Here is a 72,089-nt window from a genome sequence, read left to right on the forward strand (position 1 = left end):
TAACAGCACTAATTACATATTTTGGTTGAAGGTTATAGAAGAGTGTTCCTCTAATTTTATCTATTGTTTAGTCTTCTAAACTACAGTAACATTGTAAACAATTTTAAAATATCTCAAAAACTAGAGATGACATACGTTTAGTTCAAATCGAAAGCTTATGAATAAATTTATAATTGAATTTGTATTTGTTACAAGATACAGACATCAAAGGCTGAGATGTTTTAGTGACAATCATTTGAAATATGTTTCAGAATAATGATAAAATTAGAAGAGCTCTTATTAAGATCACATAATCATGTTTACACCTGCAATCATGCATCCCTGAATCTGAACAAAGATAATGCTTTTGGTTACATTTTTTTTTTCTTGTGAGTTTTGATGTACCGGTACGTATAAGTTACCAATCAATGATTTAATTTAAGATCGTGAATGTTAACCAATGATTTGATATAGGATCGTGAATGTTAACCAAGTATAAGTTTACAGTTACAGTTCATTAATTCAATCTGAATGTTTTTCAATAATTTAAGATTGAAACTGTAGCTGCCTTAGTGCCTTGTATAAGACAACTCTATAGAATTAATAGTTTTTAGTAAGATTATTGATAGAATAAGATTTAGTTTCTAGTTCAGTTAATAATTGATTTGTTAGGGATTGTCGCTAAACACCATAATACCATTACATGATAACTCTACATTTACATTCAAACTATCGTCTATCACCTTCCACCATCTCTTATGTCCATAGCAACAAAGACAATAGAAAAGTTGATCAATTGATGAAAGCTTCAATTTATTCACTATATAATTGATCAGTTTACTGTTAGTTGATGGAGTGCTGAACAAATTAATAAATACAGAATAAGACTGTCTGTATTCCTACAGATAAGCAGTCATTAATTGCTGGAATATAAAAGACCATGATATGATATTATGAGACGAATACAAACAAATGATGATTAATTGCACACAAAACTCAAATCATAATATCGATTTTTAAACGGCCATGCAATAATATGATCAAGTATTATTAGAGATTACCTACATGTATTATTAGATAGTCCATTTGAGGGAAGAAAAAATGAGGTCTTGTGCATACCCTAGTCAGCACGATAAAGATCGCACTGACTAAAGTTGGAAGTAAGACTGGACTGCCATGCCTCTGTCAGAGCAAAGTTTCTTTCATAGCACACTGCATGGCAATGCCTATCTTCATTTGTAGAGGACATTTGGTGCAAAACAGTAATAATATGTTAAACCCAATTTCATTTACATACATGTTTCCATTGTACATTATATAGGCACATGCTGTGCTGTCTAGTTTTAAAGGTTATTGAACTGACAATGGTCTGAATACTGTATTATAAAGTTGTTATAGAAGACTATACATGGAGGATTGTGCTTGAAAGCCTCTCATGACCTCGTTTGTCAAGAAATTATTTTTGATTTCATTACCTATCATTTTACACTGTATTATTTCTAAATTATAAATAAATTCTTGAGTGGTGGTTTATTCCCTTATTTAATTTAAAATAAATTGTTTAATGTCAATGAGTAAAATTTCCCAATCTAAATTACTTTTTCATTGATGATTTGCTGTATGAATAATAACAATGAATTTATACTATAGTTATTTGATATTTGTTAGAAACAATACATGTGTGGTTAAAAACAATAAACATTTACTACACACATAAAGTCAAACTTTATAAATTTTTTGTAAAATTCTAGGTAATCATTTATTATTTTTTTGATGTTTTGTGTGATGATACATTGATTAATCAAAATCAACTAATTAAATACAAATTCTTGTTACAGCAAAATATTTTAAATTTATATCTACATTATTTTAATATTTAAAAATAACAAAAATTTTCATGTAAAGTAATGAATTAATTTGCAATCATAGAACTACAAATATTTTCATGTGTTACAATAAAAATAACTAAGGTTTGGGGCAGTTCACGGCCCATCATATAATCATAATCTTATAATAACTAATTTGTGTTCATATTTTTAAGAATTTATAAAATAGGTTCATTCACCATTGATGCAAGGAGTTAATGATTTTAGTATTTTAATCTTGTAATTGACATTCAATAATATAAGTCAGTTTTACTCATAGACAGTAAAATATTGTACATTTAAATTTTATATAGGCAACCATTATAAAACAGATTATTGAAAAAATGTGAGAAGTCTGTTATTACTATTTGGAAATCAAAAACTCCTGAAGACAAGGGTGTGTTGTTCAAAGAGTTAATGTGAAAACAAATGTTTTCAAGGCTTGGTAGTAAAGTTGATGATAACACTTGAATTTCATTGTTTACTGAAACAATTAAAAATCAATTTAATTGAATGACCTTTGATATTGCGGCTAAACATGAGACATGATATTGGCATTAATTAACCTGATTTTATTATTTCATTGTTCTGTATCCATGCTTACTGAATTAATTAATTTGTTTTGTTTTATTATTATAGAGAAGTAGCTAATTACAAATTGATCTAAATGTGAATCTTTTTATATTCTGTACAGTACACTACATCATCATGATGTAATGTATAAATATTTTGATGGTCCCCAGAGAAACAGTCTACTAACTTGATTATTGAACTATATCAACCTTTTTCTAAAAACTAAGTAATGCATATTATTTTAATTGCTAAGTGTATGTCATAATTGTACTAGAGTAAGGCAATTTAGTGTGTTTTTTGGCGTAAAACATTCGGGTAACCACTCAAGTGAAAATGAAATAATTGATCAAAGAAAGAGGTGACTGAAGTTTTAGAATAAAGTCTGTCATATGAAACATTGACATTTATACTAGGCCATAATATTTGTTTGGAGATGATTTGATCAATGATTGCCGATTGCCTGTAATTATTATGGAAAGATATTGTCTGAAATTTTAATTGCATAGCATCTGACATGATGGAGGCTTTTGAAAGATACTGAATAGTAGTTGGAGCAATCCCTACATTACTATTTGAATCGGATATAAGTTTATTATAGATGCATTATGGAAGAAGAGCTAACTCTGTCCATTGCAGGTCTTTATTTTGAACTCAAATGTTATATAAACTATCATTTACTAAATGATTTAGACATTTATTAACAAGACAGGCCCATAATCTACTCTCTAGACCATAGATGGCATAGATTTAATTGGATTAGAACTAATGGGACAAAATGAATAATTGTGTGTCCAGTACCATAGCTATGATAATAAACAATCTAAGCTACGTCTTCCAACACTTGTATGTAACTTCAATCAGATTAAAGCAATCTGAATTAAATTTTCAATAGATTCATTTTTCATAACCTATTTTTGAACTATTATAGCAAGAACAGCCAGCTCTTTATCTAATTCTTACATTATCCATCTGTAACGTTTGTATCTGATTATTAATTGGACCAGAAAATATTTTATTGTATATATCTGCAGACACAAATGTACATGTATATGTGGTTTCTAATGACAGTTTTACCCATTTTGATTAATTAATGAGTACAGGCATGTTTTTAAGGTGATATTTTTGGCAATTTCCTTAGTCGAAGAACAAAAAATTTGAATCTTTTTAAAAATGATAAATTCTGCAGATAAATAATGTTTTAACTAATCAAGGTTGTTACAGTTATATAGTATCATGCTATGTGATTAGTTATTCCCGGTAGTGCCATAAATGTAAATATTATGTTTAGCCGGTAATATCACAGTATTATTTCCTTCTCCAGTAAAAATATTTGTCTATTCATTAGATGAGCGTGACTGAAATTAAATGGTTAGAATCTATATTGGATAAAAGAGATTTAAGACAATCAATGAATGATTCATGTTTTAATTTTTTGAAACCACACCTTTGACTGATGTTTACCTACATAAGCTCGGCCATCAGGAATCAATAAACCTAAATGCACTTCATGATTCAAATTTTTGAACAATATGTATATTATGTGTCGTATTTTAAGTTCCGTAAAAGTGGTCAATGTGTGCATGTGCTGTAAGATCATAAATCAGTATTTATATCCTAGTTTGTACCTGCCTAACCTCATGTATTTTCTATGGGTACTCCATCAGTTCCCTCACACTTTTAAAGTGAATTATTGAAATACAATTTACCGTGCCATATTAATCATAGAATTATTAATCATAGAATTATTTGGTTATCGTCAAGTTGATGTTTCTCTCTTTTAGGCTGTTTTTGAATTACAAAAACTGTCATAATCGCATTCACAAGTGAAATTATTTTACCAAATGGGTTCGATCCCTCCTTAAATTAGCATACCAGGTTCAGAATTGGATGAACTATAATGGAATTATGGTTGTGTACAAAACAGCACTATCAATTTGATGATATTCTGCACTTTATTATAATTAACACCTTTTATAAATTCTTTGCTCCATGTTCTTTAGTCTGCATTTAAAGATGCATTTTTGGCCATGACATTTTTTGCCAGTCACTAAATTAATCATTTCTAATTGAAATCAAGTGATTTAACATTTATATTATTTCCGATGAATATGTAAAAAAATGTCAAGTTTTCTTTTGTGGAGCTAAGATTTATTTGCATTATCCTCACCCTTTTGCACTGGTTTATGTTGAACTTACATGGACTTTCTGCTAAAATATTTTCTTTTCTTTGTTTTCAAATTTACAGTTGATAACATCAACAATGAGGATAAACAAGGTATGATGAGGTTTTTTCTTCATGAAAAATTGGAAGAAATGTTAACTTATAAAATTAACTTTTAGTAGACACATTAACATTTTGAATTGATCAGGTGCTTGATACTGTCTCGGGTTTTATTATTTATCATTATTTACGTTATTGTTCTTATACTCGATATTGCACTTTAAAAGTAACTTAAATCAGAATAAATGATTGTTAATATAAATTATTAATAAATGAAAAGTTTAAAATTTGATTTTGCTATTCCATTTTGATCTGCAAACTTTACTGAAATATTTTTCAGATGTAGATGAGTCTCCTGTTCACATTCGTCCTACTTTAGCTCGTGGTTCAGCTAATAGTTCACGTCGTATATCACCTAAAGTGCCTCCTACCTATCAACCAGAGAGATATACGTCTAATACATATCTAGAAGATGATAGTGATAGTGCTTATGCACCATCATTAGAAGGAACTCTAGAATATGACCAGGATCAAGAGGTAAGTGGAAAACCAAACACCAAACCAATATAAAAAATAAAGGCATTAGCACTTCAGATATCTTTGACATCAATAGAAATATTATAATTTGCTATTTGGCACCAGGGGTGGATTGGGCCGAAGGGCCGGTTGGACAAAAAATGAAATTTCACTTTCTTCACTCTATACCAATGTGTCTCGTGGCCTTCCATCACAGGAGGAATCAAATAGCACTCCCGGCTACAAAAATGGGACATTTTTCAATGAAAATATTCCTACTTATTCAGTATTCCTAACTGGTTAATCAAATGGTCAAAATTTTCTCAACTAGTCCCATTTTTTAACCAGTTAAATTCTCTTGACTCTTGACGATACAATGATAATATGTCATATGATAATTTCACAGGTTAATGGTTGTAAATTACTTTCAGGTCGGGGTTTTGGCCTAAATTAATCGATTTATGAAATATATAATTTGACAGAGATTATAATCAGATATGCCACCAAATCGCATATTTGGAGTTCATTTTTCAAAATTTTCCAGGGTGACAATGGTGGTTACTTTGTCAAGTTTTTAGTTATGGTAAAAATGCAGTAACTTTTCGATGCAGGAGGCCAAAATAAATATAAATCTTCAGTATTTTTAAATCAAATCTTTTTGTCTTTTTAAGATGGTGAGCTCATTAAGAGGAATAAGAAATAGTGCTTCTAAGAAGAAGAATCAGAAGAAAGAAGAATTACAGAAACAGAGTAGTCAACAAAGTTTTAACTCATCACCATCATTATCTGATACCTTAGAGTTTGAGAGTGGTGTTTATAGTTCTCGTACAGATCTCAACTCTAGGTAGAAAAATATATTATCTTACTATATTAACCTATTATCTGTTGTCATGACTATTGGACAATTCTCTAATGAATAATGAAAATAAATGTTCATTTTGTTTTTGGTAATTGTTATTTTTATTCTGTGCATAACTTAATATTGTAGAGAAAGAGTCGGTTTGAAACAGAGAAAGCTTAAAACACAGTAACAACAGTAAACATTTTCATTAACGGCTTAGGGTGCGTGAAATATAAAACGACTGTAGTTTCTATTCAAGCTTTATTTTTGTTTATTACAGGAAAAAGACTGAATCACCGTTTGAATCAAAACCAAAACTTGTTCGATCTGGAGTGAACTTCAGTAAAAGAAGTAGTTCTGATAGTTTAGGTGATGATGGGGAATATAAAAATGGCAGTTACCCTAATCATGTGGAATTTAACCCAGCTAGTGGTGTTACATTCCCAACTAACAGAAGCTCTGATGTTCAGATTGTGGGAAAGGGTTATTCTGATGATTCTAGCAACGAAATCAAAATTTCTCCGACTCACAAATCGAAAGAGCGCAAAAGAATCAAGGGTAAGTTTCATGTTCTTTACAGTGTACAGTAAAATCACTTTTTGTACTGTATGTAATAATATTTTGCAAACGCACCTTTCATACTTTACAGCACATTGTATAAAACTTTTCTAGACATTTTATCTTTATGTTGTTTGAATGTTATTCTTCCACTTATTCACATGTCACAATAACAATGAAGTGTACACAAATTTACAATTCAAATAAAAAGCTTGAAATTTTCAATATTAGGATCCAGAAAAGGTTATTAATATTCCTAGCAATCAATAATAATGACTGATACATCATTAAGTTTTTTTTATACACCCACATTTTCATGTGGACGTATTATGCTATCTACCCTGTCTGCCTGTCCATCCACTATTTTTATCTGATTTTAACGAAACTTGATATATAGGTCTATCTCCCAAAGATCTTGGTTCCTTTTGATATTGGCATGTATCGGACCATAACATGATGGCTTATGACCCCTGATTGTACGAAAAATCACTTTTTTAGCTTATGGGCACTACAGATCACAATTTTCATCTTGGTTCCGTACGGTGTTTGCGCATATCAGATCGTAACTTCCTGGATTATGGCCCCCGATTGTATGAAAAATCATGTTTTTTAGTTTCTGGATTCTCTACAGGACACAATTTTCATCCGATTTTAAATAAATCACCATTCCACCACCATTATGAAGGTTGGATTTGGAATCCGGGAAAACCGAACGAAACTGCCTGACAAAATGGCCGCTCTTTGTATGCAAATTCCATGTTTACGCGAGTAAGCTTAGCCTACTCTTTGAGTTTAATTAGGAATGATCAAGCATACTACTCAAAGTCACTATCTAACTCAATATTTTCCATAACATTTGAAATTAAAAACATGAATAAGAATTCAATATTGATCAATTTCAATCAATAGGCCTAGTGACACAATTAACATTTTATAATTAGTACCCGGTACTCGAGTCGTGTACCCTATGGTTTCGGGTGCCATTTTGTAACGAACAGATAAAAACATATCCTACAACACAATGTGGAAGTAGTTAATAAAGGCTGATTCACAAACCACAAAATAATAATTTAAAAAACTTTACATACATTCATTCATATAATATGTGCTTTTAGAACCATTTTTGTCTATTTCAAGGTTCCAAAAAATAAAACCATACACCCTTTAAAGCAATAATTTCAAGTAAATATTGTTGCATTTCAAATTGTGGTGATGGTTTTGATCAAGGCAGCCCCATTAAGACTGAAAATTTCTGAATTACCCTAAACTTAACACTTTCTTAACAAATCTTTTTATTTCTATTTTGATTTTGAAATTGATGTACTTTTTAAATAAAGAGACATTTTTCTATTTAACATATTTAGTTATTATTAGCAATTTTGTGAGCACATCTTTATTTTAAATGCACTGGATTTGTGTGTGTTATTTCCAGGCACTCATTTTTCACCTCTTGGTATGGCTTCCATGCACAGTACAGGGGCGGCAGATATGCATGATGATAGAATTCCTCGACAACAGAAAATAACTATGATAGGAAAGGGTATGTTACAGGAATATCAGAGAAAAGGAGAATTTAGTACATGTATATGAACAATTTTCAGGGCTAGATTTTACATGGGGAGCAAAGTTTGCACAATGCAAGATTTCATTTTGCACTTTGTATTTATGGTTATGTAATTTGTGCAATATTTGTAGGTATTGGTTTGTTTTTATTAAGTAGATCCATGTCAAACATTTTTTCACTGAATTTACAGAGCTGTTTTTCTCCTGTGAACGTTATTATGCCTATATTGAGAACCATGAGCTATTACAATTTAAAAACAGAAATTTAATCATTCTTGAGACCCCCAGATTTTAAATACATTCGCTCAAATATTTGTATGATATTTTTAGGTGTTTTCGATTCATCTGTTAATGGTAATGAGATTACCAACACTTCCTATCAACTTTCACCAGAAAACCGTCCAAATCGTAATGAAGTGAAGATTGTTCCTAAAGGAGTGTATGGAATAGGGGTTAAAAACAGTCCCAGTGAATCAAACTCTTATAGTTCATTAAATAGTTTATCAGATGAAGAAAATCTCCTAGATGTAAGTATATAATGTGGTTATTATACTTCTAGCCCTTTTACATGTAGTGAAACATTCATAATTTTAATGACATTAATTATAGACTTTAGTCTATGGCCAGTTATTTTTTGTAGGTGTATTTTAGTTGATTTTATATGGTTGCTCTTGCTAATTACTGCTTGTTGCTAAAGCCAGAGGCTTGGGTCCTGTTTCACAAAGAACAAGAAATACTTCTTATGTTAATGAAATATTTTAATATAAAACTCTATTGAACTTCCTTCTATGTAACTTTATATACATATTGTGAAACATGGCCATTGTATTCATCTTGACATGCTTATGCAAAGCTCATTCCATAAAATTTTAGGTATTTGACATAATAAAACAAAAACTGGATGATGTAACTAAAATATTATTCTCTGATCCATGTTTTCCTCTGTAAGTAAAAGTTATTTACTTGCTCCAGCCAAACAATAAGAGCGCTATCTATTGAAAAGAGACTGAATTTTGTCAATTTTGTTGAAATGGATTACTTATTGTACATGGAATTTAATGTTAGCTTACTTAAAAGATTTGAAGTCCATTAGATACTTAAAATAAAGATGTAACAATAGCTGGAGCTGTAGGTTCAATGAAGTCTGTTTACTGATGTGAAAATGCTGTCAGTAACATCAAGTAGGTTTTAAATCTAAGATGTGAAAGACAATTGACTTGAGTCTATAGCCCACAAAATAGCCAGCAGCATTTAGTATGCTTTAGAAATGTTAGCTTTATTTCAATGTTTTTTTCTTGCATCAAGAATCGAGATTTCTATTTTCTCATATTAGTTTTATTGATAAAAGAGTTAAACAATACACCTACCATGTATCAATATTTCTCAGTTTTTAACCTACATGTCATATCGATAATTTGACACAATCTATGTGAAAATTCTCAAAAGTATCCAGACTGTCCAGACCAGCAAATGCTCATAAAATGACAAATCAACGCCTAATTTGTCCAACTCTCCTTAACCACCGCTCATCAAATAGATATTGTACCATATGAACACAATCTGATTAAAACACAGATCCAATTCGTTTCGTTTTTATACCGGTAGTTCAAACTTTCGATTTTACTTGTCTTTACTACACTTGGATCTGGAAGCGTTGTTATTTAACTCGTGTTCTTCTTGAAATGAGGGGTCAGCCAATCAAATGGTCTGTCAAATCGAGGGTTTGACATTTTTTGCGCGGAACTGTGGGTAGACATTAGCGGCAATAGAAATCAAAACAAAGCAAAAGTAGATAAAAAATACATGGCGGTCGCTAATTGGTTAATCGAATGACTGACGTAATCGGGTCAAATGTCGCTTGCTTGGTACCTGACGTCATAGAACGTGAACTCCCACTATAACTTGTTAGATCTACATGTAGTGTAGGCCATCGAAAGTATAAAAAACGAAACGAAATATAGATCTATATTTTAATTAGATTGATATGAACACTTTTCCATGAGTAAGACACCGGCTCGCTAGCCTGGAGGTCTTTAGTAGGTGTTGCCGTGTTGGCCTAGAAAGTTCCTCCTGATATTCCGACGTGGTTTCCCCTTGTCAGTGGTGCAGGAGGCTCTGACAAGGTCAGCTGTCCAGTTGTTTGGATGGTACAAGAAAACAAGGTTCCGTGTACACATTGACTTGCACATAGAAGAACCCTTGACAATTGGAATAACAAATAAGAGTAGGCCATAGTGATGCTGTCTGGCCAAAATTTACCTCATACTAGCACACTGTATGGTGTATGCCCGTCCAATTAGAAATCTATATATTGATGGGTAGCTGTCCCACATTTTCTCTTAAAACTGCTAGTTGCATTCTTATTCAAATTTAACAGGCTTAAGTGAGATTTATGTTCCCTTTATATAGTTGTTGGGTACCACAGTACGTTTGTCACTTAGAAGGGGGGGTTGGATGGCTGAATGGTTAGCATGCGCGCGCTGTATCATAAAGTCTGTCATTGAGTCAACTGGCGTGGTTTCGAATCCACGGTTGTACGTGACAAGGAGTAGGGTCGCCTGTCCAACCTCGTGGGTTTTCTCTGGGTCCTCCGGTTTCCTCCCACAGCTAAAGATCCCTACGCGCAAGCGAATTATGGAAATAAAATTGAACCATATGTTAGTCCCGAAATGACCTAGTTTGTGTCGAGTGGACGTTAAACCCCATTTCTCTCTCTCTCTCTCTCTCTTGTCACTTAGAAAATTATTTGAATCCAAATGGATTCACACTTCAAGCGGGTGGGATAAGGAGAAGATTTAGTCTTAACGGATCCCCACCCTCATTGTATGCTTTTACCTTTCCTTCAATCTACATGTACATCTATTCTTGATTTATCGAGAAAAAGGAACCTGTATAGGATTAGGAGAAACAGTTTGTACTGTCATGTGGTACAGGTTTATTACGGGGGGGATTTTAAAATAAACAGTGATCTATTCGGGAGCTTAGACGGTCATCGCGGCAATTGCTTTCGTAAGCCATAGAAATGGCACTCAATAGCTTTAACATCGAGGGCTAGAAATTGCTGTAGTAAATGAATAAACATACGACAGCCGTAGAAATACCGTAACTTGCCATTGATAGCACTCATATTGGAAGCCAAAAAAAATGAAAAAGTTCATATTGTGTGAGATGCATTTTTTCCGCAAAACTTTCCTAGTCTAATACCTCTTTTGCATTCTGTTTCTATTCGCATGTGGTTATAATATAATTAACGTTACTAAGAAACCTAACAAAATAACAAAGCAGAAATTGTATGAAGGGTTAATTTAACTGAAAACCAAAGTAGAAATCTCTTGAGACGCGAGATATTACGAGAGATGGAAACGTGAAAATTTAACAAGAAAGCTTCTATTTTGATGGCATTTTGTAGGATTTATCATTTATGATTATATTTTGAATAGGGGTTATTATTTTAATAAAAGAGATAAGCTAAAAAAAATATTTAAAAATGTAGACAAATATTTCGATATAGACAATAGCACACAAGCCAAGTGCTATTACTTAGCAGATGATGTCACTCGGCATAGTGGAGCGACGGTTAGTGACAAATTTTTTTTTTTTTAAATGTTATTTTTTGATTTACCTTCATCCATATATTAGTCAAGCGGAGTATAAGACAAAGACACGACTTACGCAGAAAAATAGTATGGACTTATACTTATAAGTTATACCCTGAAAATTACGGTTGATGGATGGGACATTGACATCATGGAGGAAGAGAATGGAGTTTTCAAGAAGGTCATGTGTAAATTTTGTGCAGAATTCCCTGAAGAGCCAAGCACAATCAACGGATGTATTAGTTCATATAATTGGAGCGAGTGTCATTAAAAAATTGAATGTTGTATGTCATGGAAAATTTCAAGGTCATTTGAGGGCACATACAGTCAAAAATGCCACCAACACGCTTTTATTTAAAGCCATAAAAAAGGCGAAAAGGAGTCAGTTGATTATATGATTGTCTCTGCTGAGTATTGACTTTTTGAGAGCGTAAAAATTGTCAAATCATCAAAGACCCCCATCTTTTCCTATATTCAGAAAGTCAATTCTGCAACCCTTAACAGTGAATATCAAATTATTATGTTGTGTCATAATAATAATAAAAAATCTACTCAAGCTTCTTTCTTTATAACAAATGCAGAATAAAATGAATAGATGAGCCCTTCTTCTTTTCCATGGGTATACAACAATTCTCATAATATTTACTGATCTAAACCAAGAGCCGATTCAATTGTATGGCTCCATTACGTTATTCCGTCTTCGTTAGAACAGTCGGAGCAGGACAGTAGGACGTTAAACCCCATTTTATTTCCATTACGTTATTCAAGTTAATTTAAATTTTCAACAGGTTTTAAAAAATGGCCTTCGATAATTTCAAAATTGAAAAAATGGCTTTGGTGTTGAAAAAAATGGCCTTAGAGAGGCTTTGTTTGCTGTGTAAGGTCTTTTTTCAAAAAATGGCCTGAGAACTAGATGCAGATCATTGAATTTTGAGTCCTGTTAGTCCATCTCTCACTTAAATTGTGATCTGAGCATGTAGACTAGAACACTCTTCACCCCTTTCTCTATCAGTAATAATTTACTATTTATAATGACGGTATATGATTGATTATATTGAGTTCAACGTTTTATTAAATCATATAGTTATAATGCATTATATTGACTTATGGTATTTAAAGCATATTGAAAACTGTGTCATAGCAACCAGACAGTTTATCAACAATAGACTTATTACTTGTAGACAGTACTGGATGATATATCTTTATACGCTACTTTACCCATATCTCCAATGCTCTGTTAAATCTTAAACCTAAGGAAAAAAAACTTGAAATGGTTTTATCGTTATGACGTACATGGACTAATATTTTTCCGATAAAAGCTTTGTTTGTTACTGATTGAATTTGTTATTGTTCATGTAAGTAAAATGATTATTTATATTTTATTGATTTATTGGAGAGATTTTGGTACAAAGGAATATCGAAAAATATTAAAATCTTTTGAATTGTACTTAACTTCCTTGATTGAGAATTTTTGAAATATTTATAAGCTTATATTGTTGATTTTAAGGATTTTATGGAGTTTTGATCTTTTTTTGAAGACAGGGGTAGGATGAAATAAAAAGATGAGCATTAATTAAATAAATGTTTTGGATCATGTAGCTTATTGATTTTATGCATGATCTGGAAATATTGTACTTTGCAAGGTATTAAAAAAAAATCTCTCAAATGACAGTCATACTTCAAATCATGTTATAATCAAAAATTGTTTTAACGCTAACGTGATAAGATCTATTTAATTTATTTAAAACTTTCTAATAAGCCTACTTGAGTATTTGACCGTTTACTGAAAACTTAAAAATTTCAATGGAAAACAATCACTGCATATAGCACAACATGTCTATAAATTGTTTTCCATATAAATTGTGTTGTGTTTTTTTTTAATGTGCTCAATCACTAAATGCCACTCAGATATTATATTCTGAAAACTTGTTTATGCCTATGATGATATCATTTATTAATTAAGTGGATGTTAGAAGGGTTAGGAGTTGATAGGTTTTGATTTCATCTGGTTGGTAGGAGTTCAATTTGAGCACACTTAAACATCCCTTTAACCATTTTTGTAATAGAAAAGCCACTTTTATTATAAGATTTGTGAATTAAAAGCTCTATACGTCATTCTTTCTTTCCACAACCTGTCAGTTAGTGGTCTATTAAGTAAACCTGTTTCAATTACCTATCATTGGTATTAATAAATTATATACGTTTCTCTTTCAGTGTTTGTTCCACTTGAAGCACATCGCTTGGTCCAACTTCCAAGTCAATGTGCATTATTTTATTTGCTACTTATATGTGAAAACTAGTGGAAGTATATGGATCATTATCTTTTACGTCGGCTAAACCACTGTCCCGGCTACTTCCATTACTTGCCACATATTTCCCTCAAAATGTCGTCTTTTGACCGGTAAATACTGTCTTCACAAGGACAAAATTTTGGTACCGAATGTACACAATACGATTGATATTGATACTGAATTTAGAAAATTTGAAACTTTTGTGACATGTGCAGGGGTAATGTATCCACCATGTTAATTTCCCTACATCTGTTTGTTGGGATCGCGAAATGAACCCATATATTTCCATACTTAGTCTGATAAAAACATGTCAAATGGAGATCTTTCTATATAGCAGTGTTCATTTCTTATGCATCGTAAAATGTATTTTCCAGGAATCATCGGTACCAGGATTAAATATGACCAAGGCAAGCATAGATCATATAAAACAAAAGCAAATCCAGTTAAGGCAAGAGGAATTAGAACAGAAACGTCTTGAGAAAGAAGAAAAAATCCGAAAAGAAAAGGAGAGACAACAAGAAAAGTTACGGCGTTTAAGTAGTAGTGAAAACTTTGGCATAGAAAGTAAGTTATCTTTATAATAGATAAATTATTGTCTACATAACCCATGCATTGCACATGTTGGTTGCATCATTTTATACATACATCCTTATATTTGCTTTGATTTTCTAATTCTTACACGACATTGAACCAGCCTAATTTTTGTAATACCACTGTATTCTAGCAATGAAAGTTCCAAATACACCGCCAAGTCAGTCAGAATCATTTGTATTATATCTCTCCCTACTCAAAAATCCAAGACAAAATGCAGACCTGAATACAAATAGAGGCAATTTGATTAGTGTATAAGTTTACGTGATCTGAACATCAGCTTCAAAAAGTAATTGACATCTAATTTTAATCTTTTTGATCATACACAGTACATTACATGTCTTTAGGTGGTTGGATCAAATTAAGTGATTTCATCATACTGACAAAACATGTATTCTTGAAATAAAACAGTGAGATCAATATAGGTATGAACTAGGAAGATATTGCTAGCATTGGTAGTTGGGCTTCTCAATGTCTGTATGGTAGAATTTGAGTAGTGATAAGTTTATTATTATTTTTACAGCTTTGTCAATCAATGGATCAAGTTCATCACCAAGTCCTGCTAAAACCAGTCCACCTAAACCACTTCCTCCAGCAATAACACCCAAAAAGATTAAAACGTAAGTTCAGAAAGGTTTTTTTGAAAACCTTTTATAAAGTAGAGTTGGAGCAACTGAGTTGTGTGTAACATTCTGAACTCTTAGTAAATTTTTAAAAAATTATTGTTTTACAGAGAAAATAAACCAGTATCTAGTTCTCCTATGTCAGCACAATATCCACCACCTACTGATTCTGATAATCCAGAAGATTGGAAACCTGTCCGCGATCCAGATGCTGTTCTTAAAGACGCTCTTAAAAAACTTTCACAAGATGATTGGTAAGTTTATAAATTTGGAAAAAGATTGCAGTATCCAAAACAGAGTGTCAAAGTAGTGTCACTTTACCTACTTCCCCTGGAGTAAAAATTGTCAGGAGCTTTAAGTATGCACAAGCTGACAATACTATTGACATTTCTGTGGATTAGTGAGCCTCAATATCTACTTTAAAATCGGGTGTCTGACCACCTGAAAGCCTGACTTTAGTAAAATTGTGTAATGTATGAATAATTTTTTTCTTCAGGGATGTTAAATGTGATGGTATAAATAAAATAAGACAACTTAGTTTACATCATTCTGATGTCATACAAGCACAATTACATACAGTTACAGTAGCTATTAATGCTGAGGTTAGTATATATTCTATAACTTCTTATAATAATCTTATTACTAGTATGCTGCTAATCACACACAATCGTCCCAAAAATTAATTACAATCTGGCAGCCAAAAGTGTGCATCTTCAAATATGACATCATTAAAGAGACATTATCGCTTATTCCAAGAAAATTTAATTAGTTTTGAATAAGATCATATTCAAAATAATCTTAGACTCAATTTTTTTTTGTACTGATGATGATTAACATACAGATTGTATTTGAATTATAATTAAATGCTTATTATTTATTGTAGGTGAAGAATTTGCGTTCTCAAGTTTCGCGATTAGCTATATGTTGTTTAGGTGAACTATTTGCCAATTTAAAACGTGGAATGGATCCAGTAAGTATAGAAATTAGTTATAATAACAACTTAAGACTAGTGGTTTTGTTTTGTGAAATTGGGCTTGCAAAACGTTAATCAAAGACATTTTACCATACAACCAACTTTTAAAATTGTATAACTTCAGTTTAAAAGCTTCATGAAACAAGCTCCAGAGGTTATCCTTGTCAGTTTGATATGACAAGTAATTGGGAAGGCCTCTCACAGAGACTTAAAGATAGAAAAGACAAATCAAATTTGTTAAAATTATCAGTTTTCAATGGTTGTGGTCAAAGGGGCGACAACTCAAATTTTATCACTTTTACAATAATTATTAGTGATAGTGAATAAATAAGCATGCATTTTGTCATTTGTGTCTGTGGTCAAAGGGGAAACAACTCAAATTTTTGAAAATTAAAAACTGCATTATTTTTGATATGTTAACTTATTTACTAGTGTGTGATTACATTTTTTTTTTTTTTTTTTTTTCTTCTAGGATCTCGATTCTACAACACGCACATTATTAGCTAAAAATGCTGAAAGTAATGGTTTTATCAAGCAAGATGTAGAGAAAGCTTTAGAGAATATGATAGATAATGTTAGTCCACCAAGAGCACTGACAGCCTTAATATTAGGTGGTGCTGGGTAAGTACATCCTATCTTTATTTCAATATAACAATTGTAAGTGGAAAGGAATAGTAGTGTGTGTAAGGAAGAACAAGAGTATAACAAAAATTTGGGTGAACCCTATGTCCCTGTACTTAAATCTAACTGGAGCAATGCGATAACCCCAAGGATCAAAGAACTCCAGAAGAGTCACCAGCCCAGTAGTGCTAATATTCTGTCATTGGATTTAAATTATAGGCACAAGAGTAATCCAGTGAGAAAGATGACAGCTCAGTTTTTAGTAGAACTAACAGAAAAGATGGGTCCCGGTCGTATTCTCAGTGGTATTAAAGATATAACGGATAAAATACTGCCTACAGCTGCTAAATTTATACAAGATGGTTCACCAGAAACAAGGTATAATACTTCTTCATTTGAACATTTCATCTTACTATTATTATTATATTTAAAAGAACATAATATTGACTGTTTATCAAAGGGTGGAATTTAAACTAAAGTGTCGACCGTTCTTTTGTGAAAAACTGAGATGTGGAAAAAATATTTAAGATAATTACACAAAACTTTATACACACTGAACTTCATCCTTTTGGTGGTAGGGCCAGCCAAGAGAACCAAAAAAACAAACAAATTAGATATGTTGTTAAGCTTAAGTAACCTTTGAAGTAATTGTGTTTTTATGTTTAATTTGAATGAATTTAGAGATATAGAAGGGTTGTTTTGTACATTGTTTATTTATGTGTATTGAAGGTATTATGGTAGAAAGATTTTATATACATTGATGTCACATCAAGATTTTGAGAAGATGTTAAATAAACATGTAAATTCTACTACAATTAGAAATATACAAGAAACACTGGATTCTTTAAAACAAAAGGTAAACAATAAATTTATGTTATTTAGACACTAGCTAGAATTGGCACTGACTCAGTGTTTTTGCTGTTAATAATTCCCCACTACACATTGAACACTGTGATACTGTTGTAAATATCGAATCTACAGTGTATTTCTTTAGTTTTACAATGAAATCATATTTTTTTAGAGTGATTTATTGCATTGGATTAATGATCTGATAATTTGTTTATTTCTAGGGATTAGGAGATATGCCAAATGAAACCCCATCTGCTAAATCTAGACGATCAGGACATGGAAGTCGATCAAATTCGACAGTTCGTGGAAATTCAGCTAACAGGTTAGATTTGTAACTTTTGCCATTACAATTTATCAATCTGGGCATTACTGTTTAATAGTGGTAGTGAATAATTTTAAAATCAATATTTATAGGTGAATTATTCATTCATTTCTTTAGGTGATCAACAACCATTTTTACTATTACTCTCTTTCCAAGAAGGAAATACATGAAATAATTACTAATTTTGATATTGAAAATCTCAAGCTATCAAAAAAATCTATTTATGTTAAAGTTATACTATATTTATTTTAGTGCCAATGGGAACAATAATACACCTTTACCTAGACGTAGAACAGTTAAAACTGATGCTGCTACATTAGATGAAATAAATCAGATGATAGATATGATGTCAGCTAGTAATTGGAATGATAGATATAATGCCCTAAAAGATTTCTTAGTATTATGTGAAGCTAACCCAGATCAAGTTGCACCTCATATAGTAAAGGTATTATAATATACTTATTTCTTATTTCACTTGTTATTAATTGTTACATGGTGGCTTACCTGATGTTTTATCACCCCCTGGCCAAATATCGGTTTAAGAATGATTAAAGCCATCTAAATTTCACTACAAAACGTTCTATTGATTTCACACTACCAACTTTATTTCTCTTAGAATTGTCACAAACATCAACACCAAGCTACATTTCATCTTTTTATTGGTAATTTTAGATTTTAACGACATTTGTAGACTATCAGCGACAGTGTGCATTAACTTTAAAGTAATAAAGTGATAAATAAAAATCTTTTCTCTTGCAGATATTTGATAAATTTTCGCCACGGTTAGTCGATTCTAATAGTAAAGTGAATTTATTTGCTCTTCAAGTTATGTTTCAAGTTATTCCACTATTAAAGGATAGTTTACCACAAGGTCCTGTATTAAACATAGCTATTGGTAATGTTGTCCCCAATCTGTCATCGAAAAACAGAGACATCCATGAAGCGGCCGCAAATATTCTTGAAGCCTTAATAGAACATATAGGTAAGATAGTTTCAATAGAAATTTATGTAACGTGTGTGCCTCTCTAGAACACCTGATAATACTTATATATTTTTTCAAATTTCTGAATACAAATGGTTATAATTAGCAGAAAAAATATGTAGTTTTTAATTTAAAGATGCATTATGCAAGGGGTAAATCTGCCTATTTGCAGGTCTTTCTTTAGACCTAAAATGTTATATAAACTATTAATTAGACATTTATTAACATAAAAAGACCATAATCAACTCTTTATGCCATCTTATATGTCCAATTTTAATTGGATTTGAATCCGATCTGCTGTTCAATGTCTGTTGATGATTAAATGCAAAAATGGATAATTATCGTGACAGCAGTAACAGAGATTTTAAAATATGGATTTCTTAGCATAGAAATTTATTATTTATTTTTTAAAATCTAATTGATAACAATTTTGAAAAAGGACTTGATTTTATTTTTATTCAACAGATGCGTGTCAATTAATTGAACCGTTTGCCAATCAGGCTATTGCGGCTGGTCCTAGAAGTAAACCAGAAATAGTAGAGAAAGTTGCCTGTAAGTTCTTTTTAATTTATATTAATATATCTCACTGAAAAATGACACTTTATTTTTGTAGTCAAAAGAAATTCCCTGCGCTTAAAATATTTGCAAAGACGAGGGAAGCTTCTAAGTTTTTAACTCTTCTTGATTATAGTCTTGTCTATTAAAGTATGTGTGTTTTAATTTCTGTTAATTTCCATCCCTGTCAATAGATGACCTGTTTTGTTCTCATGTTAAATACAATACTATATAGTTCCTATATATACCCACTGGTATATATAAACATAATGATTAACCACTACATTCATCTTTTAATCTTAATTTAAACTGTTGAATGTTGCTCTAAGAAAATATATATCTGTTAGTTAGAAATCTATACTGATGGTAATTATATTCTGTCAAAATGAATTTCTAAAGTTTATGATTGGGTACATTTTGACAGGTATTTTATAAAACATATTTATTATTTCAGATTTGGTACAGAAAGTTTATGTGAAGAAACAAAAGTTAGTGATATTGCGTGTTCTGCCATTATTATGGCATCTTCTTGTTGCATCGAATTCTAGTGGAGCAGTGCACGGTGGTAGTTGTGATTTACGGACAGCGTCTGCTCAGTTGGCTAATGTCTTATACAGTAATATGGGCACTAGTTTAATAGACAAGGCACAAGCAGATCCCAACATTACGCCAAGACATGTAGAGTTTTTAAATCAATTGTTGGATCGATAACAACTTTTTGATGTGTCGATTGTCTTGTGATATTAGCTCGGATTATTTTGAAAAGCCGAAATTCAGGTATGAATTATTTTCAAGGAAGTTACAAATCAAAATTTCTAATCAATCAGTTATGAATATCTATTGCTTTATTTATATAATGGACATTACAGTTCTACTAATTCATAGTAGACATTAGATGATGATGAACATCATTGTTCAATTAATTAACACCAAACCTTCAAGTTGTTTTGTTTTTTTAAGCTTGAAATCTTCTCTCAGGATTCGAAGATGAAAACTTGTTTGGTTTGTTGCTATTTAATTGTAACATTGTATTTTACATATTTTTAGTATTTATATTGGTATTGGAAGATTCTAGATGTGCATATTGCTCTGGTTGTTGAATTACTATATCGTCGATGGGGATCCAAAAGGTCGTATCTGGATTTTGGGAAATTGTCCAGGAGAGCCAAAACTAGCCCAGAGGTTAAGAATCAAAATGTCTTATAAAACCGTCACGTCAAAATGTTGTATGTAAAATGTCGTATTTCTGAAGCTTTTCTCAAAAATTTATTTATAAAATGTATGTGTATCCATTTAAACAGTATGTAACGATCCGCACATATCAAGCTCAACATCTAGTGCAGAAATAAGGAGTGAAAGCTAGTTATTTGCAATTTTATACAACAAAGACGTATCTCAGGAAAATATTCAGCTTTAGCTGCTTCAATTTCATAGATTTCACACAATAGAGGCTCAACAATAATTTCAGTAATACGTATTTAACCATAAAACAATACTGGCTATATTTCGTTTGATTGCAATGCTTTGGTTAGATACAAAGTTGATTTTTTTCAACAAAATACGATGTTTTCACTCTTAATTTTTTTTTTTTTGGAACACCCCATATACAACATTTTGAAACAATGTCCATAAAATCTCTTTTTATTGGCTTAGAAATATGACTACCAGATGAAAAGATGTGCACGAAAATTCCCATTCTGAAGAAGCAGAAAAGTGAATTTCGCAAAATATGCCAGATAAGAAAGACCTTTTGACTCCCCACCGACGATATGCCAAATAATATACTTGTATATTAAGTGAAAGAAATTGTTGGGAAATGGACAGTTCACACTATAAACCTCAGAATATCCTCTTTAGCCCTTTTTTATAAGTTCATATTTTATGTAGCAGTATATTGTCACCACCTGTGTCAGTCCGTTCTGTCAGTTGGTCATCCGGCCATCAGCCCGTCTGTCCTTCCCCATTAGATTAATCAAATTGTTTTTATTTGCGATACATTAAGAGATTACAATTTATTATCTTGTGTTTTCTTTAAGGATATTTAAAGTTTGCTTTCATAGTTGTAACAAATTACAAGTTTTATGAATGAATAAGCTCAATAGATTTTTTTTGATAATCTTGTGGAAGATGTATAGGCTAAATTTATGATTTGATCAACTTGAAATTTCTATACAGGTAGAACTAGAAACCAACCAAATTCTAATTATTTCTGATAATTACTTCATGGAATGTTACTCATAATCATTTTTATACGCCCACATTGAAATGTGGTCGTATATTGTCGTCGCCCCGTGGACACTCTAGAGGCTAAAGTTAATATCCGATTGACTTTAAATTTATACACAGTGTTTAAGGTCATGAGACGAAGAAGCCTATTGATTTTCAGTGATTTTCGATAATTACTGTCAGAGTTATGGCCCTTGATCACTTCAAAAAATCTTGTGGGCGCTCTAGAGGTCAAAGTTAATATTCGATTAACTTTAAATTTATACACAGTGTTTTAGGTCATGGGACGAAGAAGCCTGTTGATTTTCAGCAATTTCCGATAATTACTACCAGAGTTATGGCCCTTGATCGCTTCAAAAAATCTTGTGGACACTCTAGAGGCTAAAGTTAATATCCGATTGACTTTAAATTTATACACAGTGTTTAAGGTCATGAGACGAAGAAGCCTTTTCATTTTCAGCAATTTTCGATAATTACTGCCAGAGTTATGGCCCTTGATCACTTCAAAAAATCTTGTGGGCGCTCTAGAGGCCAAAGTTAATATCCGATTGACTTTAAATTTATACACAGTGTTTAACGTCATGAAGACAAAGAAGTTTATTCATTATCAGCGATTGTCAATAATTACTGCCAGAGTTATGGCCCTTGATCACTTCAAAAAATCTTGTAAATGCTCTAGAGGCTAAAGTTAATATCCGATTGACTTTAAATTGATACAGAGTGTTTGAGGTCATGAGACGAAGAATCATATTGATTTTCAACGATTTCCGATAATTACTGCCAAAGTTATGGCCCTTGATCACTTTGAAAAATCTTGTGACCCTCTAGAAGCTAAAGTTATCATCCGATTGACTTCAGATTCATACACAGAGTTTAAGGTCTTGAGACGAACAAGTATAATGATTTTCAATGAATTTTTATGACTTGAATAGCTAAATCCATGATGTTAAAAGTTTCCTATACTAAACGTTAGCATGGGGCAAAACTTTATAAAAACCAAACAAATTCTAATGGTTTTCTGATAATTACTTGATGAGTTGTTACTCTTAATCAGATTTTAATGTATTATTAATGTTTCATTACCGAAAAAAGTAAAAATATGTGACAACTCTTGTTGACTGCCCCGATTTAGCTGCTGTGGGCGCATGTTTCGTTGCCTGTCAACCTATCTTTTAGTGTCTTGTGAATGCTACCGTTAACCACATAAGAATAAATATCAGACATTCTTTGTGGACTGCTTGGATGACTTTGGTGCTGTGGGCATATATATACTTGCCTGGCATCCTATCTTTAATATTGGTATTTCCATTGTAACAAAATTACTTTAATTTTTAGTATACAGTTATTATTCAGGTGCAGGTCCTATAATATATAATAGTTGAATAATTACATGATTTTAATTTGACTATAAAATTACCAGGTAGTTAATTGCGATGTCCGATACTATTTGCTATATTGGTTCTCCCTTGCCAGTGATGCAGGACGGAGGGGCTGACAAGAACAACTGTCTAGTCATTCGTGTACACTTTTTTGTGCACGTAAAAGATCCCTTGACAGTTGGAATTTGATATAAGAGTAGGCCATAGTGCCGCTGTCCGGTCAAAATTTCCATCATAGCACACTGTGTGGTGTATGCCCGTCTTCATTAGCCTATATGCTATATAATATATACGCTACTGGTATTTGATTGTTGATTGCTTTTCACTGTACCCTTCAAACCATTTCCAGGGTGTAGCGTGTTGAAGACAGTCTTGTTTGATTTTTTTTTTTTTTTTTTTTTTTCAAACTTGTTGGATTCCCTCTGTTAGAAATTCAAGAGATGCTCATCTATCTTATGTAGTGTTATTGTCCTTGTAAAATGAAGTCTTGTAAATACTCCATAGGTCAAACTGTTTTAATTTATAGACATTGTTTTCAAACTTGCTGGGAGTGATTGCCCCTGTCACTGAGACTTTGTATAACATAGTAGAGGTCAGTTTTTGATACTATTTTTTCGATCTTGCTGGAATTGCTGTGCTCTTCATATAAGGAGGATTTCACACATTTATTATTCCTGTCACCAAAGCCTTGTACACATTTGAGTTGGAGTTATTGCTACTTTGAGAAACAGAATGCATGTAGGTGCATTTTCGTTGCCGGGCAACTGGAAATGAAACATTTAGAATATTGTAAATTTACTGGTAGCAGCTTAGGATTTTAAAAATTACCTTGAATTTGGTCTGAAAATGAAAAGACGTAAATGTAAAATGACTTGTTTTTGAAAGACTATATTTTGATGAATATGTGGTGAGTTAGAAAATTAAGTTTTATTCGACTTTGATTTTTAATCGAGTACATGGAGAGAGTCTTCTTTATTACAACTAATTATTTAAAACTAGTTTCGGCTTACATTCACTAAAGGAAAACCCCCTGTGGGATGTGATGTCTCCAAAACTGGGTAAGTGTGCTCTCTTCCCTTGTGTGAGTGTAAGATAAAGCAAGTTGGTAATTATTAGTTGTATTCAGATAGACTTCTCTCCTTTCTTGATAAAAAGTCCTACGTTAAATTGAACTTTATATTTTCTGATTAGCTACAGACTTGTCAAAATGTTTTATTTCAAATACAAATCTGTGTTACATATATTGCCTTTTTAAGTCTATTTTAAAGGGCGTATAGCTCTATTGATTGGTACCTTCAAATATATGAAAAGTAGGTCTAAACTCACATATTACTGTGATATGAGTATTTAAAGTGATTTTCATTCAATTGTTGAATTTTTTATTGTAATTTCTAATCAGTCATGTTCGGTGAACATCCCAAATTGAACGGCAGTCGTTTGCACCTGCATATTACATTCTACATGTTTTTTTTTAAAAATATAAATCTGTCGTATGTGAATCAGCAATTATTAATTGCTTCCACGTTGTTTTGTGGGGTTTGTTTATCTCTGCCCATTACAAATGGAGCCCGAAACCATGCAGTACATGAAGTTGTGTACTGATTTTAATATGTTCCTTGTATCTTATTAAATTATTGGATATTAGGATCCCCCCATGTTTTCATGGTAAGATAACAACATCAATATTGATTAAAATTGACTAATATTGAATTCTAATTCAGGTTTTAAATTTCGAATATATTATGGATAATATTGAGTTAGAGGTTAAGTTCCTTTAAGCCTTATTTTTCACATGACTTGATTGAGGGAGAATCCATTTCCAGCTTGTAGTATTTGTCATTAATCGCTGTCCATTTGCCATAAATATCAAAGCTTAAATAAAACCTTGGATTATCCTCTGGTAACTTCTTATCCCTTTGTTTAATCGTAGAGTCACAGGACGTTTGGTTCTGTCAGTGTTCTAACAACCGTTAGCCATTAGATCAACACAGAAGAAATCCTTACATCACTTTAGGAGACAGCCTGTGGGGGTTCTTTGATGTGTTTTTCAGGGAATCCAGTATTTTTCTAGAGTGAGTGTCTCGACTTTCCATATATAGTAAATATGCCATACTTTTATTGAATACAATTAATCTATAAATACTTTCATGGGAATGTACCTTAAAGAAAACACCCAGCTAAACAGGCTACTAGAGGTTTATAGTGTTAAGAAAACATCCAATCTGTTTTTATTGTCAGTATGCAAGTTATAATGGATATAGTAGACAACACTGGAGTCTGTTTTACAACACGATCAAGAATATGATGTACATAAGTAATTGTTTAATTTATAAATGATGTGCAGTGTTTTTTAATAATGATTGAAGCACTCACAATACCAACTATAAACCATGGATAATTGTTGATACCGTCCTAGCCAGTTTTAAATTGATAACTACTATGGTATATAACATTCATAGTTTTAATCTCTTAATGAAATGACGTCCATCTTTGTATAGTATATATGTTTTATTTAAGATTATATTTATATTATGATGCGAGAACTAGAGTTATTCTATTATTCCCAGCTTATCTTGTTAAAATAAATTGCTTTCCTGTGATAAATTCCTATATATAATCCTGTTAAAAGGTGGTGAATTGTAAATAGAAATCATATCTTGTATTTGTTGTCTGTGTCACATTTTAATTGTAATAAATTATAACCCACTGTTTGCACTTTCACAATGGCTTTTTGTCAGATATAATCTTTTTGTACTCAAATACTGTATTAAGTGTAATAATCAAATAGACTTTGTAGTATCATATTTTTATTTTAAATAAATTAAAATAATTTAAGATGAAATTTAGCGATGTACTGATGTTCAGTTGAAATGTGGAAAAAACAAACTATCTTATTCAAGAAAAGGTTTTTAACGAATATTATAAAAGAATAGAAGTTTGGAAAGAAATATGCTATTTCATATTCCAGATCAGATCAGTATTAATTATTTTGAAAAGAAATTATTAGTATAGCTTATTATTGTTAATATATTGAAGTGGCATTTTGTAGGTGATAAACACATTAAAGACACAATTACAGGAAAAAAACTACTGAAATTATTCCTAGTGATGTTTCAACAGTGATTTGATTGTCAATCAGTTTAAGATGATCAATTTGCTTGATCCAATTAACATCTCATTAACAAATTCAGTATTTGTTGTGATGATCTATGTAATATTATCGTTATATAAAATGATCAAAACAAAGGTAATGGTTTATAGATAACATGTAATTGTATGAAGTATCTGAAAAGCAACTTTTGGTTATATATGTTGTACAATGTATTTAATGTCCTAAGAATATTATATATGTATGTTTTATTATCTGAATTCAACATAAAACAGATTTTTATAGCTGTGACTTATATGTCTGTGCATAAAATTTATTTTATTCATTCATTCATAACATAAATTTATTTTTCATGCAGATTTTTTGTGAAACAATGTCTTTCACCCCGAAAGTCAAAAAATGAAGTTCTTATATCAGATTCTAAATTTCTTTTTAAAAATTAATACAATGAGATGTATTACAAAAAGGGTTGTATTTATTTTTACATCACATATAAAGTCTCTTGAGTTTCTTTATCCACTGTAGAAATTATCATCTAGAAATACAAACAATTTTGTATTCATTCCACATTTTACAGAGAAAGATTAAATTTTGTTTAGTGTCCACAGTAGAAGTCATTTTAAAACATTCTCTCTTGGATACATTCCAAAAAACGTATTGAAGTTGAAAGTTTAAAAAAAAAATCCTAAATTGATTTAGGTGTAAGTGCTTTAACTTTATTTATTCTACAGATATTCTTTGTTTGTTGTGTGTGAAATATTTATCTTTATGTATGTTTAAACTGTGTATATAATAAATTTTTATTTATGTGTATGTGTCGGCTTCATAATATAATATAGTCTACTATAAAAAATGTATCTTCATTGTTTTTTACTGTGATTATTGACATAGAAAATATAACTACCATATGTATATTTGATTATATATTTATTATTATTGTAAGTATCAATTGTTAAAATTTTAAGTCCATTATTACCAAAGTTGTTATACATCCGTCCATATATAATTATAAGAAACATAACTTGTACATTATGTAACAAACATTTTCTCTTGATTTAGTACTTGATGGGAATTCTAACATTTTTCCATATATATAAATGCTTGTTTGTAAATTCAAATATGATGATAATATATCAATGTCTGTCAATGACAATGATAAAATCTTTTATAACATCCACAAAGCAATAGCACATTTTATTCCGTCCAGTTAGCAGTCTTGCCCTCTGTTTTATTTTACACATATATATGAACTGTAGTCAAAGCTTGGGGATTTGGCCATAACTAATAATCTGTAGGTTAAAGAGATCAGAAGTGAACGGTTTGGGTAGACTATATTCCACCAGACATTTATGTGATACATGATTCTTAAGATAACAGATCTCACTATTATTTATAAATAAGATTGTGAATTTTAAATTATTATTGTGATTTTATTATATTATCACCAGAGATTTATTGTTTACTAAATTATCACATTTAAGTTCTTCGAAACATTCGTCGCCACATATGCGTGCATGTAGTGAGTATTATAGTAAAGTGACGGTCATTTAAAATCTTAACCACTGATTTTAAATATATGGTGATCCTCATAAAGAAACACAGTGATATTAATATCATATACTTTATTTCTCTGCCTTTGAACTGCTCTCAAAAATGATGCTTTATATTTATAAATGATAAAGAACAACTGAAAAACCTGTCACTTTACTCTACACTGTGTTAAATATAGTAGACCATTATCTTCATGGTTACAGTTTGAATTAATAACATGTTTTACATTATGAATTAGATGTGCAAATCCATTTTTATCATTGTGTATGCACCTGATATATATATATATATATTACAAGTGGAAATCGGCTGTATATCTGATCTAAATCTACACAGTTTCTTGTATGTATAGATTTTACTCAATTGTTGCTATCGGTGAAACAATGGAAATAAAAAAATATACTCATTAAATTGGTTTATTAAAGTGACACCCCCACCCCCTTTAATATCATTATGAGAGTATAACTGAACCATGTATGATGTCAAGTAATATTATTACTTGAATTGGTGGAGCCTTAGGCATTTTTCGAAGAACAAGAGGAGTATTGGGGACCAGTTCCTGATCACAAAAATTTTGGCTCAGATCTTTGGAGTAATCTTGCAATGACTAGCATACACCATTGAATCTAAACTACAAGTAATGGTTGGTGTCGTTATGTTGCGGATTAGCATTAAACTACCAAAAACAATGTGGGATAATTATATTCATGCAATTATCTATGAATTTAAGGGCTTTATATCATGGTTCTTGTAACAAGCAAAATGCTGGTACTAGATTGTGAGCAACAATAATATAACATATGAATTTTAGAGATGTACTTTTTTGGCAGTTTCATCTTCATTAGTCCAGTCAGTGCAGAGAAGTAGAACAAGATTTTAAACCTGATTTCTGGCAGTTGCAACAAGTGTATTGTTGGTATAGCCATATATCAGTACTAAGCATGTAGTATGGTGGTCTGTATCCTATTACTAAGGATACATGATTTATCTCCCTTACATATTGCCTGTTGTAAGACTTGATAATTTTTATGATTAGGAGTGAGCTCCCCTCAAAGGAGGTGAATAAACATGTGCCTATGATAAAGTCTTGTTTCTATGAATGTCTTCTCCAATGAAAATATAATTAGTGTGGACTTGACAGCACACAACAGTATGAACTTTTAAGAATAATCTACATAATCAGCACACTTTAAGAATAATCTCCATACTTATTAACACAGTTAAGAATATTCTCCATACTTATTAACACAGTTAAGAATATTCTTCATATTTAATTTATCAACAACACAGTTAAGAATAATCTCCATATTTATACATACACTTTCCACTATTACCTTATGTTTATGATGTAACATAAACAGCTATTGTTTCATAAAGCTAACAAACCAGGTATTTGCCTTATACGAAAATTTCAATAATAATACTAAAACAACTTTTGCATTCTAAATTTATTTATTCAGCACATTCCTTTAGAAAATGATGATGAAATAATACAACCATTCACCTATGACATATTAACATGTAACAAGAAAAAAAAGGATCTATATAAAAATAGTAGTTGTCCGGCAGTGAACCATATATCCCACCAAAAGTTTATTTCTCTGGGCCAATTCAGACATGAGTATGGTTGGCCAAGTGGTATAACACATGTTTTAGATCATAAGAATGTTACAGAGTCAAGTTGTGTTTTTGAGCCCAGGCTTGGAACACCACAGGGACTATGGTCACGACTACCAGCCTACCCTGGGGTTTTTATTCAGTTTCCTTCTACAGCTAAAGACTCCTACAATCACTTGAATTATTGACATAATGATATGCCACATGTTAGTCCTGAAATTATGGAATTTGCATTGTGTGGATGTTTAATCTCTCTTCCTCTCCTAATTAACCAATGTTATTGAATGCATCCCATAAATAAGAATCTAAAGACCAAGATGAAGTGGAGTAAACAACATAAAAAAAAAATTAAATGTTGGTATAATTTTTTTATAGGTCCCTGAAGTAACCTTAACAAATTTCAAAGAGACTGAATGATAAAATAATATTTTGTAACAAACACATATATCTTGAAATAATCATCAGAAATCACTGAAAATCAAAATGGTTTCATAAATACATAAATATTTAAAACAAATTGAAGAATAATTGTGGATAACAAAAACTGGTACTATATATACCCTTTAAAATATGGGCATATAAAAATACAAATGGCAAGCTATGTACATTGTATTTCCATATTTTTAAAATATAAATTAATTAAATCAACAAGAAATCACCGGTTAGATGGGTATATATTATTAATCATGGCACTAAAAATAAATTAAATTAGAACATAACAATCCACATTATTCAATCATCAACAAATTAAATATCATATTTTCACCATTTGCAAATTACTGTATTTGTGCATACATGTACAATTTTTTTTTTTTTTAACTATATTCCATAACTAATAATTTTAACCTGTTAAGTGCATTGGTCGCTATATACGTCTTGGACAACTGCCACTCACTGTGTGTAGAGCGTAATATAACGCCTTGGAGGTATTTTCCCCAACCTATTCTTAGAACATAGTTCGTCACTTGGAGGAATCCCTTGGGAATTCCCCCACGATCGATCGCATGTGTAGGACGTTATATTACGTCATGGACAACTGCCACTCACTGTGTGTAGGGCGTAATATAACACCTTGGAGGTATTTTCCCCAACCTATTCTTAGAACATGGTACATTGTTCTTCGTCACTTCGTCAAATTAATTACACAATAGGGGGTAGTTAATGTTTTAAAAATGCACGCTTATTAACATGTTAAATAAATGTCATGAAATTTGCTATAATAAGTTAAATCTATTTTCAATAAAATATAAATCAAATATCACGTAACTGACTATATAATAACACATATAACAGAATATTATTTTTAAGAAATTTCCCTAAGCTTAAACCAATTTAACATTGTGGGTAAAACTCTTTACAATAGGCATTTTAAAAATACAATATTGCAAGAAATCAGCTGTCATTCCATGATTTCAGTCTATATAACCCACTTTAAGTTTTACACAATATTTTAATAATTAGCTTTCTATATTCATAATTCAGAGTTGTTGTTTGTAGTCACAGAGTTTATTTGTTTCTAGTCAAACTGTTTTTTTGTTTCTAGTTAAACTGTTTTTTTGTTTCTAGTCAAACTGTTTTTTTTGTTTCTAGTCAAACTATTTTTTTGTTTATAGTCATAGAGGTGTTTTTTGTGTAGTCACAAAGGTTTTTTTGTTTGTAGTTACAGAGTTTTTATCTATATCCAAGGAATTCATTTAATCTTTGGTTCCACATCTCCCATCTTGTTTGAAAATTATTACTGAGGGAATCTGTAGTATTATCTGTTGTTTCTGCCTGGATATTGGTTTCATGAAGTGTAAAATAGCTATCTAAATAACCTCTACACATCGGACATTTTTCTATTCGTTGAAAACAGTTTGAACACACACATGCATGTCGACATGGTAACACAACATGCGACACTGGTAAATTTTGACAAACAACACAAATATCTGTATCTTGACAATTATTGCTGGTATCTGTTGTTGGTATATTATTTGCTGTTCCTGGTTCTCCTACTTCATCTGAACTGGTCACAAATATTGGCTGTAAAAACAAAAGCACTACAGGTATTCAGTTTTCAAAATTTAAAAATAAAACCAGAACAATATTATTTTAATAGAATGTGGATAATAAACCAACTGTATCTCTAATTTGCTTAATTTCAGCCGTATGTGTAAATTTTATAAATCATATAGCAAATGGTTAATAAGCTGGTCAGTGATAATGCTGTAAGAGGAATAAGGGAAGTTTATTTTACCTGTAAACTAAAGACTTGTCTTCCATCCAGCTTAACATACTGCCCTATTATATATGATCGTAAAGCTGTTTGTGAATCTTGTAAATGGATTATAGTCATCATGGCATTCTAAAAAAGTAAAATTACATAATATAAAATTTAACACTTCAAAATCTCTTTCACAAGATACATCTAGAGTCCATGAAAATATACTTGTTTAATATGACGCTTTTTATTAGTGTTTTATAACTGCTATTGTCAAGAGTGCTATAATTAATAATGAGTGTTGGTCACGAACACATTATACATTCACTAGTTAACTGTGTGTCCAGTCAACAGATATTATCATCAGTAAAAGAACCTACAGTCAGATGGACAAACACTGAAACAGGATGATGTCATGACAATGTACAGAATTTTAGAGGGGGTGTATAGCATATAAAATTAACTTGCACTCTCTTGCCAGTTATTTAGAATTGTCTGACAGGCAGATTCCTCAGTCAGATAATTTCCTTGCTTGGCAAACGTGAGAGACTTTGTGTTTTTGTATTTGTCAACTGACAGTAGTAGTATTCCCCTCAGAATACTGAATATAATAGAGACAAACATAACTTACTACATTATACTCATGTTGGAATGATGTTAGATTATTTTCTCTTTGAACCATTATTACTACTAGAGGATAATACTGACGAGATGGTTCGCCATAATTATTAGTATGTAAAACACTTGGGCACTCTAAATCAACCACAACAGGATTAATAGAATTTGAGGACCTGAAAATATCAAATAAATGAGTTTGAAAGAATTTTGATAAAAAGCGCTCTTTCCTTCTTATGATGTTATTATATCTGTTGTATTTTTTCATCAACACATGGTAAGTATCAATAATCTGGTACCTTTCTATTTTCTCTATTTTCCAACATTTCTTCTCCATAAAAGTTAATTTTTCTATTTCTTCTTTAATTGTTTTAGTATCTTTTAAAAATTCTTCATAAACTGTATTAACAAATGCTCCCCATACTAAATATATTGTTAGTGGTAGAACCTGAGAAATCTGTAAATGTACTCCATCTAAAATAAGAGGAAATATTTCAAATATACTTGTCAATGGCCAGTGTTCCAAAGATGTCGAGTAAGAAAAACAACTGAACACTAACCAGTTCATTTAAGACTAAAGTATAAAATCTTTCTATTCCATTAAAGATAGATTATGTAAGATTTAGATATAGAGCTAGCCATTCTTGCTATAATAGTTCGAAAATAGATAATGTAAAATGAATAATTTGAAAATTTCATTCAAATTACTCTACTGTGAGCGAAGATATTAGCCTTTGAAGGTTTGACAAGTCGTGTGCAATAATTTCAACCACCTTACTGGTTGTTCGAAGCTATGTCTCGCTCCTCCATTTTTAGCTTAACTCAAAATATGGCTGAACTGTTCTAATCTATTAAATATTGGAGAAAGCTGTTGCCATCGAGAGTTGATTATGGCCTGGATAAGTTAATTAATGTCTAATTAATGATTTAGAAAACATTTCAGGCCTAAAGAAAGACCTGCAATAGGCAGATTTAGCTTTTGCATAATGTATGTTTACTTTGCTTGTGCACAGGGTTCTTTGACTACTGAGTTACAGAACATTTCATGGCCAATGAAGACGGGCATACGCCATGCAAAGTGTAATGAGGGAAATTTTGCACGGATAGCAGTGCTACAGAATAATCTCATTTTTATTTTGAATTCCAACTGTCAATGATTCTTTAACATGCACGCCGATATATACACAGGACCTAGAAATTTCCTCCCATCGGAACAACTAAGAAGTCCAAGATCTGGATGTAAACAAATGGAGTTCACCAGTATTGAACATGAAAAATGTGTGCTATGATACAGACATTATCTGATCTATAAACATTGTCTGATGAAGCATTTCTATAACCAATTATAATATCTAGAAAAATTACCTTTTATACTAGAATGTTGTTTTTTACTTAACTGACAATAAAACACATTCTTGACTTTAGTCATTTCTTGGAATTTGGTACAGTTGTGAAAATTCATGATTCTTGAAGGAAATATATGTTCAGCATTTAGTCTGGAAAAAAAGAAAGATGTTTATTACACTCAAAGTACTCCACAATTCATGAATATTATTGTGAAAACTTGATCTGGATATCATAAACCTGACCTAGTTCAAATACTGGTGCTATGGTTTTGCTAGATACAGTATACACTCCATTATGGCACGTACATGTACAATATTTATTTTAAGTGACAAAAAATCAACCTTAGCCTTGACAGTTTTGTAAGTACATGTAAACTGATAGGCATACATAATATGCAATAAAATTTTAGGTAACACCAGATCTGTGGCAAAAGAAAATTGAATGTTCTTTAAAATAAGGTAATTTTAAGCTTCCAGGTTATTTGAACACAACAAAGATTTCAAAATCATGCAGAGAAATCAGAAAGAAAGAAAAAAAAGTCGCTCAAATTTGACACAAATTATGCTCCTAATTATTAAAAGAGTATTTTTTCTATGAGTGCAGACCATAGTCATAATTTTCAGAAAATTAATTCATACAAATGAGACTTTGAGTTGTACTCCTAGAAAAGTTTATTTGTAATATTATGCATGATTTCGAAAAATGAAATGATGTTATGTTTTCATATGGCCTCCAAATTCTGCAAGAAATTCAAGGGGCTTTTTGGAACAACACTTTGAGTCTATTTCTGGATCCTGCTTATGTTTGCTTGTTTTGGTAGCACAGATAATCCATGTCCCTTTTGCTACTGCCACACATAAGAATTTGAACTTTTAGCGCACTATCTTTATAAAGTTTGGAAATATACAGATCATGTGCACAATGTGTGTGTAGCTAGTTAGATTGAGACTGTTTTGAGATTGGTTTGCGGATAAAGCTTTTAATGGAGCTTTTACTCAGAAGATGCTAAATGGATTATAAAATGTTGCAATGCTGACATTTGTGACTGTAGTTTTTGATAAAGAAAAGTTTCAAAATATTAAACATTTTCTCATTGACAATGCCATATTTGAGGATGGGGATCAGATAATAAAGCAAACTATTGGTTTACCAATGGGAAATGACCCCGCCCCATTTATGGCAAAGGCACATTTGATCTGGGCATCAGCACCATATTCATTTCTGTGATTATAAAAAAAGCTATTATATTCATGGGTTTGTCAAAGTTACTGTTAAATGTGTTAATTACTTTAATCATGAACTGAGCCGAAAGTAGATTGATTTATGATACAATGGTGGCCAGTTCATTGTTTTATCAATCATATGGACATGTAGTCGATTTTAATCAGCCAAAAAAAGGATGCTACTTTCAACTGTCAAGGGTTCTTTTATGTGTTCACCAACAAGCACACCTCCATATTTTGTCCCATCCGTATGACTACCCATGGTGCATATCATCACAAATAAGTGTGTCAGAATTATTGTAAGGATTAAGAATCACTGTTGAAAGGTTAGAATGGTTCCGCTACTGATAACTTTCGTCTTTGACTCTAGCCATAATAGTGGAAGGTTCTATGTCCTTTCTTTGAGCAGGTTGTATAATCTTTTGCAATCTGATTAAAATACAGATCTATATTTCGTTTCATTTTGTTTTTTTCATACATTTTCGATGGCCTACACTACATGAAGATCTGACAAGTTGTACTTGAAGGTCGTGTCAGGGGGTCGTACGAGCGTCTTTTGAGTCTTTTGACCCTATGACGTCAGACATTGATTAATAATCAGCGTTGTCGCTCTAGTGGTTTACCCACAGTTCTGTGTATGGCATGCCAAGAAGTCGCTGTAACAGACCGTTTCATTGGCTTATCCCTCACTTCAACCAAAACATCGGTAATATTACAACTCTTCCAGATCCTAGTGTAGTAAAGACAAGTAAAATGAAATTTTGATCTATAAATAGTATAAAAAACGAAATGAAATAAGATCTGTGTTTTAATCAGGTTGTAATCATTTGATTACGTTACTGGTACAAAAACATATAATAAACCAATCCATATTGAAATAAAACTAAAAGTGAAACCTTACCGCATAATTATATGACTTTGAAAAAACAAATGGCTACACTACTAGTAGCTCTAGCTTTTAATTTGAAAATGTTAAACATATCACCACGTAAAGCGAATCTGTTTGGTGGCTATTTTAATGGTTAACACTCAACTGTTTGTGGTCCAGGCAATGTTTTAGCTACAAATTATTTATGGCGATTAATGTCAATGATATGATATGTGTTGAAAATTATTCAGCTTTTGAGGCTAGTTTTGCGCAAAGCATCAATGAATGTATTGATTGTAGCTATTGAATGGTAAGATTTCGTAGTTTTCCGTTAATTCATGCAAGATTGAAGCAATTTCTAATATAGCCTAAGGTAAGGTATGAGGAAATTGCTAGTACGTACTGGCATGGGAAAGGGTTAGTTAGACATGTCCATAGAGTTATGGACATGTCACATGGACATAGTCATAGTCTCTGTTCAAAGGAACGTCACTGGACAGTAATTATTGGCAGATGTATGCAGTTCTGGGAATTAGAGAATAGACTTACCTAAAAATAAATATAACCATCGTAGAAAAACATATCAGTACTGTCAATATCGAGTAATAATTGGAATAGTTTGCAAACCAAGAAAGCAAGACGGATAAATCGTCTGCCATTATGAAAATTACCATACACCGAACTTTCTCTTCTTGGTCAAAAGAGCTTGTCACCTCGAATAACCAGACTTATTTCAGATACGAATATTGATTGAAATACCTTTATGGTCTAAAATACGGAAATTGCACTTATCCACATTCAAATGGTTATCTCTTCTGTATCGAAAATATTTATCAATTAGTTTTTATATATCAACAGCTAACTATTGCGCTTTCTCTAACTTTTTTTTTAATGCAAAAAAATGTTATGAATGAGTTATCTTCCCTATTTACGACGGATTGACTACCTGATTTCAAAACGACTGCGCATAGATTAAAGTCTTCCTAAATAAACTATTAAAGGAACTAAGTGTCTAACTCAATATTTTCCATAATATTCGAATTAAAAACACGAATTAGAATTCAATATTGATCAATTTCAATCAATATTGATGCTGTCATCTTGCTGTGAAACTATAGGAACCTAATATCCAATATTTAAGACACGAGTCGTGTACCCCATGGTTTAGGTGCCATTTTGTAAGGAACAAAAAAAAAACAAAAAAAAAAAAAAACAACCAAAAAAAACAACAAAGAAAACCCCAAAACGTATCCTACAACGCAATGTGGAAGTAATTAGTAAAGGCAAAATAATAATTTAAAAAACCTGTAGAATGCACTAAGCAGGCATAAACGACTGTCGTTCGATTTGAAGGTATTTCATGGAACATAATTGATTAGAAATTGCAATATTTTTCAAAAATTGAATATAAATCACTTTACATACATTCATATTCATATGGGGGGATACCCATCGAACAATTTTGTCAATAAAAGCAATATGGAAAGAACAGTCAGACAGCTAGAACTTTTATTTGGTGTCCAATCACACGAGGGTAGGTTATTCGTAAGCGTATAGCTACTCCAAACAGTATTATGTAAAGACTGTTTTCGTTACTTATCAACAAGCCTAACAAAATCTCACTTTGCTTCGATCGGCAGAGGAGCCACCGTGGCTAAGTGGGTAAGGCGTTGGCTCGCTAGCTTGGGGGTCCCGGGTTCGTGCACGTAAAAGATCCCTTGGCAGTTGGAATTCGCCGTTGCGCCTACTCTTATAGCCCGTCTTTCATTTATTCATTCGATCGGCATAAATTTGGTGAATACATATTATCTTAGATAACAAACCTTAATCTCTCAATATCTCAACGTTTTTAGCTACGTTCTCGTAGCTAATATTGTCTGTCTTCGTAAGTAATCCATGAGTTAAATATGTTACCATTGTCGATTTGAACAAGCTGCAAGCGTACAGTTTTTGAAATGCTAACAACAAAGGCACGGGAAGCTGTTAGGAAAAATGAGCCGATGAAGAAAGGCTGCCTAAGGCGGCGTTTACACGATATATAACTTGACTTTTTACAAGATGTTATACGAAACTTACGATGTCTGTCTACAATAAGTTGTATTTGAGAACAGACACGAAGCCAGTTAACCGACATTTTAATTCCTAAATCGACGATATTAGTCGAAACACACATTGGGTAGATTTGAGAAGTATTTATATCGCTTATATTTTCATATGAAATTAAATTGAAAATGTGTATTTATTATTTGTGTGTGTATGAAACGGGCTAAAATCGTATAATAAAATAGTACACTAATTGTTCAATGAGACGGCCATTCAGTACAGCGATCTATTCTCAAGGTAGACAGTTATCTGTGTGTGCGAGACCCATAAACCCCACAGTTGCTTCCATTGAAGCAGTGTAAATTTGATATAGGACAATAAAACTGTTTAAAAACACCTTTAACGATTTTTTTATCATATACAATCAATTTTCCTATCTCTTTTCCCAGCAGTTCTAGTCCTATTTTTAAAGAAGAGTTTATCAGGCGTCTCGTTTATTTATGCAAGGGCTAAATCTGCCTATTACATTCTTTTTTTCTGGCTTCAAATATTATATAGATTATTATTTAAACATTTATTCACACGACAAACCCATAATCAACTCTCTAGATCATCGAATGGCTTAGCTATTGAGTGGATTAGGCAATGCCCACCATTTCTGCGCGAAAAGTGAATATGGCCGACACTAACGGAGACTGTAGATAGAAAGACTAACAATCGATGCCTCATTTATTACCATGGCAAGGGGCCGCGAGGGCACAGTGAGTAATGCGCTGGTGCCCGGTGTTCGTCGAGAAAGTTACCCGGAATTTCTCCAGCGTGGTTTATCAATTGGTGCAGGATGGACGGTCTGGCAAGGACGACAGTGTCTAGTCTTTCGGATTTAACGAAAACCCGAAGACCCGTGTACACGAAATAGGAGTAGGCCGTTGCGCCGCTGTCCAGGCCAAATGACCCCCTCCCCCCGTCTCTATCCGTCTTCATTTTATTTTATTTCATTTATCGTAGAAAATCGAGAATATAATCAGCAGAGATATTAGGGAGGCGAAACTCAAAAAGAACCCTGGATACGGTTTTAAAAATCATTTCATGTTAGAGACATTTAACCACGACAACAATGTAGATGATGATTTTCCGCACCTGGCTAAGAGTGAATTAAATATATATATATTTTTTTTTTTTTAAAAAAGAAGGGCCATGCCCTTTCTCAAAATTCAAGAAAAGTGAAATAACAAGCGCGATCGTACTATGGGACAGGAACTGACCATGTTGTTGGATGAACTTGAATTGACGGAGCCTTATAAGGCTTTTTCGAAGAGCGTCACCCCAAGTATAGATAACACAGAGTGCCAGACCCTTTTTTATTATTATTATTGATCACTTATTAACAAATCATACACGATTTTGTAGCGTATTAATTGGATTATGAGATGTAATAATAACAAGCGCGATCGTACTATGGGACAGGAACTGACCATGTTGTTGGATGAACTTGAATTGACGGAGCCTTATAAGGCTTTCTCGAAGAGCGTCACCCCAAGTATAGATAACACAGAGTGCCAGACCCTTTTTTATTATTATTATTGATCACTTATTAACAAATCATACACGATTTTGTAGCGTATTAATTGGATTATGAGATGTAATAATTCGTTTTGGGATAGATGAATACCTAGGGGTCATTAAGGAACAAAAGATCATGTGAACACTTGATGACCTTTAAAAATGATCTCTTCCACCACATTCAATAGCCTAAAATATTTTGCATGCAAAGTAAAAGTGCTTCTTGGATTTAGTTAATGCGTAACCAAGGTAGCCAAAAATTTATACTAAACATACATTAATTATCTCCAATACATGCAATCGTGATGAAAAAAATGAAGTGTTTCTGTAAAGCAGCCGGTAGAGTGGGTCACCGTTTTGATATTATTTTTCGTTGAATAGTATCGTTAAATTAATGTTGACGGGTCTGTTGAGATAAAATGTCCACACTAAAATCTTGGCAATAATTATGATTGGATTTTCGAAAGTGCGACAACAAATGGACACCGCCCATGGCCCGGGTAAAAACATTGTGCTTTCCTACGGCTAAATTAAGGCCCACGAGCGCCCCAAGCTCTGAACATGGTAAGTGGCAGTAGCCCCCATGCCATCTTAAAACCCAGTTTCCAGACAACAAAACATATGCGTATCAGCTAACCGACTGTCTTTTTAAATCTTCAAATAGATCTGATGATAAATGTGGTTAGAATAATTGGTAAATGAATTGGCGGTGTCTGTCCAAAAATGGATAACTCACTTAAATATTGGAAAGGTCACGTAATAAACGTAAATAGTACCATTTGTTTCATTATTCAATATCCCGTAAAAACAGATACTTTCGTAGGCTGGGAGCCACGTTGGCTTAGTGACTAACACGCTGGCTCGCTAACCCGGAGGTCTCGGGTTCGCTCCTGGTGTTGGCCGCGGAAGTGCCTCGGGATTTATCCGGCGTAACAATCCCTTGTCAGTGGTGCAGGACGACGGTGTCCCTAAGTTCGGGTGGGACGAAAGACCCAGGTTCCGTGTAGGCCCACACAATGGCGTGCACGTAAAGAACCACTGACAGTTGAATTCGAAATAAGAATAGGCCGTAGCGCCGGTGTCAGAGCAAAAGTACCATCATTGGACACAGCATGGCCGTCTTCATTAGCTCAGTCGATGCCGAACAGTAGGCCTTTAAACCAAATTTCATTTCGTTTTGATTTCATTTACTTTCCTAAGCTAAGACTAGTCTGATTGTCGTTATAGGTAAAGTCACTTTTCTGGGCATCTGCGTTCAAAAGTAAAAAAATAAAAAAAAATAAAAATAAGACCCCCCCCCCCCCAAAAAAAATAAATAAATAAAAGACCTATAGTCTAAAGCTTTCAGTCATATGCATTATTTAATTTGGTTTGAAAACATAATTCAGTAGTCTACTATTATTGCACCGTTAATGTTGATGAGGCTATTCATAGTCCATTAAACAGTCCGTATTGTTTATTTCATGGCCTAGATTTTCTTGACATGTCGTAGCTTGCAACTGACCTTATTATCAATACCGTTAAGCGAGGAAGCGAGATAACGACATACACTGTAAACATGTCGGCGAGAGGAGTTAAGAAGAGGCCGCTCAAGGGGCAAAAAACGCGATCCCAGCGTGCTGAAGTATTGTTTCCCGTTGGGAGAATGTTAAGGTATCTTAAACGTGACACGCACCACTTCCGTATTGGTGCTGGAGCACCGGTTTATGCAGCTGCTGTCATCGAATACTTGACTGCTGAAATTTTAGAACTAGCCGGTAACGCAGCACAGCATAACAAAAAGCAACGAGTTACACCTAGGCATATCTTACTAGCCATTGCTAATGATGAAGAGCTACACACACTATTAAAACATGTCACTATTCCAGCAGGGGGAGTCTTGCCAAGGATTCACCCAGAACTGCTGGGTCGCAAGAAAGGAGGAAAATTTCCAAACACTCCAGTGGGATCTCCAGCACCCTCTTTACCGGCATTACCAATTAAAAAGCCCAAAATAACTAATGGGCCGAAAGCCAGTACCAGTAAGCCGGTCATTGCTGGAAAAGTTAAGAAACGCATACCGACACCAGTGCATTTCAGACCGAAACTCAAAGCTGTAAGATCAAAAGCTAAGCCTTTGGTAAACTCAACTTTAAATGGACCATCAGGATCAAAATCCACAGATGCCCTCCCAGATGCAAGTGGATTTACTACATTATCAGAGAAAAAACTTTTTCTAGGACAAAAATTAACCGTGGTCAAAGGAGATATTGTAAAAATGGCAGCAGATGCAATTGTCCATCCGACCAGTTCAAATTATCATATGGGTGGGGAAGTAGGAAATGCCCTCAGTAATGCCGGTGGTAAAGAATTCCGTCAAGAAATCGAAAATCTAAGATCAACTCATGGCGATTTAGATACTGCTGGAGCAGCCATTTGTCCTGGAAAGAAATTTCCAGCTAAGTTTGTTATTCACGTCAATAGTCCTTCATGGTCTACCAGTAACTCCACAGAATTATTAACCAAAGCTGTTAATAATGTTTTTGCGCTTGCTGATGAGAAGAATCTTAAAACAGTGGCCATACCTTCAATAGGAAGTGGGCATGGAGGATTTCCCAAACAGGCTGCAGCACAATTAATTCTACAGGCCATTAATGCATACTTTACTAAAGTCACCACTAGTTCTCTTAAACAAGTTTACTTTGTTTTGTACGACACAGAAAGTATCAACATCTACACAAGTGAACTAGCTAAATTGGATGCGTAATTTAAAAATAATTTTGTTAGGATGTGTAGAAAGAAATTTTGTCATTTTGTTGTTTGATATAATTGATAAATCATCAATACATAAAATATGAATTTTAATTAATGTTTGTCTTAACTATAATATAGTAAGAATAACTGTGGGAATATGTTGAGTGCACACCATTCTAATATAAAATTTATTAATGGTTTTTATATTATGTTAACCTCCCTATGTCAATCACACATTGTACTAAAGAAGTGTTCTTTTTACTTTCATTTTTTTTTTTGTAACACATATATTTAATCATATTATTATTAATTCTTCATATTTTAATGTGTATTTATGTTATTGTTTTAAAATATTTATGAGTAGATGTGGTGATCGAAGATGTTTTTGAAACAAAAAATCCTTTGGTAATTGTCCAAGGTGTTTTTGGCTGCTACTATTTGTTGTGCAAATTCAAATAGTTAATTAATTTTTTTAACTTCTCAAATTTTCAGGTATTAAGATTAGAAACAGATTCATGTTTTGGTTCAGGGTTCTTAATTTAATTCCAGATCTGAAAAAAAATATCAAAGGAACTTGGTGTGCATTGAGTGATGTGATGTTTCATATATATATATATTGGCATATTCATTTCATAATTATTTTGCTTAATCCTAAAACTAGTTATAATATATTATTTAAATTTTAATATAATAAAGAATTATGCAATATGACATTTAAAGTCATAAAACTAATATTGTGCTGAAGCTGAAGTAAAGCTGAAAATCATGGACAAAATCATTAATTTCATTTGTATTGTATTATTTTATTTTATATGAAAAACATTTTAGGTAAGAATTATCATAGACAAATGACCACATCCATGGTCAGTCATTTAGAATTTAAGCATATAGCCAAATGTATAGTATTCAATCATCAATAATATCCTATGTATTTTATATGCCTTTTATAGACCAAAAGAAACAACAGGCCATCATTGTAATTTGAAGTCACGCATTCAGGCTTTTAATTTCAGACTGGGAGATAGAGACTATATTTCTATTATCATAACATGAATTGGGTGCTATAAATAACTGTTCGTAAGGGCACTCAAATAGTAAACATGATTTTTTTTAAGTATTTTATATCACAGGCTTTGATAATGTTATTATTTATGAACTAATGTTGATTTTTGTTAAACTTTTAATTGTTTTGACCTAATTATTATTGATTAATATTGTGATTATCTACCTTAGTTTACAGTGTTGGATTCTCGTAGTAAGAACTGAGTGTTTTTTTTATATGAAGTTACTTGATTTAGGAATATATAAATATGTCTGTTTGAGAAAAAATATTTTATCTGTGACTCTAGTGTGTATGTAATAAACACTTCAAGAAAATAAACCTGTTTGAATTTAAAAAAGTAAGCAAGAGTTTTGTTCTTCTATCCACAGTATTTTAGTTTCCTCATGCAATGTTATTTGTTATCAGCCTATACTACTGGTAGTAGTATAATAGTCATTAACGTTCGCTTGAGTCTAGGGTGGTATCGCATACAATCTGATTAAAATACAGATCTATATTTCGTTTCGTTTTTTTATACTTTCGATGGCCTACACTACATGCAGATCTGACAAGTTATAGCGACAGCTAAGTGGGTAAGACGCTGGCTCGCTAGCCTGGAGGTCGGGTGTTCGATCCCTGCATTAGCCGAGAAAGTTCATCCAGATTTTCCGGAGTGGTTCTCCCTTGTCAGTGATGCAGGACGGAGGGACTGACAAGGAAAGCTGCCTAGTCGTTCGGATGGGATGGAAAACCTGAGGTCCCGTGTACACATTGGCGTGCACATAAAAGATCCCTTGGGATTTGGAATTCGATATAAGAGTAGGCCATAGTGCCGCTGTCCCGGCAAAATTTCCCTCATAGCACACTGTATGGCGTATGCCCGTCTTCATTAGCCCAGTTCGGAGCAAAACAGTAGGACGTTAAACTCCATTTCATTTCATTTCATTTCAGGTCACGTCAGGGGTCAAAAGACCGACGTTTGACCCTATGGCATCAGACAATTGATTAACGAATCAGCATTTATGTTACTAGTGGATTACCCACAGTTCCGTGCAAAACACGCCTAAAGCTTGTCGTAACCGTTTCATTGCCTTATCCCTGACACCATTCAGAACACGAGTTAAATAACAACTCTTCCAGATCCTAGTGTAGTAAAGACCAAAGACCAATCTGATTAAAACACAGATCCAATTTCGTTTCGTTTTTTATAGTTCAAAATTTCGTTTTTACTTGTCTTTACCATAGACTGGACAACCTGCTCTAAATGACGTCGGGCTGGTTCCTACGTCACTGCGCTATTCTGACTAATATATTTTATTATGCAAGTCAGAAAAGGAGTGACGTAGGAGCGAGTCTGACGTATTAGAGCAGGTTATCCAGTCTAGTCTTTCACGGCCTAAAATAACGTGCTTTGGAGCACAAACGTGCTTCGAAATGAAAAATCCGTGCTTCGAAAATAAGAAAAACGTGCTCTGAAAACAATGGTGTAGTGCTCTGAAAAAGTGTAAGGTAGCGATGCCTCCTGACCCTTAATGAGTGTTTCCTCTTGTGGTGGTCAGTTAACTTGTACAGATCAGATCAGATCAGCTGTCGAGTGAGCGACAGCCGCATTAGCTCAGCCCCACTAGTCAGGTTTTCCAGTAGGCTTGGTAATCTGCGCCCGAATAGTCCACAGATGCTGTTTTTCAGCTCTGAATATTCCAAATTTGAAGGGGGTGCCCCCTCCCTCCGCCACCCAAGTCGACCTTCGACTCTCCAAGGACGCAGAATTCGTGCTACGATAATTTAAACTTATTTTAGGCCCTGTAGTCTTTACCATCGAAAGTATAAAAAACGAAACAAAATATAGGTCTATATTTTAATTAGATTGAGTAAAGACAAGTAAAACGAAATTTTGAACTATAAAAACTAAACGAAATAGATTGTATCGCATACAACCCACCTGTTGAAATCGATGATCTTTGATAGTGCAGTATCGTCATTCCGATTACAAGGAAGTATAATAATGTCAGGGCATGAGCATCTAGATATAAGATACACTGCAATTTATAATTAGTCCATGTTTAATTTCTTCAATGGGATAAGACATATTTGGGACAAGAAAGGGCATATGAATTAGACGGGGTATCTCCATTTTCGGATTGCACTTGCAGAAAATGTTATGTGATACGGGAAAAGGGAAGCTGGTAAGTAATATCTAAATCAACGGTGGCGCAAATCGTCTAGTTAAAATATTGACTGCCCTATGGGAGCATGGTCCTAATAAATCGCAGGCCATGCATAGACTCAGACTGTGTCATGGGTCGCCGCTATAAAAATGCTAGATTAGGCTTTGAAAATAGATATTATCTTGAGTATTTCGATTTTTGCGAAAAGACAGGGTTTGGGGAGTCAAATATAGACCTATTCACAAAGTGTCGCTTTATTCATACAGTTTTTGGACGAATCAGCTACTAGCTACATGGACAAAATTTACTTGATGCGGTATTAATTAGCAGCTGAGATTTCCTATATAAATCCTAAATTTCACGTCCCTGGCAAAAGTCATTTCGTATTGCACATGAACGCATACAAATACATTTAGCGGATTCTAAGATAAGGAAATAACGATTATGATTTTAAAAGACAATATTGGTGCCAGTCATTATCACATATGGGATAGAACTTGTTAAACACGTTCCAAATATAATTTTAACACAGAGATCATTGCTACGATAGATGCGTAATGCCGGCTTCAATAATCGGAAGTGACGAACGCAAAAGGAAAACACGAGTTATCCCTCTATATAACTGACTGAAGTGACGAGTGATAACAGATACCTGGGCGAATTTCTGCTCACTAATAATTCCTTCGAAGATCAAAAGTAGTTATATGAGACTGTAATAGGATATCTGACAATTCAAAAAAGTAATTGACTGTCATGAGATAAGTACGTATAGGAGAACACGAGAAAAATAGAAATAAACCGTTCATTCACAAGTTTTTATTCATTCTATACCTTATAAAAACATGGTAATGCACGGACTTATTCTATTTTTCTTTCGTGCCCTCTTATCTAGTGACAGTCAATTCTTTATTGAATTGTCAGATATCCTCTCACAGTCTCACACAACAACTTTTGGTCTTCGAAGGAATTATTAGTGAGCAGAAATTCAATTACGTTTTTGAATTAGGAAGATCTGGTTTATCAAAGGTCAGGATAGGTGTTGGTTTGGATAATATTACCATTACGTCTGATGGAAATACGTTTGACGTAACTATGTAACAGCTTGTGAGACGAGATTTTCAAGCATATCTTCTTCACAGCTGCCTTCTAAATCCTGAGACTGAATAACACCTCTTTACAAATTAAGAGAGTTTTGCGGTGCAACTTTGTTCAGAATGTTGGCTAAAGTTGTTTATTTCAATAATGAAGTAGCATGTGACTCTTTAGCACATTCCACTAACAGAGTGCCATTTCTGATTTTTTTGACGCTTTTGGGCTCACCAGCTAAGCCAGCAAAACCTTTAGCAATCAAAAAAGGAGATGTTTTGCTAAGATTTATTTCGTTGGTACTCTGTATGACCAGAAAACTAGGCCAGGTTCGGGAAGTTTTATTTGGTATATTACTTGATTCCAAATCCTCGGTCGATATACGTTTTGTAGCACGAGTCTTCTTTGTTTGGGAAGCCATGAGTGTATTTTAAAAGATTCATCTCTGTCTGCTCCCCAGCCACCAAAGGGTTGCAATATCCATGCAGGACAGACAAGGATATACCTAGACAAAGTAAAGGTTTAATATTTTACTCCACCTAGTTGACACAAGCCGCTGTTTTAGAGTAGGCACCTAGGACACACACGTAGAACTGCAACAAATATATTACAGAATAATGGAAAAGATGCGCCTACTCGTCAACTAAACACGACCAAAGCTGACTGATCAGGGCCTCTCTGACCTCACGTCTATGTGAATTGTGGGCCGAAGAAATATGTTGCAGAGACAGGGCTGGCAAGCAGAATCCCTACTCAATGACCAGGATTCCACTCTCCACCGACATGGGTCGCAACGCACGGCAAACACGTTGCCCCATTATAGGGATCCTTTTAATCGCCTTATACGAAGGGCATATTCTTATTACGGCCTACACCTCAGGGGGATGACTATATAGCTGTCCTAGTCAGGCCTCAGCCTTCCACCACTGTCAAGGGGAAAATCCTGATGAACTTTCTCGGCCAATGCACAGGGATCGAACACACGACCCCCAGACTAGCGAGCCGGCGTCTTACCCATTAATTAGCCACCGTGGCTCCACACTGCATATGCCTAGGTAGTGGCAAACAATAAGCCAAGAGAAATTCGAACTGTGAAGTATTATTTTATGTGCACGTCAATGTGTCCACTGGAGCTTGTTTTTTGTCCCATCTACACAACTAGACACTGTACTTTGTCAGGCCCTTTGTTCTGCACTACCGACATGGAGAAACCACGCTGCAAAATCCCGGGGAACTTTCTTGACCAACACCAGGATAAGTGTATATAATCATAGTATTTAGACGAATATGGCCGATAACCCGACACCACAACCCGACATCACGATACTACAACAACCCGACACCACGACACCACGACAACCGGACAACATTTTTGATGTGGTGTCGGGTGAAAATGTTGTATTGTCGGGTAAAAAATGTCGTGATGTCGGGTTGTCGTGGTGTCGGGTTAAAATGTCGTGATGTCGGGTTGTCGCCTTATGAAGGGCGACACCACGACATCACGACATGATACTAATCAGCCACCATACAGAAGCGTTCGTATACACTAATCTATTTGTATTCAGATTGTCAAGTATGATCGAATTAGTGGAAGAACATCTTCAGATTTAACAAAATGAGATTCCAGTATGTTTTAGCGGAATGCGGTGGTGAACGGTGTCAAAAAGCAGGAGACAGGTCCAATAAGATACTATTGTATTGCATTTCAATATACAGGGAATATTGTAGTGAGATATATATTTCTATATGTTTTTGCATTTGTTCTTGTGGTTATCATTCAACCGTGTTTTAATCGATTGTAGAAGTTTAATCTGTAAACAGAATATAAGTTCAAACATGGTTCCGTTCCGCTGAATGTTAAGATGATGAATTGAAAATCTGTCAACATTATGTATGCTATAATGAAAACGATATAAACGAGATATGACCTGTACAAGTCATAAGGTTATCCACCGTTAATGTTTTCATTTTGTTTTCTTTATTAAATGCTAAATAATCAATTTGAGTGTATGTTGGAACGAATTAATCCGTGATGGTCCAAAAAATGTAAATGACCACCAGCGGCTTTAATATTATATACTAAGCAGCAAAAGAAACGTCAGGTTGGTATGTTGCTCTGAATAGACGCATTGCATAAAACTTGCCAAATGTTTTTATTGTATATTTGTGACCACATCTCCAACTTTACCTGAGCAATAAGGCCCCTTCCCAAACACAGAATTGAACCCAGGAAGTGTTCTCAAAAACGCAACCTGACTACTGAGATGGTAATGTGTTCTCCATGATTTTCATGTAACTCATGCTGCACGTGTTGTTCACCGGGACCAGCCCTAGAAAATGCACCCCCATACCTGGTTGAATCATTCACACTACAACGTCAGCAGCATGCCACGACCCACGACAGCTTAGAGGAACCAGGCGCTTGGAAGACTCGACGCTGGCCACACTGCCAAAGCCGTTGCCAATCACTTCCAGGTCAATGTTCTGTCCATCTACAGGCTTCAGTAACGCTTTCGGGCCACCAATACCACGGATGATCGCCCCCGAAATGGTAGACCAAGGGTTACCGCAAGGCGACAAGACCGCTATGTTGTGCGACAGCACGTGCAGAATCCCGTCACACAGGTACCCGAGACAGCATGTCAGACAGTGGGAACACACGGAAGACCCATCAGTGCCGATACAGTGCGCCGACGTCTCACCAGAGAGAACATCCAGTGCCGTAGACCTTACCGTGACCGATCCTCATCCCTCGCCATCGACGTGAACATCTACAGTTTACCCAACAACACCAGAACTGGCGACACAGGCAATGGAGAACTGTTCTGTTCACAGATGAGAGTTGGTATTGCGTATCAACTGCAGATGGCAGGGCCAGAATATGGCGTCGACGTGGCCAGTGTTATTCTGACCAATGTGTCATGAAACGAGACTCATGGGGAGGTCCAAGCATAATGGTTTGGGGTGGAATCGGCCTGAACCAGAGAGTGGGTCCCGTGGTGTTCCAAAATCTTGGTCCAGGGAGAGGAGGTGGCATCACAGCAGTGCGCTACATCGATCAAGCTCTCAGACCCCACGTCATACCACATTTCGCACGTCATCGAAACAACGTTTTCCAGCATGACAACCCCCGTGCCCACACCGCCAGAGTAACTCGGGGCTTTCTACGGCAGAACGGTTTCAACGTTATGCACTGGCCAGCCTTTAGTCCGGACTTAAACCCGATTGAACATCTTTGGGATGAATTTCAGAGGAGACTTAATAACGTCGTACCGAGACCAAACACAGCCGATGGATTGCGCCAGGCTTTAACGCTTAAAATAGAATTACGTTACCTGTTTCCAGTTGTCCACATTTACAAGTTCCTGGAAATGAAATGGAGTTCAACTTCCTACTTTTTTCTGCACCTATCAGAGTCCATGCTGGAAAACCCAAGGAACTTTTTCGAGCAACACCGGGGTCGAAACCTTGACCTCCTGGTTAGTGAGTTAATAACCCACAGCAGGGGCGGATCTTTGATTTTTTTTGGAAGGAGGGGGTTCGCTAGGTTCCTGTTAAGAAAATTTGACAATTGACAATGCATGCTGCCACCATCGTCTCTAAATTACGTAGGCATACATACACACTGCGATTTTGAAAGAGAGAAACCCCCAAAACGCCACCCCGTTTCACGTCAATTTTTCTAATGAATTTATAGGATCACATTGTGGTTCAATTTCATTATTGATGCAAAGCATTAATTGTGATATCACACATGTCTATATCATTATTTCGCATTTTGAATGTCCATCCCATGCCACCATCTAGTGATAAAGTATAAAGCACGCGACCGTTACACTTTTCTCATAAAAAAAAGTGTTGTTTTACAAAAAAAAAATGTAGCTACCCCCCCCCCCCCCCGATCCGCTCCCGCACAGGTTGATAGAACATGTAGTGTTATCATACAAGACAACACTTGATATACTAAATGTTTTTTTATACATGATTTATAGCTCCAACATACCAGAGAAATGTTAAATATGAAGACTATACACAATTAATGTACTTTTAATTAAAACAATTACTGAAAATTATTAAAATTTGATCAATAGTAGCTGATGGATTCAATTGATTTCACATCGCCATTATTATAAGTCCTAGACAATTAAAGTAATAATAAGCCAATACATTTTTACCGGATGCATTCAATTATATAATAACAACACAGTTTTTACTGTTTAGATGTAATGTGAACAATCTGTCTTGTGCTCTTAATATTATTGTCAAAAAAAAAAACAAAAAAAAAACAACAAAGAACCCAATATTAAAACTCATTGTAAAAAATCGTCTGGTAGAAATTCTAAATCGAAGAAATGGTTTTCATCATCGTGCAGTGCATTGTTCACAGTGGTACATGGATCTGGCCGCTCTAATTGCCTTTCAGAAATACTAGTAGGGAATTGACAGTCATCTGTCCGTATGTCCTCAGTTATTCCACTAATATGACAATCTCCTGATGATATATGACACTTTAAAACTCTTTTTAGGTCAAGAATGTCCTGTGAAATTTTCTGTACCTCGCCATCTAAATCTTTATTTTCACGACGTAACCTCGTAAATTCCTGAAACAAAAACATCTATATGAATACAAGACATTATCAAATAGCACACGTGATGACGCGTGCACGACACCTGTCAATATGTATTGGGAATGGGTTTGGTCATGGATTCCAGAAATTCGAGGCAACTGGGTTGAAGTTAGCCCCGTGGCCAAAGACAACCAACAGAGTCTCCAACCAAGTGGTTTAGTTACAACTCATGAAAAGTGGCACCAGGTGTTCTAGAATTCGCTTTAGGTAACAAACCTCCTCATTTTTCTTTTTAGCATCTTTTTTCTTCATTCTACATCTTAATGCCGCTCTTCTGTTCTGTTCTTTTCGTCTTTCTCTCTTTGTTATTTCGTCGGGTGTAAGCTAGAATGAAAATAATATTAACTGACTTCACGAGTTGTTTGATTGTTAATTGATTTTGTCGCTTTTGCAAAGTTCTTGAAGTGATTTATCTTACTTGATTTGGGTTTGATTGGCAAGTGTTCTATTTTAACAAGTTACCAATTGGAGCAAGACATTTCCAGACTTTGTACCGTTTGTGATGGAGAGCGTTGAGCCCAGCGAAAACTTGGGGGGAAAGTTGCAGCCGGGCAAAGAGACGAGAATTTTAAACCAGTCAGTCAGAGAATATTTAGTGGTCTGTATCCTAATAAACAGAACCTATTTACCCCCCATTCATAAGCTGTAGTCAAAATAACCCAATCAAGAATGAAGCTGTTTTCAAACATTACAGAGCAATCATCATTCGTTTTAAGCAGGTGAACCCAATTCAGACAGTAAGAGTTGTTTCAATAGTGGCTTGATTTGATGTCTAATATCCCAAAAATGTTTTTTTTTTAGTCTCCGAGTCAATATTTTAGACAGTGACTAGCATATTGGGTGCCGTTCTAAGCTAGAACTTACTTGATGATGTTTCGGTTTATTAAAATCAACATGGAGCATATCTTTTCCTTCACCACATCTTTTATGTTCAATAAATATTCTTAGTTCTTCCTTTACCAGGGGAGTAATACATTTCTCTTTATTTGCCTTAATGGCTGCCTGGTAAAGCCGTAAATCGCCAATATTGGCCATAAAATCATTGTTACTGAAAGGACTACCCAAAGTTGCTGGTGCCTTTAATGGTGTACCTGGGTCACCATTGTCGTCAAAATCTGTTAGTGTTGTTGATGTCGGACAATCTGTTACGTTTTTGAAGAAATCGTCCATTTTAAACTATCTGATTTGTATCTGAAACGATAATAAGAAATTATGTTAAAATTTATAACTATTGAATAAAGATTTGGTGGGTTTTAAATCTAAATTTTGGTAAAAAAAAACTTTCAAAAAACAGTTATTGAATGAAGACGTAACAGGGAAAGATCGTTCACATATATCTCAAAATTTCCACTGATTTAATGTAAAGGCCTTCCCACGTACAAACTGTGTGATTTGATGATTTAGTTTATTTATCAGAAGTTTGCTTCTAATCCCTCTCAAAAAATTTATTTTCCGACCTGGTTTCCCCATGTCAGTGGTGCAGACCGGGGGCCTGACAAGGACAGCTGTCTAGTCCTTCGGAATGCACGTAAAAGATCCCTTGGCAGTTGGAATTCGATATAAGAGTAGGCGATAGTGCCGCTGCCCGGGCAAAATTTCCCTCATAGCACACTGTATGGCGTATGCCCGTCTTCATTAGCCCGGTATAGGAGCAGAACAGTAGGACGTTAAACCCCATTTCATTTCATTCCTAAAAAAATTTAAATCTCAAGCTGTAATGTCTATTTTAAGCGTCCATGCATGTCACATGACTTGATTACCATACATATCGAAGTCTTAAACTATGGGCAGACGAGCGTATGTTTTCGCCTGATCGCGGCGATTTTTTACGACCGATCACGAGGGGGAACACGTAGCGATCGTCTCAAAAGCGTACGCCACTCTGCGAGTAAATTACGTCGACCACGTGACTTTTACAAAATGGTCTAAAACGTAAGCTTGCTGTGGTAGCCGATATTTATTTGTTATTAATACTCCGGAATCGTGCCCCCCTCCCCCCCCCCCCTGGCGCCGCCACTACTACCTGAAGCAATGGACCGAGAAATCCCTCTCTGGCCATTGCTGGATTGGCTTCTGATACTTGAGCTTTTGAGGGAGTATGTCTATTCTTCCCGTTCAATCAAATCTATCCAAAGTACAGCGACATGACAGCCCTTCGTTTAATCTGGTGTATTCCTTAAAACTTTGGACGGTGATTTAAGGTATTTAAACGGTTGAAGTTTGTTTACATTGTATCCGTATTTATATCCTCGTTTGTCACGCAATTAGTTTTTCTGCAATATTCTGCTACGCACTGGTTAATTGGGAATAATAAAATCGTGAGTCATGACGTAACGTTATGTAAATTGGTCCAATTTGGAGCTCTGTTTAAAGCGTAATGACATCGTTACGCAGTTAGCTATTGGTTGTTAATCGGACTATTGACCAGTCATAGATTTGGAACAGAAATTTGCTTCCTTTACAGCAGTGTTAAGTGGGATTAGCTCTAATCAAACGAATGGGTATGGGGTGGTATAAACCTAGCAAGGTCCCCGATTTTATTCTTATTGAATAAAGTACAGTTTTTTAAAAATTAAAAAAATTAAATAATGAATATGCGTAGATTTAAGCGTGGATTAACCCATGAAAGGTTAGACAGAGTTTCACAAAAAAAAAAAAAAAAAAATCTGATTCGGGACCGGCAACTTTAATATCGGTACTAATTCACACAGCATGCATCAGTGGGTTTCTTCCACACTTATTTAACCTTGGATTGGGAGTATGTGGGGTTTTTTGTAATGCGTGTGTGTTTGAACTGGCTGGTTAGATCGATTCGAGACAACAGACTAATAAGTGCATACTTATAACGCTGCTAGAGAAGTCATTCATTAAATGTTGGCCGAGGTAGTTCTAGCTTAGCGATTACAAATCAAATGAACGATGATTCATTTTTTATTTATCTCAAAACAAATAATGATGAAAGCCAACAGAAGCCTAAAGAGGCAAATAACTTTCTTTTAAATGTGGTATTGAATTACGCCATGTCTAAACACCCCGTTATGAAAAATAAAACCTCTAACAAAAATGGATTTATACTTCATTTTTAAGATATCCGCATAGCCGAGACAAATAAATATTGTGAAAATCAGTCACAGGTCAGTCGTTCTCAAATATTTCTGTTGAGCAGTTAAACACCTGTTGTTCGTTACAAGAAGGCAGTTCTCACTATACATTGACTCAGTACTAGGATTGGCCCGGCTACCTATCTATTTGCTTATCCCTAAATTTTAGAACAGTAAAGAATCGATTTATCCGGTCGGTTGATTTTTTCTCAATGCTTTTACGTAACTTTCCTTTAGCATGCTTTTCAGGAACCCAGTTTTTTTTCTTTAATACCTTGAGAACTGCAATATTGTCAAAGTTGAATCTCTAAAAGGAATATCGGTCCACAATAATTTCAATTTACAAACATATCATGAATTGAAAATTGCGCAACATTCGGCATCGTCAGCAGACTATAATGATAAAGTCAGCACCACCTATTTGTGATGGACCTGTTTTTAATCCGATTGAATTCATATCGGGAGATTATTTGTGTTTAGATAATCAGCTTGAGTACAACTTCTTTAGCGTGAATCAAGCAGTGAAAAATTAGATTCTGGTCCGCTAAATACAATTGACAATCAGCGACTGTATTTTATCTATTTTTCTTCTTTACTTATTATCACCAAGTCTCCTGGGTATTGTATTGTACCAAATAAAAGAAAGTATACATATCAGCATTGTAATCTAGAAGAAGTGTATATTGCCTACATCAAAATATATCTTGACACTATAAGGTGTGTCATATTCACGGATCATTTCAACCTTATAAGATATAGTAACGGTATTTGAATTTCAATAATGATTTTTTTTTGATAATAATATTATCTTGGGAGCTTCGAGGCAAATGACAGCCTTCTGTGGTTTAACGCACTACAGCTGATCTGCACCGACGGGGATAATGATGCTAGAAGAGGCATTTTGCCTGGACGTCGGAGTTTCTGTCTGCTCTTCATCGAATTCCAACTGTCAATGGTTATTTTACGTGCACACAAATTGGTACACAGGTAGACCCGGTATTTCGTACCACCCGAAGGACTAGACGCTTTTGTTCCGTCCTATGCGCCATTGACAAGAAAAAAGCAAGCTGGGAAATCCAGAGGAACTTTCTCATTTTTTTATGCAATTAACTTACTTACACGAATCGAATCCACAATAGTGTCAGCACTATGCTCACTGAGCCACCACGGTTCCCACACTGTAGTATAATCTTGGCTATAAATGCGTCGATGCAGTTGGAAACAGATTTATTAGCCAAAATCAATGAAAAATAGTTCTTGGTGTACTTTGATTTGATATGTCTGTCGTCCGCTGTTTTTCACGTTATCTACATGTGGATATGAAGTTACTAGTTTTTAATAGCAAGTGCAGGAGGACAACACTACACAAACAACCCAAATAAACCAAACCTCCGTATAAGACACAAACTACATAGACACTGCAAGCAATAAGCCACAAATATCCAATCAAGTGAATGGATCAAGAGGTCAGCACTGAATCGTCCACTGCGTTGTGGAATCCCAGCTTGTAAGGATACAGGCATCAGTCACTCTCATGAAGAAAAAAACAATGATTTGCAAGAAAGACACGATAGAAATAATGCGCCCAGTCTTGAAAGAAGTCACCTGAATAGCGTTTCTTGGTGGCGATAGTCTCTAGTTGACGTTATGAGTTAGACCGTCAAAAACCAACAATAACATTTGCGTGCACGTAAAAGAACCTTTGGCAATTGGAATTCGATGTAAGTGTAGGTCGTAGCGCCGCTGTTCGGATACGGATCTTTTACGTACATATGGGACCTAGTTTTTGTCCCATCCGAACGACTAGACACTTTCCATTCCAGCCCACAAACGCCGCCCTTGACCCCTGACTAATTTCTAGTGCTCTAACCACATACATACGTCGCGGTCCTAGTTAGACAAAATTTGTGATGCAAGAAGATATTGCTAGGAGTGCCTATTTCAGATACTTAAATTATGGTTTATAAGCATAGGTTTAAATAGGTGTGCACGTAAAAAATCCTTCAGTGTTTTAATTCAATTGCTTCTCGGGCAAATATGTCCCACACAGCACCCTGCGTGGCCGTCTTCAATCTCCCGCTTGGTACAGAGAAGTAAGCCCTTAAGCCCCATTTTCTGCATAATAATTAATTAACTCGATTTAATAAAAAGTTGAAACCGGTTGTTACAGATTAATCAACGTTATAATAACACGTCATATATACGAATTGTAAAGTAGCAGTGACCTGGCATTTAACCTACATATTCGCATCTATTATATAGTAGCTGATCACGCTTTATCATTTGGTAATCGGTTCAAAACATTCTGTTCTAGACTCTTCTGTATCTAAGATTTACGGAAATGTCGCATTCACGATAAAGATTTCCACCGATTGTTACATCAGCCTTGCAAGAAACAGGGGTCTTTAGAACACGTTTAAATTACAGAAAGGAAGCCGCACGAAAATAGTCTTGCATTCCGATACGCCAATGTGCATAACCTACAATATTGTTTCATCCTTAAATGGAATAACGCCTCATTAATTAAGCTGTAAAAAAGCAGTCGTGCAAATTTAGGCAATCTTGAAAGTAAAAGAATCGAATTATAGATTATATACTTACTTAATAAACTGTGTTAAATTTATATCTCGCGTAGATTGATCCTTCCGACACTGTTAATATCAATAGGATCGTGTCATTGAGCAATTTAATCTAAACACTGAGGGGGAAATATATCCATTATAATATCTTATACACTGTCTACACTGTCATATCTGACGTAATCCATATAGAAGTCGCACGCGAGTCTTCTGCGCTATATGATAGCCCCGCCTCTTATGTTACAAAACCCAATAAACTGGTTAAAAAGCTGATATAAAGCCTGGTTTGAGAGAGAGAGCGGGTTGCTTTAATTCCGATACCGGATTGGTCGCTTAATATGTCAATCATCAGTTGGTAAAAGTTGGTAGGTTACATGGTCTATTTAAGGAAAGGGTATTTCCAGAAAAAGAACGTGTCTGGGCTTGTAAATGTAATATACTTTAAAATCTCCTCACTGTCGATTAAATAAAGGTTTGAATTGAGTTTTTAATAAATTTTCGCTATTCTCGACATTTTAACACAATAAATCTACACAGGGCATACTTGTGATTATTTGAACTTGGAAGACAACAACACTTTATATGCGACCAAGTTGTAATTAAAAATAAATACCCCTATATGCTAAATCATAAGTTAAAAACAAACAATTATTACCCCCCCCCCCCCCCAAAAAAAAAGAAAAGATTTTACCTGTGAACTTTTAAAACAAACATAACAGTATCTGTTTACTATGACTCCGTATGAAGTGCCAGTGACATTTTACCCGTGCAGCGCAGCGCTTCACCCCATGTCAGGGAAAACACAAAAGATCCTTTTGGGACCACACAGTAATTATGCCTTGTATTGGAATCTAATCATGGGAAGGGGGTTTGGGTAGCCGTATGGGAAACGCGTTCGCGTTGGTTCATAAGGTCTGTCATTGAATCAAGAGGACATGATTTCGATTCGCCGTTTGTCCGGGACATGTTTCTCCGGTTTCCTCCCATTGTTAAAGACCCCTACGTGCAAGCGAATTATTGAAATACAATTGAACCATATGTTAGTTTCGAAATGACCTAGTTTGTGTCAAGTGGGCGTTAAACCCCATCTCTCGCCCCCTACGTGCAAGCGAATTATTGAAATAAAAAATATATACCGTATGTCAGTCCCGAAATGACCTAGTTTGTGTCGACTGGACGTTAAACCCCATTTCTCTCTCTCTATCTCCATCTCTCGCTTCACTCGTGGGAAGTACTACAGTAAATCATCAAGACCAGTATCACCTTCTCCTTTTTGGAAATGCAAAGCAACCGCGTGTTAGTCTCAAAATAGCAGCCATAATACCGACGGATCGTTAAACTTGTGTCAAGCACGCAGCAAGATATACTTACTCTTTCTGGAACATCGGCTTCCATTTCCTTATGAGAAATATACCCTTTGGCAGTTACAGGTGGCTGACATTCGGAGTGTTCTGGTACTTCGTTTTTGCTTGATAATGACTAGAGAAGCCTAGTCGAAACGTCGCTCAGTAATAAGCAGTAATTGTGACCTATAGTTCAATTACTAAATGACATTGAAACAGTTTAGATCCCAGGTGTCTGCGTTTTAGTTGTTACTGTTTTATTTTCTAGGAGCCCCTGTAAGGCGCTGACTCACTAACTAGGAGGACAAAGGTTAGATCCCGGTGTTGGCCGAAAAAGTTCCCCGGGATTGCCCAGTCGTTCGGATGGGACAAAAACAAGGTCCCGTGTACACGTTAGCGTGCACGTAAGAGAATCCTTGACAGTTGGAATTCGTAATAGGTTGTAGCGCCGCTGTCCAGGCAAAAGTTTTCCCATAACACACAGTATGGCGTACGCGTGTCTTCATCAGACCCTTCGGTGCAGAAAAGTAGGACGTTAAATCCCATTTCATTTCACTTTATTTTTATTTTTTTCTCTTGTGGATCTATTTGTAACTAAAGATCACGTGTCCTGTCATACACTGCCATAAAGAAGTGTGTGGTTAACATGTATTATGAGTAAAGGTTAAAGTCATTATTTATATTGCGTGTTGACTTTTTGGTATATACAGAAGTTGACCTGAAACAGCCCACGATATAATAACTCCATCATTTATTATTTAAACTTGTCCTCAGCAGTAGAGGTAAAGTTCGAATCCTTGTGGTAATTGTCGTGTCGATTACGCATCCATATTGTCCTCTTCTAACCCCGTGTAAGTTAGGTATGACATTAAATATTTACCCACAGTAAAACGGATTGACATTGACTACATGAGGCTAAAGTCCTAACATGCCACAATCAAAAAACACACACAATCAAAAGTATACAAGTACTTTTATTAAAAAATAAACATTTCGGTCAAAAATATTCAAACCAATGAGTTATGACAATGTGTTCATTGATTCTTTACAAGTGTAAGACTATAAAGTAATATACTTGTATCTCTTGTATCTTTTCATAGAAGCCGTGTCAGTCTTTATGGCCGGCTTTTATATTCTGAGATTCTGAATTACACAATTACAAGTTTTTACATTAAAATACTACAATATTTTTGTCTTTCACGAAGTATGCCAATATCCTGGCGTGTTATTGTGCCTTTAAATGTTTATTTAATTTTATACGCGGGTTATGTTGGGACCGACTTGTAATACAATTTCTAATGATTTTGTCTCGGCAGTGGAATAATTGTCTTCTGAGCTATTTTGGTTTGGTGTCCCCATGTGTTCCGTCTCTGATAAGTTTCCATTTTTCCATTCATCCAGAGAAAAATCATTTCGGAAAAAATTGTAAATCATTTACAGCTGATGATTCATAAACTTTAGAAAAAATACCACTTATAATATGGAGTCGTGGTGGTGCTGTGGTTAGGATTGGGCTTAGGTTGTGTTTGGCATGGACCAAAAAGATTCTTTAAGCTCGGTTCTTAGTCTGAACGGGAAGTGTGTCCAGTTAGAATGGAAGATAATCAAAGATACGTGTCCATAATCTTAGTACACGTAAAATATTCCTTTGCATTTTGAATTGCGTAGTTATCTACACGATTATATATACGGGAATATTACATTTTGTTCCTTTATAAATGAAAATAAAAAAGAGAGAACCAAATACACATAATTATTAAACTTGAGATTTTTCGATTGTTAATTTATAAAATAATATACGTTTTAAGAGAGTGAACACGCGTATCAGTGTAAACGGTACTCAGTGAATAATTATATTTTATGAATAACCACACCCAAGATTATCATTGTTATCAATAAATCTCTTATAAAAGCTGACGGCAGATTATGGCTCACTCTATATTGGGCCTATAATATATATTTTGTTTTATCTATTTTGCTATCAATAGATATTTTAAATGTTGACAGGTCATCCATTTGTAACATTATGATATTCATAATAACACATGTGTCATCGCAGCATATAAAAGTAAATAACTTTTTAATCAAAGTATATAAATATAGATATATCTTCGGGCAGTACTGTATAGTACACGTATTTAGATTTTCCTTCAAAAGTGGATTTGTCAATTATGTGGTATTGATTACTCTATTGAAATAAAACTGACATGTAATTATAACTTCTATACAAATCTGTTTAACGTTTGACGGACTTATTTAATCATTACTGTGGTTTCGCGTATCATAAACATACACAAGGATGCATTATTTAAAAACTATAAAAAAAATCTCACCCCATATTTTATTCATATCTTTAACAGAAAAATATCAAGAAATACTAATTTTTTACAACTGCTGCCTATAAACACACATACCTTCTATATTTCTTGTCGATGTTTAAATCTCTTATTTTGAGACTAAAAAAGTAAGTTATATAACTCGCTACCAAACCAAATCGCGACCCTTGTCCAAGAAAAAATTCAATCTTTCTGTTCAAACTTAGTAAATAAAACCACGGACTTGATGAACGCGCAACTTACAATATGCGTGACAAATGAAATGAAATGAAATGGGGTTTAACGTCCTACTGTTCTGCTCCTAACCTGGGCTAAAATATGCGTGTCACAAGACACGCAAACAAAAACTATATGAGTAAGAAGAAAATGTAAAGCCTATGTTACCTTGGTGATGAGGTATGGTTGAGTAATACTGTTTTAGTTTTATTTATATGTCCAAGTTTTCACAGTTTACAAACATTTTTAACAGGGCCAAGACAGTGGGTCTAGTCGTCTGAGTCTTAATTTCCCATACCATTCATAACAATTATTACAGTAATGCTTGTATAAATGAATTCTGAAGACCACAACACCCCACCTCTGGTCTTGTCGAGACTTGGTAGCAGATTTTCCTTGGTAACTTGTATGTTTTAGTAATAGAAAGAGCGAATTTAGTCTGGATTTGACTGAAATGGAAGATATATATAATATTCAATGTACACGTATATTCAAAAGAAGTAAAACCAAACTTATATAAATGAATTAAAAATACAATACCAAGTCATAGATAATATACAGTGAGTTTGTTGGAAAGTTATCTAGCAGAGTATTACATATGGACAAAAGCAACATGTCACGGTGGCTAAGTGGGTAAGACGCTGGCTCGCTAGCCTGGAGGTCGGGTGTTCGATCCCTGCATTGGCCGAGAAAGTTCATCCAGATTTTCCGGCGTGGTTCCCTCTTGTCAGTGATGCAGGACAGAGGGTCTGACAAGGACAGCTGTCTAGTCGTTCGGAGGGGACGAAAAACCGAGGTCCCGTGTACACATTGGTGTACACGTAAAAGATCCCTTGACAGTTGGAATTCGATATAAGAGTAGGTGGTAGTGCCGCTGTCCGGGCAAAATTTCCCTCTTAGCACACTGTATGCCGTATACCCGTCTTCATTAGCCCAGTTCGGATTTCATTTCACTTTATTTAAAAATCAGTTAAAATACTTTCAATATAAAAACTGAACCGAGTCAAACTACGAACACAAACATCATGAAATTTCATAGTCCAAACAAGTCACAGACTATATTTATAGTATTGGTTATTTAAATTCCCGACGCGGTATTTTCGCTAAAATAACAAATTTTTCCTGACTTAGCCCACGCTAATTATGTACTCGGGTTGATTATTTAACAAAATCAAAATAGCAAGGCTAGATAATGTTACCGCTTGGATTCAACTGGATTTGAAAGGCCTACCAATGAAATTTCGCGGACAAAAAAAAATGAAAAAAAAATGGCGGCGGTCTTATTGCATAGCGAGCAGCATAGATCAATGAAATTTCATTTCCCTATTAGAAACTCACCTTTCACAATAGTGTAGTTTGCAAGAGTTCAATTGCGCTAAAATGACGCATCGGACTTTAACGCAATTTATTTCATATATTTCCATTTATACATGCCCTATACCGACAGACATTTTACTAGAACAGCTTTCAAGATCCTGCAATATTCAAACAGCTGACGTCACCAGTGTACCAGATTATGAATGTTGGAAGGCGGTGGGAGGGATGTCCGAGCGGTCTAACAGGTCCTTGGTTGATCTTAAAGTAGCTAAGTCTCTAACTCAATATCATCCAAAGTCTTCGACATTGAAAACACGAATTATTTGTCAATTTAAATGAACATTGATGTTGTTATCTTACCGGAAAAGATGGGCTTCTGATATCTAATATTTAAGACAAAATAAACACACATATTCCACAAGTCATGTCAAACGGTGACGCCATATTCTTATCTGGAGAACATGCGCAATCAATACTATCGGTGTAGACTGGAATAACCAGATGCTAGAGATTGCCATTCGATCGAGACTTCTGGCGTATTTCACCGAATATAACTGATTTGAAATTAGGGTAAAAACGGAAACGATTGAACATAAATCAGTTTATATACATTTATATTACATTATTATATGCATTTCGACCCAAAAATTAGCGATTTAGCTCCTTTAATGTTTGTTCTCGATTCTAGCTTGTCGTGGTTAACTTGTACGCGATAGCCGTCTGTCTACCTCATGCGATTTCTCCGGGTTCCTTCTGCTACTCCCTATTCATGAAATAAAATACATCATAATATTGTAAATTAAAAACCAATATTTAAGACACAATCAACATTTTTAAATCACTACACGACTCGTGTATTCTATGGACATAATGGTTTCGAGTGCCATTTATAGTATTGCCGTCGCCCCCGTCCTTCCGTCCGTCGTCCACAATTTATTGTGAAGACTCTACAGACTGCATTTATCATCTGATTGTTTTGAAATTGATATATGTTGTTTACATTAGTGAGAAGAAGAATCCTATTGATTTTCAACGATTTCCAATAACTACTGCCAGAGTTATGACCCTTGAACACTTTGAAATATCTTGTGAATGCCCTAGAGGCTAAAGTTAATATCCGATTAGGAGATAAACCCTTCCTGCTTCGCATTTAGAGGGGTGTTATTGTGCAATAGACATGTCCTGAGATCATTAGGACCCAAGACGTTATTAGCGTCGAGGGTTCTAATGTAAAATCTCAGGAAGTGTTTATCGACATTGTGACAAGCTATTTTAAGATTTTAAAAGAAATTACTAAAACAGAGGGGTGTTATTGTCCAATCGACAGTGTCTAATTGACCAATCAAAATCCAAGGTTCACTCTTAAGCATGTTACAATTGACTTTTATACACAGTGTTTAAGGTCGTGAGACGAAGAAGCCCAATTGTTTTCAATGATTTCCGATAATTACTACCAGACTGTTTCAATGGCATTTAGTAATTAAACTAGAGTATACAGGTATAATGACTAGAGAAGCCTAGTCGAAACGTCGCTCAGTGAAAAGCAGTAATTGTATTCCATAGAATTGTGACCTGTATAATTACTACCAGAGTTATGACCCTTGATCACTTTGAAGAATCTTGTGGATGCTCTAGAGACCAAAGTTATCCGATTGACTTTATATTGATAAACAGAGTTTAAGGTCTTGAGATGAACAAGTATATTGATTTTCAATGAATTTTGAGAACTTGAACAGCTAAATACATAATATTAAATGTTTCGTATGTTAAACGTTAGCATGGGGCAGAACTAAACACCAAACAAATTCTAATGATTTTCGGATGATTACTTAATGAATTCTTACTCTTAATCAGATTTTAGTGTATTATAAACGTTTCATTACAGACAATAGAAAAAAATATTGACTGCCCGGACGACTTAGCTGCTGTGGCCGTATGTTTCGTTGCCTGACAACCTATCTTTTATACTGTAGATGATGACCTCCACTACATGAAGATCTGACCAGTTGTAGTGGGGATTCGCGTCAGAACATCAAACAAATCAGCGTTTGTGTTTCTAGTGGGATACCCACAATTCCATGTACTACACGCCAAGAACTCACAGTAACATACAGTTTCATTGGCTAATCCATCACATCAACCTGAACCAGGGCCCGTCGGAAGGTTTGGGGGGGAGGGGCAGCTGGAACACTTGTCTGGGGGGGGGGGGCTGGAGCTAGAGAGGCCCGGAGGTATGGCGAGTTATGTTTTATAAAAAAAATGTGTTGGTATAAATTAATATAAAAAATAAACTGTTACTTGATCTAAAGTAGAAGAAAACCGGTGACGTTTCTGATTGTGGGTACCTAGTGGTATGGGTAGGATTAGAATCGGATTCTGTCAGTACATTTTTTTTGCGGAAAAATTGGTGAATTAAAAACTATAAGCAATCTGCCCGAGCCTTTATATGAAAACATGTGGTTAATTGTTTTTAATATTTGTACTAACTTTAGTTTGTCGTGAAATGACCTATGTTGTGTGGAGTGGGCGTTAAACCTCATCTATTTCATGATAATATAGATATGTAAACATTTTAGTTATTCGTAATAATATTAGTCCCTACAGTGAAATAATACGACTGCCTTATTTCATCATATTACGAAGCATATTGTTGTGTGTAATGTTTTAAATGTAGGTCAATGATTCTCAAAGAACACTGTAAAATATATCTTGTGTTAATGGCGCAACATTCTCCTCGGGTGAGAAATCCCATATACATTTGATTGGCGGACACAAGTTAATTCTGTGTAGAAAACTCTTAGAACTCTATATTCCAGTCGAAAGCATCTTTCTGATACGTTTTCGAAGAAATGCCAACGAGTGTCTGTCCTACCTTCTTGGCAAGAAATCACTTTTTGTCTGGAAAAACCGGGATTTCAATCAGACAAGAGGACAGTGACGACATCTTTTCGCTCCACTTTTGTTTGTTTTTCCCCCAGTGAGTAATTTCGCAGGTTGTTGATGCGTTGTATTATCTCTTGCCACAGTTTACATGATGTTCATGTTGTGTAAATATATCCATGTTTATCACGACCTTAACACCACAGACCTTAACTCGGATTGATTTCAAATATAGAGGGAGTCTGAGGTTGAGTTAGCACAGCGTTACACCAGTGCTACACTGATCTAACTGGTGTTAAACACTACACCACCTTAACCCAGGACTTGAATTGACCCATTATTTCATGTTTCATACAACGAAATCATATATCAAATAGTTCATTATTGAAATCGAATTATTTGATTTTATTAATTTATAACGTGTTATCATTTCACTCTCATATACACTGTTACATATACAGCTAATTTTTGGACATTATTTTTCACTGTGTATATTAAATTATAAAAGGGACATTTGTTGGAATTGGTTCATGCATCGATTCATAGATAAGAGAGAGAGAGAGCATCAAGTAAAATGTACCCAATAACCTCAGTCATTTCATCTATAGACCTATCCAGTTGTAAGGTCAATAAGTGTATTTTCTTATTAGGTATATAAACAATATAATGACTTGTTAAGGGGAAATCTCAAAACAAACTATTGCCATAAGAATTGTTAATTGTAATAATACTAAAGCTATCTGCCATCAATTCTGGATAGGGTTATTATATGTTTGTTTACCATCGGTTTCAATTGTGCTGTGATATAACAAGGATAATTTGATAGCATATCAACAGAGTCAAAATCAATGGAGAAGGGGGGGGGGGTTGTAAACAATATAGAAACAACATAGTCCATGATTGTTAGTGACAACGGTAACAAGGACAATGATCATGACGATGATTATGATGATGATGATGATGATGATGATGGTAATGATAATGACAAATATCGTACTTTACTGTTTAAGATGGCCTACGCCAGTGATTCCAAACCTTCTGTGTACCATGCTCCACCTCAACATCGCAAATTATTCCCCCCCCCCCTCCTGATATGAAAACAAATTAAGTTTTGTAAAAGTATATAATAAAATCAAATCCTTCAAATAAGCTATCGATTCCTTCCAATAAACGTCACTGAGTATCAATTTACAAATTCAAAGACAAAGATAAAAAAAAAACCCATAAATTAACACAGGGTAATAATCAGAAAATTGATAATGCTGATTTAATGAGGTTAAACCTCCTTGTGCAATGCTGTAAACAAATTGCCGTAGAGGTCGTGCCAGATGCACGATAATATGTATGGGTGAGGTGAGACAGGCGTTTCCGACAGCTATTTGTACCAAAAGTAATAATGGAACACTTGAAGTTTTTTCTTATTGACATCCTTTTCAAACCCCCCACCCCCACGCCAAATATTCAAATTGCGCCCAACGTTGGGAATCACTGGCATACGCCGCCTATTTATCTTTTCGTCCAATGTCAAAAAGAATTCAAACATTAATCCAGATTATTGTAAGTGAATATAACAATATCTATGCCAATATGTTTGGTTGGTTGTTTGCTTCAAAATCGATAATATAATGAATGAAAAGGTTATGGAAAAGAAAGGTGATTATCACTTTTTCAAATCGTATATGTCGATGTAATAATTACCATAAAACGTTAAAGATAATGTAACCCCCCGGACAGACATTATTAACCATTATATGTTATAGTTTTACAAATTTTTTATTACATACATTCAATCTTGAGTCCTAGGAAGACGTTATAAATATCGGCTCTATTTCTCACCGATCACTTTGGAAGCAAACTTAGGTGACCTTATGTGTTTTTTAATTTTATCTAACAACGTTGGTTCCCCATTCGTAACAATATTTTAATGATTTTGCATCGATTTTCAGCTTGAACCAACCCTTTACTGTTATGCTTCCAAGCCGATGGCTTCCATATATATTTATATTGGTCTCCCCGTAAGGATTCGGTATATTCCGCTAGTAGTTTGACATCTGATCATCAAATCAGGTTGTTTGCATGAATTACTGGAATGGTTTCAGAAAGCCACAGTCGTGGAACGATGTTTCATTTTGTTAATAGCCAATTTATATTTATTATCATATAAGTAAGTAGTAAGATGCATAGAAGTAAATCTACTAGTATTAGCATATTATTAGATTAGGGATTAAGCATGTATTTCCATAGTTTTTCGAAAAAATAAAAAAAAGATATATAAAACATTGAGGTAGGATTTATTTCTTAGTAGAGCGAGGGACAAAAAGAAAATAAAAAAAAATTCTTATTTTCACACACTATATATTGTTCAATGACACCACACAATTGTAATTATCATAGGCGTACGGATTCGATGAAAGTTAGGCGGGGGGGGGGGGGGGCAGAACCGGAAATTCCCGAAAACATTTCGGGATACAGGCGGCTGCACCTGTCTTCTATGAGAACGGAGCTTACCGTGTAGGGACCCACCAAGAAAATGGGGTTTAACCTCCACTCGATACAAACTAGTTCATTTCGGGACGAACATATGGTTCAATTTTATTTCAATAATTCGCTTGTGCGTAGGGGTCTTTAGCAGTGGGAGGAAACCGGAGGATCCGGAGAAAACCCACGAGGTTGGACAGGCGATCCTACTCCTTGTCACGTACAACCGGGGAATCGAAACCACGCCAGTTGACACAATGACAGGCTTTATGATACAACTCGCACGTGCTATCCATTCGGCCACCCAACCCCCACGTGATATTCAATAATTCGCTTGCGCGTAGGGGTCTTTAGCAGCAGGGGGAAACCGGGGGACCCGGGGAAAACCCACGAGGTTGGACGGGCCTTTAAGATCTATTGAAAATAAAGTCAATGCAATATTTACTACCATGACTAATGCTAAAGAAAAAGGGTATACTATTACATGAATCTCGGAGTTCATGCACTAAATGTTATGTCTTTTGACACTTTATTTAATTATACTACATAATAATATTCTATTCCTAAAAAAAAAGATAATAATAAAAAATTGGATAATAAACGAAAATCTCGATATAAATTTGAACCTAATCTGGAATTTAATACTAAGATTATCTACATTCTTAACAAAACATTATAAGTGTTTATCTTTATCCATAAATAATAATATGATGTCACTCATGAGCCAGTGTCGAATTAATTTCAATTGGTTTACCTTAACAATTTACTAATCAGTAAATCAAGTACATTATTGGGTTTACATGGTGAAAATAATATGACATGTTGGTTTTTACAAATCCATTTTATTATAGGTTTCAATGGGTTTAATGTATATTGTTATCTTCTGAGTTTTAAACGTTTTCATCGGATGTATAATTAACGTTATATAATGAATTGCTTCTGGTGTATAATAACTTGACGAACTCCCAGCGAGGGGTGGCTTTTTCTATTTACGTGAATAAATAATGTTTGTTCTATCACACGGTTAGACTATTAATACAATTGATGATTGATGTCGGATTAAGAGATACTACCCGTAAGACAGAGTTTATGGTGTTTGGTGTTGTGCCTTATTGCGCAATGAATCAAACGCCAAAGGCATTCTTCGGTCATTCATGTAATGGAATCGTCATAATTTGTGAATTACGTATGCGACGCCCGAATGTATTAGACGCTGATCTTTTGTGATTGGCATCTATTACATATTTAATGACATAATCAAGCTCGCACCTCATTATTCGAGTAACACATGTATTTGAGAAGATGCGATAAGACGAACAGGTTGTTTCTGCTGACTTTATCTCCTCATCTGATTGTTCTAATAAGTTGACCGTGTGATATAACCAATTACAAGCAATGAAATGAACACAAAAAGTATTAAACTATAGCTAGTAGTTAATTATATATTGATGAGAAGCGGGGTTCACCAAGGGTGGCCCATTGGTGTTAAGCTATTTAGTAAATTAGCGGGATGAGGTCAGTCAGTCACCCATATAAACTATGAACCTCAATATTATTGAAATGGAAAACTAATTTGATAAACATGTTGAAATAAACGTAACAATACAGTCAATCATGACACCAACTGCGTCGTAGAATCAGCAATCACAATGATGAAAATATCAACAATCAATAATTTAATCTTAACTTATTCTTTCTATAATAATATTTACTGTTTATTTTGATTGAACTACTCAACCCAGATCCATTTTTAATGAGTATATTATTTCTACTTATTCAAAATCTATAGCTATACAAACATCAAAGAACTGTATATTACATGATACACTGCTAAAATCAACAGGGGATTTTGTTGAGTGAAATGGAATGGGGTTTAACATCTCCTCAACATATAATACTTTCGTTATATTGAGACTATGGCAAAACAAATTCAATGGCACCACGTCTGCTTTTCTTCGAGGTTCGATTAGCAAGAGTTATTTTACGTACACACTAATATGTATACTGCGGCTTGCACGCGTCTTGACAAGTCCTAATACTTCTTCTCTGCCCCGTTTTCAATACTACATGCATTTATGGTTATGTAGGGATTATATATATCCTAAGCTTTAAGTTTCATTTAGAGATTGGGAAACATGCTTATAGAATAAAACCAGTAATTTTCCCATAGAAATTGTGTTCTGTTAAGACATATATCCTTTTTGGACAAATACCATTTATTTATTTGCATTGATCTGGTTTGTTTTAGTTAGATCACTGACTGTATTTCTTGAAACGTTTTATGTTCACTATGGTATACATATTTTGATAAGTTACATAATATAGTCAAGGAGGCTATACTAATTAGGTTTTATCTTTTAACATTCTTGTGCGTGAAATAGCTTTATTTAACGTTCGCTTCCACCGAAGTGATATCACCGAATTTTTTTTTTTTTTTGCAGCAAATGGCTCTATGTAACACATTCTTAAGTAACAGTGACGCAGTCTGGAATTTTCTTATGTGTTTTTCCGACCAGGGATCTTTGACATTTGACAGAGGTGTGATAATTTACTGCGCCGAAAAAATCATTTTATAACTAAAATCTATAAAGCCGTAAATATAGATCTCCGTGATTTATTACTAATCTATTATAAATAATATATTAATTTTCCAAGAAGTTACTAAATATTTATAAATGTATACAGTATACAATAAACTAAAGCAACACCAAATAATAATAAGCAGGGGAAAATTATGTCAATAAATAGGAAATAAATATCAAATCAAAGATTAATACTAATAATTAAAGGGACAGGTTGTTGAAAGGCAATGAAAATTAAAGTAAAGCACAAGAAACCGAGACAAACCGTAAAGAGAGTCAGAGCGGTCACCGTCATTCAGTCGTTCGGATGGTACACATTGACGTGCACACACAAAAAAGAATTTTTATAGCAGCTAAATTCGACAAAGAGTATAGGACAAAAACGATATTTTGAGGGCAAAATTATCGGCCGATAACATTCCTTTACATTATTAATAATTCCGAAGCTGGGTATGGAAGCTGTGGTTGAATTATTTTGCCTGTTTTTTTTTTTTGTTTTTTGAGGAAACTATCGAAAAAATCAAAATAATAAACTAAATCAATAAATACGAATGTAAAAGCTTTAGTTGTAAATATCGGACATATAACTTTTTTTGATTAGAAATTATTTGCTTTGAAAAAAAAAAGTTTTTCTAACATTCCACAGAAAACCGCCATACACACTCTTTGATGTCGATGGTGATATTGTTTCTTTATTCATAATTACTAAAAATATAACTTTTACTATTCGGAAAGACATAAGTTCGGCAACTTGTATGATGAGTCACAGTGTGACATGCTGATGTCAAAGGTCATGAGTCACCGAATTATTTAGCGTGTGTCATCAACAAGAGGTAGATTTAAAATGATGAGTTTGTTTGACATGTACATTAACACTTACTACAGTACATTAAACAATTGCAATGATACGTAATGAAAACGGACCACTGACTGACTGGAAGTGCTGGCGAGGCATAAAGCAGATGAAATGCGATCATTGATACGATGTAGGCTGGGTATTGACATCACAGAATCTGAAAAGCAAGAATTTTGAGAACTGTTGGTGGTAATGTCATTCCTTGGCAAAAAGACCCCCCCCCCCCAACAAAACAAAACAAACGCCACTAGGAGTTGATAAGAAAGAAATTAGTATTAGTAGTTTTTAAAAAATCATATTTGTATTTATCTTGTTTACAATGACATCGTTTGTTGTACACAAAATAAGTTGTATCTCAGCATTGGATTTACCTGTGCCTATATTTTATTCTTGACCCGTATTCAAAAGATTGTTTCCATTTAGATAACATCCATTAGACATAAACTAGGTCATTTCGGGAGTAAATGGTTCAGTTTTATTTCATTAATTCGCTTGCGCGTAGGGGTCTTTAACAGTGGGGAAAAACCGGAGGACCCGGAGAAAACCCACGAGGTTGGACAGGCGACCTTGTTACGTACAAGCGGGAAATCGACACCACACCACTTGTCTCAACGACAGACCTTATGATGCAACGCGCATGAGTTAACCATTCGGCCACCGTACTCCCCTTACAATAAAAGACAGCTGCACAGAACATGAATAATAATAAAAAAAACCTTGAACAAAGAACTTAAACCTGCTTTGATTCTGTCATACAAAACAGCGATGACTAAGAATAAGACAGTATACTATTTTGATCGATTACTGTTATATTAAAAATAATCATGAACAAGTTTAATGCTGTTTATAAGAACAGATTATATTATATATTATTTCTATTTTTGGGCTCCGTCTCTCGGAGCAGAAAAGTAGAACGTTAAACCCCATTTCATTTCATTTCTATTTCTGATCACCACTTTTACTGCAGTGTAAATGTACAAAGAACATCAGGAAAATCGGATCTGTAATATTAATCAGACTTTATCATAATGAAAGTATTACACTCTACTAGAAAATTACTTTCAATCGAATAATCCGTTACAAACAAAACTTTTTTTTTAGCTATATTACAAAATTTTCTAAACGGTGCTTGTCTGGTTCAATGTCTAAGTATTTTTATACTTTCGTCAGTATTGAAAATAATTTAAAAGTCAACAAACCGGGCTTAAAGGACAATATTGGTGCCAGTTATTATCACATATGTGATAGAACTGGTTAAACACGTTTCAAATAATATTTTAGCCCAGAGATCATTGCTACGATAGATGCGTAATCAATGCTTGAACAATCGGAAGTGATGAACGCAAAAGGAAACACGAGTTTCCCTTTATATAACTGACTGAAGTGACGAGTGATAACAGATACATAGGCGAATTTCTGCTCTGCGTAATTAGTCTTTTGAATCGAGAATGACTGCACATGGCGATATTTACATTTTAAAT

General features: G+C 34.2%; 4 protein-coding genes across 5 annotated transcripts; 2 read left to right on the forward strand and 2 right to left on the reverse strand.

Annotated features, from left to right (window-relative positions):
- Positions 1-12,985: 12,985 nt before the first annotated feature.
- LOC126821249 (TOG array regulator of axonemal microtubules protein 1) lies at positions 12,986-21,897 on the forward strand. Its single transcript, XM_056101414.1, has 14 exons — positions 12,986-13,067; positions 14,378-14,567; positions 15,118-15,214; positions 15,328-15,471; positions 15,714-15,819; positions 16,101-16,187; positions 16,663-16,811; positions 17,031-17,189; positions 17,541-17,667; positions 17,882-17,982; positions 18,235-18,427; positions 18,742-18,964; positions 19,430-19,516; positions 19,974-21,897. Exons 2-14 carry the CDS (start codon positions 14,402-14,404, stop codon positions 20,228-20,230), a joined length of 1,896 nt encoding a protein of 631 aa, XP_055957389.1. The 5' UTR covers positions 12,986-13,067; positions 14,378-14,401; the 3' UTR covers positions 20,231-21,897.
- A 7,333-nt stretch (positions 21,898-29,230) lies between these two features.
- LOC126821262 (cell growth regulator with RING finger domain protein 1) lies at positions 29,231-36,545 on the reverse strand. Of its 2 annotated transcripts, none has more exons than XR_007680384.2 (6): positions 36,417-36,545; positions 33,585-33,715; positions 32,519-32,693; positions 32,236-32,395; positions 31,641-31,748; positions 29,231-31,426 (listed from the first exon to the last, which is right to left on the reverse strand). XR_007680384.2 is itself a non-coding variant. In XM_050549659.2 (6 exons), the coding sequence occupies exons 1-6, from the start codon at positions 36,329-36,331 to the stop codon at positions 31,073-31,075; spliced, it is 1,053 nt and encodes a 350-aa protein (XP_050405616.1). In that variant the 5' UTR covers positions 36,332-36,341; the 3' UTR covers positions 29,231-31,072. The 2 variants fall into 2 exon arrangements, 1 of the variants encoding a protein (XP_050405616.1); XM_050549659.2 differs by lacking the exon at positions 36,417-36,545 and adding an exon at positions 36,207-36,341.
- A 4,178-nt stretch (positions 36,546-40,723) lies between these two features.
- Positions 40,724-43,400, forward strand: LOC126821256 (core histone macro-H2A.1). Its single transcript, XM_050549649.2, has one exon. It carries the CDS (start codon positions 40,822-40,824, stop codon positions 42,007-42,009), a length of 1,188 nt encoding a protein of 395 aa, XP_050405606.1. The 5' UTR covers positions 40,724-40,821; the 3' UTR covers positions 42,010-43,400.
- Positions 43,401-50,329: 6,929 nt separating this feature from the next.
- Positions 50,330-56,833, reverse strand: LOC126821270 (uncharacterized). Its single transcript, XM_050549672.2, has 4 exons — positions 56,623-56,833; positions 51,785-52,111; positions 51,137-51,244; positions 50,330-50,893 (listed from the first exon to the last, which is right to left on the reverse strand). Exons 2-4 carry the CDS (start codon positions 52,088-52,090, stop codon positions 50,603-50,605), a joined length of 705 nt encoding a protein of 234 aa, XP_050405629.1. The 5' UTR covers positions 52,091-52,111; positions 56,623-56,833; the 3' UTR covers positions 50,330-50,602.
- Positions 56,834-72,089: the final 15,256 nt, after the last annotated feature.

The sequence above is a fragment of the Patella vulgata genome, chromosome 5, assembly GCF_932274485.2.
Source record: "Patella vulgata chromosome 5, xgPatVulg1.2, whole genome shotgun sequence".
Classification (NCBI taxonomy): domain Eukaryota; kingdom Metazoa; phylum Mollusca; class Gastropoda; family Patellidae; genus Patella; species Patella vulgata.

What these genes read in the sequence shown, in the direction of transcription:
- LOC126821262 (XM_050549659.2), bottom strand. Translation starts at nt 36,331, where the DNA reads ATGGTAATTTTCATAATGGCAGACGATTTATCCGTCTTGCTTTCTTGG. An exon ending in ACAACATTCTAGTATAAAAG is followed by an intron (nt 32,694 to 33,584) that starts GTAATTTTTCTA and finishes CTCTTATTTTAG; the next exon opens with ATGGAGTACATTTACAGATT. An exon ending in TCCAACATGAGTATAATGTA is followed by an intron (nt 31,749 to 32,235) that starts GTAAGTTATGTT and finishes TTACTTTTTTAG; the next exon opens with AATGCCATGATGACTATAAT.
- LOC126821256 (XM_050549649.2), top strand. Translation starts at nt 40,822, where the DNA reads ATGTCGGCGAGAGGAGTTAAGAAGAGGCCGCTCAAGGGGCAAAAAACG.
- LOC126821270 (XM_050549672.2), bottom strand. Translation starts at nt 52,090, where the DNA reads ATGGACGATTTCTTCAAAAACGTAACAGATTGTCCGACATCAACAACA. An exon ending in ATAAACCGAAACATCATCAA is followed by an intron (nt 51,245 to 51,784) that starts GTAAGTTCTAGC and finishes TTTTCATTCTAG; the next exon opens with CTTACACCCGACGAAATAAC. An exon ending in CTAAAAAGAAAAATGAGGAG is followed by an intron (nt 50,894 to 51,136) that starts GTTTGTTACCTA and finishes TTTTTGTTTCAG; the next exon opens with GAATTTACGAGGTTACGTCG.
- LOC126821249 (XM_056101414.1), top strand. Translation starts at nt 14,402, where the DNA reads ATGACCAAGGCAAGCATAGATCATATAAAACAAAAGCAAATCCAGTTA. An exon ending in CAGTAGCTATTAATGCTGAG is followed by an intron (nt 15,820 to 16,100) that starts GTTAGTATATAT and finishes TATTTATTGTAG; the next exon opens with GTGAAGAATTTGCGTTCTCA. An exon ending in AATAGTAGAGAAAGTTGCCT is followed by an intron (nt 19,517 to 19,973) that starts GTAAGTTCTTTT and finishes TTATTATTTCAG; the next exon opens with ATTTGGTACAGAAAGTTTAT.